This window comes from Capricornis sumatraensis, chromosome X (genome assembly GCF_032405125.1).
Source record: "Capricornis sumatraensis isolate serow.1 chromosome X, serow.2, whole genome shotgun sequence".
Classification (NCBI taxonomy): domain Eukaryota; kingdom Metazoa; phylum Chordata; class Mammalia; order Artiodactyla; family Bovidae; genus Capricornis; species Capricornis sumatraensis.
Window position 1 is genome coordinate 57,442,521 of NC_091092.1, and position 72,089 is coordinate 57,514,609.

Sequence of the window (72,089 nt, forward strand, 5' to 3'; positions counted from 1 at the left end):
GAACTGAAGAGCCTCTTGATGAAAGTGAAAGAGGAGAGTGAAAAAGTTGGCATAAAACTCAACATTCAGAAAACTAAGATCTGGTCCCATCACTTCACGGTAAATAGATGGGGAAACAATGGAAACAGTGACAGACTTTATTTTGGGGGGGGCTCCAAAATCATTGCAGATGGTGACTGCAATCATGAAATTAAAGATGCTTGCTCCTTGGAAGAAAAGCTATGACCAACCTAGACAGCATTTTAAAAATCAGAGACATTACTTTGCCAACAAAAGTCCGTCTAGTCAAAGCTATGGTTTCTCCAGTAGTCATGTATGGATGTCAGAGGTGGACTATAAAGAAAACTGAGCGCTGAAAAAATGATGCTTTTGAACTGTAGAGTTGGAGAAAACTCTTGAGAGTCCCTTGGACTGCAAGGAGATCCAACCAGTCCATCCTAAAGGAGATCAGTCCTGGGTGTTCATTGGAAGGACTGATATTGAAGCTGAAACTCCAATACTTTGGCTACGTGCTGCGAAGAACAGACTCCTTGGAAAAGATTCTGATGCTGGTAAAGATTGAAGGTGGGAAGAGAAGAGGACAACAGAGGATGAGATGGTTGGATGGCATCACCGACTTGATGGACATGAGTTTGAGCAAGTTCTGGGTGTTGGTGATGGATAGGGAAGCCTGGCGTGCTGCTGTCCATGGGGTCACAAAGAGTCAGACATGACTGAGCGACTGAACTGAACTGAACTGAAGAAAGAAAAACAGACACAGACACAGGGAGAATGCCATGTGAAGATGGAGGCAGAGATTGGAACATCAAGGACTGTCAGGAAACAGGGAAAGGCAGGAGGAAGAAAGACCCTTCTCTAGAGCCTTCAAAGAGAGCATGGCCAGTGAACAACCTGATTTCAGACTTCTAGTCTCCAGAAATGTGAGAGAAGAAATGTCTGTTGTTTTAAACCACCTCACTTGTGGCATTATGCTATGGCAGTCATAGGCAGCTACTATAGTCTGCATTTCTAAAAATCAGTGGAAGGTTCAAACAACACTACTGAAAGACTCCTGAGACCTAAGCCAACCTAGACCACTAGCTAACATGGGTTTTAAGTTTACATTTTGAGACATTACAACCAAAACATGGCAAGTATATACTATAAAGAGACAATTTAAAAGGCATAGCAGTGCTAAAAAAATAAACTGCATATCTCAGTGGACCAAAAATGGAGCATAAACACACCTGCTAAACAGGGATAAAGCCACAGGCCAGCTAAGGTCTGGATCTAGAAGCAGACAGAGACAACCAGATGTTCTGCTTCTATGGGGTAATGAGAAGAGTCTGGAATTTACTGCTTGAAATCAGATCCTAGTGTGGCACTTCTCTGTTCATGAAAGCATTTATAAATACTACAGCCACCACGCTAACTGGGGCTATAGTTCACATCGAGCTGCAAACCTAGTGATGTAGAATGAACCAAACACAAGCTGACAGCCAGAACCTGACTCAGGATGTCTGTAAATCTAGTAGCATTCCCCAAATCACAGAGGGATGGAGGCCTTGAGCAACCAACTTACAACATGATTCTTGACTGGGGACTCTAGGATGCTAGGTGGAGACATTAGCAAGACTGCTAAACAGGAGGGGATGTGGGCACAGAAAAGATGAAAATGCACTACGACATGAGATGAACCAAAATTTCACAACACATCACAAGGGACTTCCCTGGCAGTCCAGTGGTTGACATATTGCTGGGAGTGCAAGTTCAATCCCTAGTCAGGGAACTAATATCCCACATGGGGCATGGCACGGTCAAAAAAATAAAAACACATCATGAACACTAACGCTAGGTGTGTCAATTTAAAAAAATCAACACTAATGAGATGAATTTTCTACCAATAAAATGAAAATAATACTGCAATCTGAAAATGACTTAGTAAAAGATATGTTTAGGATCTTCAAAGAAATAACATCTATTTTTTTAAAAAACTAAGAAATTCTGGACCAAACTAGACACAAATAAAAGAAGAACAAGTAGACATGAAAAAGAACCATTTAGATATTATGAAAATTTCTTCTTATATTTGCTCCTCTCCATAGTATCAGATCTCTAAGATGCTTGATCTAGCTCATCTAATCCAACAACCCTATATCATTTTCTTGGTAGTGTATCTTTTGCTTACCTAGACCCACTTCTGCTCTGGCAGACTCCTTAATTTGTGGCTAGAACTGGTTTAAGGATCAGGTAAGCAAGCAACTAATCTGTAAGAGTTGGCCAAACATCACTGGATACACTGTATGTTGACACTCTCTCTGTCCCGCTCTCTCTCTTTAGTTGCTAAGTTGTGTCCAACTCTTGTGACCCTATGGACTGTAGCCTGCCAGGCTCTTCTCTCCATAGGATTCTGCAGGCAAGAATACTAGAGTGGGTTGCCATTTCCTTCTCCAGGGGATCTTCGCAACCCAGGAATCAAACCAGGGTCTCTTGCATTGCAGGCAGATTCTTTACCGACTGAGCTATGAGGGAAGCTTGTCAATTTATTCACACACAAGCAGATCCTCAGTGTCGTATCCCTTACCCTGCCCTTTCTTCTCTACTCATTCTCCCTCAACTCCCTGTCCTGTGTGCAGTCCTCAAAATCCCATTCTTTACCACAAGAGCACCTCCCACTTTCAGCATCTATGTGTAGTCCCTGCTGACTAACAGGGGTTCTACAGTTCCTATGATACAGTGACTAATTCCACAAGTTCCCTTTTGTGTACTCATTCATATGCATTTGAAAGACCAGTAGTTCTCAAAGTCCATTGGGTCACAAAGAGTTGGACACGACAGAGTGGCTGAACCGAACTGAACTGACCAGCAGCATCACCATTACCTAGAAACTTATTAGAAATGCAAACTTTTGCCCTCCACCCTAGACTTACTGAGTCAGAATCTCTGGGGTGGCACCCAGAAGTTTGTATTGTAACAAGCCCTTGGATGATTCTGATGCATGCTCAAATTTGAGAACTGCCCTCACAGACATTTGTGTAAGAAGTGCTTACAACATGTCAGGCACCACACTCAATGCTGGTCATACTCTCTTGGTGTTACAGCTGTTTTTTGAAAGCCTCTGTGGGACCATGTAGGAGATTCAGGGACTCCCAGAGTGGTGATCAGTATGGCATGGACTAAGCAAAGGAAACTGTATTGAACTGAACTGAAGCAAAGGAAAAGAAAGAGAAACATATATGTGACTGACAGGGCTGAAGCAGAGAGTCAGTCAGTTCAGTTGCTCAGTCATGTCCGACTTCTTTGCTACCCCATGGATGGCAGCATGACAGGCTTCCCCGTTCATCACCAACTCCCAGAGCTTGCTCAAATTCATGTCCGTCTAGTCGGTGATACCATACAACTATCTCATCCTCTGTTGTCCCCTCTCCTCCTGCCTTCAGTCTTTCCCAGTGTCAGGATCTTTCCCAGTGAGTCAGTTCTTCCCACCAGGTGGCCAAAGTATTGGAGTTTCAGCTTCAGCATCAGTCCTTCCAATGAACATTCAGGACTGATTTCCTTTAGGATGGACTGGTTGGATCTCCTTGTAGTCCAAGGGACTCTCAAGAGTCTTCTCCAACTCCACAGTTCAAAAGCATCATTTTTTCAGCGCTCAGTTTTCTTTATAGTCCAACTCTCACATCCATACATGACTACTGAAAAAACCATAGCTTTGGCTAGACGGACCTTTGTTGGCAAAGTAATGTCTCTGATTTTTAATATGCTGTCTAGGTTGGTCATAGCTTTTCTTCCAAGGAGCAAGCCTCTTTTAATTTCATGATTGCAGTCACCATCTTCAGTGATTTTGGAGCCCAAAAGAATAGTCTGTCACTGAAGCAAAGAGTATAAGAGAGGAAAGAGAAGGACTACTAATGGTACTTGTCCAGAGCTGGGTAACACACGTAATGACTGTAGACTGTCTAAGATGAATAAACAGAGTCCTACAGGGGCTGGAAATCTTCTCAGATAAATACTTTTAGCCCCTGAAGCCTGGTGCTGGAGAGGTAATGGAAGAGGCAGAGAGGGTGTTATACATTTGCTGATACCAAGTGAAGATGAATCGTGTCAGGACTGTATCCATGCTGAGTAATTCCTCTTGACAAACAGTAGTTCAGCAATGGACCAATGCAGAAGGCATTTGCTGAGCTTCTCTCTGAGGATGCAGAAATGAAGTGTCCATGGTCCCTTCCCATCAACAGCTCCTGGTTACATGGGGACGGAACCAGTGCCTATGGTGCAATGCAGACACACACTCCAAGATAAAGTTGTGGGGGCCCCAGGGGAAGGCTTTTGAGATATTTGAAGGATGGTTGAGAATCACAGGCAGAAAAGAGTTTGCCAAGCAGAGGGGACGGCTTGTGTGACAATATATATAGGAGGGAGGTGAAAGGAAAAAACAAAAGGTTTGGAACGGCTGGTGTGTGAAAGTAGGTATCAGTGAACATCAAGAGAAAAGGCAGGAGGCAGATGGGATTGTAATGGGTTGTGGCACTGAGTTTCATCCTGTAGCTGGTGGAGAGTCACTAAATACTAAAGAGCAGAGGGATGATGTGGCAGACTTAATGGGTTACCAAGAGCAGGTTGAGGACTGCAGAGACAGTGTCCCTGAGATTGGAGGCAGTGAGGCCAGGAAGCTCATGGGGAGGGTGTTTCAATAGTCCTGAAGAAAGCTGATATGGATCCGAGCAGGGTCATTGGCCCCAGCACAGAATGAAGAGAATGCATTTGAGAGTTCCGTTCAGGACCATGTTCTGTGCAGGGCTCTGGGGTCACATCAGGTGAAGCAAATACATCCCCTCCTCCTTCCTTCAAGAGCTTAGCATGCAGGAGGACGCCTAAGACAAGGGACATCATGCAAGAGAAATTGACTTCTTTCTCCTTGTGTGATGTATTACTTTCCTGTAACAAATCATCACCAACTGAGTGGCTTAAAACAACATGAATGTATTGTCTTACAGTTCTGGAGGGCAGAAGCCTGAAATGAGTTGGTGGTGCTGTCTTCCTTATGGAGGTTCTAGGGGAGAATCCAATTATTTGCCTTTTCCAGTTTCTAGAGTCCCCACATCATGGGACTTGGCTCATTGCCCCACATCATTCTTACCTCTGCTTCTTTCGTCACAGTACTTTCTTTGACTCTGACCCTCCTGCATCCCTCTTATAAGGACACTTGGATGATTAGGGTCAATCCAGAAAATCCAGGATGATCTCCGCATCTTAAGATCCTTAAGTCAATCACATTTGCAAAGTCCCTTTTGCCATCCCAGGTATCGTGTTCACAGGTCCTGAGGATTAGGACGTGGACAACAGTGGGAGGCCATTATTTAACCAACCACATATGAGAAGGATTCTTATGTTTTCATGAATAAATAATGAAAAGACAATGGTCCACTCTGTTGGGGGGCTTGGTAAATGCTGTCCATTTTCACATTTCATTCTCACAGGGACTCTAAGAGGCTGTGTTCCATTCTTATCCTTCCAGTTGCCAAAACAACCCAACTAGCACGTGTCAGGTTGAGGGAGTTCCTATTCTTGGGGCTCTACCTTCCGCCTCCATCAGTTCAGTTCAGTCACTCAGTTGTGTCCAACTCTTTGCTACCCCATGAACCACAGCATGCCAGGCCTCTCTGTCCATCACCAACTCCTGGAGTTTACCCAAACTCATATCCATTGAGTCGGTGATGCTATCCAACCATCTCATCCTCTGTCATCCCCTCTTCTCCTGCCCTCAATCTTTCCCAGCATCAGGGTCTTTTCTAATGAGTCAGCTCTTCACATGAGGTGGCCAAAGTATTGGAGTTTCAGCTTCACATCAGTCCTTCCAGTGAACACCCAGGACTGATTTCATTTAGGAAGGACTGGTTGGATCTCCTTGCAGTCCAAGGGGCTCTCAAGAGTTTTCTCCAACACCACAGTTCAAAAGCATCAATTCTTTGGCACTCAGCTTTCTTTATAGTCCAACTCTAACATCCATACATGACTACTGGAAAAAACATAGCCTTGATTAGATGGACCTTTGTTGACAAAGTAATGTCTCTGCTTTTTAATATGCTGTCCAGGTTGGTCATAGCTTTCCTACCAACGAGTAAGCATCTTTTAATTCCATGGCTGCAGTCACCATCTGAAGTGATTTTGGAACCCCAGAAAGTAAAATCAGCCACTGTTTCCACTGTTTCCCCACATATTTCCCATGAAGTGATGGGACCGGATGCCATGATCTTCGTTTTCTGAATGTTGAGCTTTAGGCCAACTTTTTCACTCTCCTCTTTCGCTTTCATCAAGAGGCCTTTTAGTTCCTCTTCACTTTCTGCCGTAAGGGTGGTGTCATCTGCATATCTGAAGTTACTGATATTTCTCCCAGCAATCTTGATTCCAGCTTGTGCTTTGTCCAGCCCAGCATTTTTCATGATGTACTCTGCATAGAAGTTAAATAAGCAGGGTGACAATATACAGCCTTGACGTACTCCTTTTCCTATTTGGAACCAGTCTGTTGTTCCATGTCCAGTTCTAACTGTTACTTCCTGACCTGCATACAGGTTTCTCACGAGGCAGGTCAGGTGGTCTGGTATTCCCATCTCTCTCAGAATTTTCCACAGTTTCTTTTGATCCACACAGTCAAAGGCTTTGGCATAGTCAATAAAGTAGAAATAGATGTTTTTCTGGAACTCTCTTGCTTTTTTGATGATCCAGCAGATGTTGGCAATTTGATCTCTTGTTCCTCTGCCTTTTCTAAAACCACTTGAACATCTGGAAGTTCACAGTTCACGTATTGCTGAAGCCTGGCTTGGAGAATTCTGAGCATTACTTTAGTAGTGTGTGAAATGAGTGCAATTGTGCAGTAGTTTGAGCATTCTTTGGCATTGCCTTTCTTTGGGATTGGAATGAAAACTGACCTTTTCCAGTCCTGTGGCCACTGCTGAGTTCTCCAGATTTGCTGGCATACTGAGTGCAGCACTTTCACAGCATCATCTTTCAGGATTTGAAAAAGCTCAACTGGAATTCCATCACCTCCACTAGCTTTGTTCGTAGTGATGCTTTCTAAGGCCCACTTGACTTCACATTCCAGGATATCTGGCTCTAGGTGAGTGATCACACCATCATGATCATCTGGGTTGTGAAGATCTTTTTTGTACAGTTCTTCTGTGTATTCTTGCCACCTCTTCTTAATATCCTCTGCTTCTGTTAGGTCCATACAATTTCTGTCCTTTATCGAGCCCATCTTTGCATGAAATGTTCCCTTGGTATCTCTAATTTTCTTGAAGAGACCTCTAGTCTTTCCCATTCTGTCGTTTTCCTCTATTTCTTTGCATTGATCGCTGAAGAAGGCTTTCCTATCTCTCTTTGCTATTCTTTGGAACTGTGCATTCAGATGCTTATATGTTTCCTTTTCTCCTTTGCTTTTCACTTCTCTTCTTTTCACAGCTATTTGTAAGGCCTCCTCAGACAGTCATTTTGCTTTTTTGCATTTCTTTTTCTTGGGGATGGTCTTGATCCCTGTCTCCTGTACAATGCCTCCATATCTGGTCCTAAACAACCAACCACTGTGGTTACAAAGCTCTCTGCTAATGTTTCCTCTTCTACTTTTCTATTTTTGAAAATAGCTTTATCTTTTTTGCAGAAAAAAAGAAGATACATGCCATTTAAAAACAGCAAACAATACTGAAAGTACAAAAAAAAATTAAAATCACACCCAGATCTCATTTTCCAAGGATAGTTATTCTTAACATTAGGTGTACATACTCCAGACTGCTGTCTATGCATCATAGATATTGTTCTAGAAAGCACTTTATCTCCATTATACATCATGAATATCTTCCTATATCAATACTTGTAAAGTCCTCAAAATGGGCTTGTTGGGTCAAAGGCTATGCACATGATACTGCTGATATACACTGCCCAATAGTCCTCAAAAATACACAAATTTATACTACCAGAAGTGCAAGAAATTCACCAGTTTAGTCAAGACTTTAAACTTTTGGCAATTTGATAGGTGAAAAATAAGATATTTTCTTGGCATTGCTTTGATTATTGGTGATAGTATCTTTCCACATATTTATTGACCATCTGTACTTATTCTCTTGGGGAATGGTGTTTTCTGGGCCTTTGCCTGTTTTTCTTTGGGATGTTTGTTCTCTTCCTTATGGATTTCTAAGAGCTTGTTGTAGAAAGGGCTTTAAATTCTGTGTCATATCTATTCGAAATATTTTTGTTGCATTGAGATATGATGTATATATTTAATACATTAATACATGGAATAGTCTACATAGCATATAGCATAAAGATATATACTTAAAATAAAAATGCATTATGTGTAATATATTACATATGTATATAATATTTATATTTCATATAACATATCACATTTATAATAAATATGATAAATTATAAATATTACATATTGTTTATGGCATTTTTCCCCTAAAAGATTTTTATTTATATGTAGTCAAATTGGTAACCTTTTTCTATATGACTTCAAGGTATTTTTTTAAGCTTTTTATTTTGTATTAGAGTATCAGTTCATATCCGTTCAGTCCCTCAGTTGTGTCTGACTCTTTGCAACCCCATGGACTGCAACACGCCAGGCTTCCCTGTCCATCACCAACTTCTGGAGCCTAATCAAACTCATGTCTATCGTGTCAGTGATGCCATCCAACTATCTCACCCTCTGTCATCCCCTTCTCCTCCCACCTTCAATCTTTCCCAGCATCAGGGTCTTTTCCAATGAGTGAGTTCTTCACATCAGGTGGCCAAAGTATTGGAGTTTCAGCTTCAGCATCAGTCCTTCAAATGAATATTCAGGACTGATTTCCTTTAGGATGGACTGGTTGGATCTCCTTGTAATCCAAGAGACTCTAAAGAGTCTTCCCCAACACCACAGTTCAAAAGCATCAATTCGTCAGTGCTCAGCTTTCTTTATAGTCCAATTTTCACTATTGGAATATAGCCTATTAACAATGTTATGATAGTTTCAGGTGGACAGCAGAGGGACTCAGCCATACATACACATGTATTCATTCTCCCCCATACTCCCCTCCCAACCCAGCTGCCACATAACATTGAGCAGAGTTCCCTGTGCTGAATTCTGCCATACAGTAGGACCTTGTTGTTTACCCATTTTAAGTATAGCAGTGTGTACATGTCCATCCCAAATTCCCTAACTATCCCTTCCCCCATTCTTCCCCCCTGTGACATCAAGGCTTTATGTCATCTTTGGAAAAGCCTTCCCAAACCCCAAAATATAATTTGTATAATAAGAAGAGTTAATACAACTTATATAATGAAAATCTGTGGCTTCCCTCATAGCTTAGTCAATAAAGAACCTGCCTTCAGTGCATGAGACCTGGGTTCAATTCCTGGGTCAGGAAGATTCCCTAGAGAAGGAAATGGCAACCCACCCCATTATTCTTTGCTGGAGAATCCCATGGACAGAGGAGCCTGGCAAGCTATAAGCCACTTGGTCACAAGAGTCAGACATGACTTAGCGACTAACCATGACCAATGAGAAAAACTCCATGATGTGATGTGACTTATAATTTTCTATGTGAAGTGAAAGTCACTGAGTCATGTCTGGCTCTTCACTACCCCATGGACTACAGAGCCCGTGGAATCCTCCAGGCCAGAATACTGGAGTGGGGAGCCTTTCCCCTTCTCCATGGGATCTTCCCAACCCAGGGATCAAATCCAGGTCTCCCACATTGCAGGCGGGTTCTTTACCAGCTGAGCCATAAGGGAAGCCCAACAATACTGGAGTAGGTAGCCTATCCCTTCTCCAGAGGATCTTCCTAAACCAGGAATCAAGCCAGGATCTCCTGCATTGCAGGCAGATTCTTTACCAACTGAGCTATCAGGGAAGCCCTATTTTCTACATAGCCATTTTGAAATAGCCATCACCACTTATGGAATAATGTGGCCTTTCAACACTGATTTGAAATATCAACTTCATCATATACTAAATTTGCATATATATTTGGGTATATATGGGGACATTATGCTTTAATCAATTGATCTATTGGGTGTTTTCTCTATGTAAGAACTTTACAATATGCTTCTCTATCCAACAGGGAGAATTTGTCCTCATTGCCTTTCTTTCTGAATATTCTTGCCATGTACTTTTTCCTCTAGATGATCTTCTGAATAACTTTATCCCGTTTCAAGAATGCTACTAGAAGTTTTGAGATTTTATTGAATTATAGATCAATTTTTAACAATTGATGTATTTTCAAGATTGAATCTTCATATCTAAGAACAACACATGTTTCTTTATGTGTTTTATGCCCCCTAATGGGGCTTTGTATTTCCTATTGTTGTTGTTGGGAAAGATTGAAGGTAAAAAGAGAAGAGGGTGGCAGAGGATGAAATGATTAGATAGCATCACCAACTCAATGGACATGAACTTGAGCAAACTCCAGGAGATAGTGAAGTTCAGTCAAGCCTGGCATGCTGCAGTCCATGGAGTCACAAAGAGTTGGACATGACTTAGCAACTGAACAACAGCATCAAGTTCCCCAAGGTCCCTAAGACGACCCAATAAACTGCTGCAGGCCCTTGACTGAGGTGTATTCCTAGGTGCCCACCCCCTGCTCACCTGCTGCCATCGCCATCAGCAGATACACCAAACTGCCTTTAATTCACTGCCCCCATGGGTGCTCTGAAAATGAAGTGAAGTCGCTCAGTCATGTGCGACTCTTTGCAAGCCCATAGACTGTACCTTACCATAGACTGTAGCCTACCATAGACTGTAGCCTACAGCCTTCTCCGTCCATGGGATTTTCCAGGCAAGAGTACTGGAGTGGGTTGCCATTTCCTTCTCCAAGGGATCTTCCCAACCCAGGGATCAAACCCGGGTCTCCTGAATTGCAGACAGACACTTTACCATTTGAGCCATCAGGGAAGCTCCAATGGGTGCTCTGTCTGTGTGCAAAGCACACATTTGACCAGCTCACTCTGTGGAAAGTGATGGCTTCTGTTGACCAGCTCACTCTGTGGAAAGTGATGGCTTCTGTTACCCACTCAGCGGAGAACTGTCCCTTGCATCTTTCATTCACATCCTCAGGACCAAACCAAGCCTCTCCAGGGCAAAGTGAATCAAGCCTTCAAGGGCTCAGGACAGTGACTATTCCATGGTCATTGGTCCATGACTAAAATCCAAGAAGCCGGAGCTAGTCCAACCTCATCATGCTTCAGGTGGGGAAACTGAGGCCCAGGAAGGCCTCCAATCACCAGCAGGATTGAATCTAAGTCTTTTGATCCCCTGCACCCTCCACCCCACCAGCCTTCCCCAGCATCCCCCTCTCAAAATCACCTTGACAAAAACTCAGGTTGCAACTAACAGCCCCATTAGTGGTACAAACGTGGCAGTGAAGGGGGGCTGACAGGAGGGTGTCAGCTTATTACAGTGGGGCTCAGAGCCAAGCAGTGCAGGCCTCGGAGGCCTGGACACCCACACCAGTGGTAGCAGAGGCAGACTTACCCCGGAGTCCTGCACTATCAGAAGGGACTCCAGTAGGAGAGTATGTTTCTATCCTCTGAAAAGAGAAGGGGCTGTGTGGGTATGGCCGTGGGGAGCTACCATGTTGAAAAGTGCCTCTCAAGTCTGTCCCCCTTCCAGAACTGGGGGACAGAAGCATTCTGGGTCTGGAGCTAAAACATGGCTCTAGCAGGAAAGCTTAGTGCGAACTTCCTTGCTCTTCTAAAGCCCAAGCAACCTGCGCACAGGGAGCAGCTGAGCTAAGATGAAGGCCCCTCAGGCCCCAAGGAGACTGTGCTGCCATGATCTTGCCATATCCTGATATTAGGGGCCCCTTGCTCCCACGGTCCCAAGGCAGGACCAAGCCGCAGGGGTGGCTCCTGAGCTGCACACGGAGTGTGAGAGCAGAGAGGACAGTGTCAGCATTTTCCCTTTTCCATCAGTGTCATTGTCATCATTGTAAACAACACCCTCCCTGCAAATGCCTTTCTGCCATCCAGTGCCTGCTATGGGCTGAGAACATTGTAAGCACTCACTCCCACATTGATTCTCATAACTACCCTGAGAAATGGGTATTCTCTTTAGTTCCACTATACAGATAAGGAAAGCAATGCTCAGAGTGGTGAAGCTACTCACCAAAGTCTTGGGGCTTGTAAGCAAGAATGACAGCTGGCTCTTATTCTGGAAACATTGCCCATCACATCTAGAGGCTGAGTGGATAGAAATGGAATCCATGCTCCCTTCTGGGAGTTGATAGGAACTCCCATGTATTGAATGTCTACTACGTTCCAGAAACTTTACATGCCTTTTCCCCTTAAATCCTCACAATACCCCCATGAAGATGGTACTATGATCATCTCCATTTTAGGAGTCAGAAAATGAGGCTTCTAGGAATTAACCAACTTGACCAAGGCATCACAGTTAATAAAAGCAAAGCTGAGATTTGAAAGACTAAAGCTAGTGGTTCTGAAACGGTCTGAAATTGATCTCAGACCCATTTGTACTCTTAAACCTTACTGAGAGTAAATCTGCGGAGACAGAAAGTGGATTAGTGGTTGCCAGGAGCCAGTAGGAGGATGAAAAGGCAAGTGACTGCCTAATGGGTACGGATTTCCTTTCGGGGTGAGGAAAATGTTCTGGACCCAGACAGAGGTGTAGTTACACCATTCTGTCAATGTACAAAACACCAATGAATTATATGCCTTAAATAATATTATGTCATGTGAATGTCACCTTTAAAAAAAAAAAGCAGTGTAACAATGATTTAAATGTTGATTTACAACGAGGTAAATGAGAGCTTCCCTGATAGCTCAGTTGGTAAAGAATCGCCTGCAATGCAGGAGATCCCAGTTCGATTTCTGGTTCAGGAAGATCCTCTGGAGAAGGGATAGGTTACCTACTCCAGTATTGTTGGGCTTCCCTTATGGCTCAGCTGATAAAGAATCTACCTGCGATGTGGGAGACCTGGGTTCAATCTCTGAGTTGGGAAGATCCCCTGGAGAAGAGAAAGGCTCCCCACTCCAGTATTCTGGCCTGGAGAGTTCCATGGACTATATAGTCCATGGGGTCGCAAAGAGTCAGACACGACTCAGTGACTTTCACTTCACTTACAATGAAGTCAATCAACAACATCAACAAAGTTTGTTGAGGACTCCAAAGAGCTTTTGTTTATGTGGCTTTTAGCTCTTCATGTTAACCATACTCAAAATAAGATTGTTAAAGTATTTATTTATTAATAAGATATTAAAATAATAAAGTGATTTCATGTATAAATATAAATAATGGAATGAAAATAAGTGTATTTTTCCAAACAAAAAGGTGTATTGAAGAAATTTGCATTCCTTACATTTTTTTAAATTTCTTTAATATCTAGCTTGATACAAGACAACTAGAGTCTCCCATGTTCTTTTCTATTCAGTTTCAGTTGAAATATATGAAGGAAATCTGTCCTCATAAAGATATGTAATGAGAAAAAGGAGGATTAAGGAGTTCTCTGGCTTCCAGTGGTTAAGACTCCATGCTCCCAGTGCAGGGGTCCCAGGTTCGATCCCAGGTCCCAGGATCCCATGCGGTGTGGCCAAAAAGTAAAAAGGAATATTTCAGTTGACATTTCATGTACTTGTGAACATTCTTCTTTGATATGAGACAAAAACTCAGCCAGTGGTTGTTTCTTCCAGGTTAAGTGCAGTGTAGAGTGTGAAACCATATTAATGAAACTTCCACTGTTGACCCCACCGAGCCAAGTCTCTCATGCTCTGAATGGATCTTTTACCATCATTCAGGAGCATCATGCACTGGTCACTGGAAAGTGTTAGTGCCTTGACTTGGACAGACCTTCCATGTGTTGACACATTTTATTCTACATCAGAACATCACATTTGTTACACTTACCACCCATCTCATTGGAAAAAGTCATTAAGTATTGGAAAGCTCTCAAGTTCAAAGTAGTGCCTTTTCAAAATTCTTAATGTTGCTTGAAATCTTAAATGTGAGCATTGGCAAAAATACTGTCAGTTGTTTTCCTTGAAGTGATGAGCTCACTTCGTTCATTTACAAGAAAATGTCTGCCAGATCTCCAAAACGGAATAACATTAGTTAGTCATTCTTTCAAGTAAATATGATGTTCTCTGAAAAATCAGCCAGTTCAGCTCACAACTCAGAATTGTCGCCAGAGTACTCTGCCTTGACTCAAACTTGCACTTGAGTTTCTAGCGGAAAGTTTCTAAGTGTATTTCCCATTTTATCACAAAGGATTTTTAAAATATGGGTACTCAAGGGTCAATATTTATAAAGTTAATTGTTACTGCTTCTCTAACAACCTTTTTATGTGAGGCCAGCTTTTTGTTTCTTCACTGCAAGCTCGTGCTGATGAAGGATCAATCGATGGCTAGGAAGATCTGATGCCATCACTGTTATTTGTGCTCAGACCCCTTCTGTCTCACCCACCACTGCTTTTGCACCATCGGTGCTAATGCCAACCTGATGGAAAAGTCCGAGAACATTTTAGTGGTGCTGTGACATCAAAGAGTTTTGATGTCATGCATCTCCTAAAAGGGTGTTAGGGGCCTCCACGGTTCCTCAGGTCTTACTCTGAGAACAGCTACACGATGCTCTGCATATATCTGCTCGTGCCACCTCCATTAATCGTGACCTTGGATGGCTTCCAATTGTCGGCAGAATCAGGCCTGACCTCGACTCAGGATGACTGCCCAGGACACAGTGTTCCAGCCAAGTGGGTTACTCGCCACTCTATGCTCTCCCCCCATAGAGAATACCTTCCTCGCCAACTCTGACCATTGCCATTCACTTTATTTTCCAAGGTCCAGATCAACGACTGCCTCTTCCAGGAAGACCATCAAGGTTTTTAAGTGCAAACCATCCTGTTTTCCTCTGAGTTTCCTGAACCCACTCTTAGAACATCCTCTTTAGCACTTACCCAGCTGAGAGTTCTACGAGGAAGTATTTCCTTGTCTGTGAGCTCCCCAAAGGCAGGTGCCAAGTCTTTCCATCTCCCCACAGTGTAGCCATGTTCATCCCCGGGGTGGGGGATGTTTGTTGAATTGCACTGGATCATGTGGCCAGCACCCACAGTCTCCAACTGGAAAATGCTGGGTGGCTACAGCTGTACCTGCTCAAAGCTAATGGAGCATATTCTGACATTTGTGAGTCTCCATGGAATGCTTCCATTGGTACTGATATTTGTCCATGATTCTTAAAAATGATCTTATTTCAGGGATAATAAAAATGGGCAAGACTTCCAAACCACTGCAACTCCACGAATCACCACTAATTGGGCTAGGAAAAATTCTTAAGGAAGAAAAAGCCCCCCAACTTCAGGCTTAACTAAAAATGCTATGTCTCTTCCCCCGCCATTTTACAGATGCCCCTGTGAGAAGGTTGTGTGCTGTGCCATAGGCAGGCCCTGATGTCGCCCCTTCCTGGTTTCCATCAATGGCTTGCAATCCAAACTGCTTCCTGCTAATGGCATCCATAGATCAGCCAGTCCTCTGCACCCATGTGTCCAGTCCAACCTGGGCTGAAGGACTTTATCTCATTTAAGGGCTCATTTTGGAAGCTTGCAAGATCATAGTTGATGCCTGTGGAGATGCACTTGTTTGTTTCAAAGGCCGATTTAATTTTGATGCCTTTGGCCTTGATAGTTGTTTCCTGATTTCCAGGAATTGTTCTCAATTTAGCGGTTGCCAGCTCATGGCTCTGTGCACCAACGCTTTGCTCGCCTGCTGTGCTCTAAGTTTACTCAGTAATCATGTTGGCCTGCAGAGGCTGAAGCAGGGCTCAGTTGGAGGAGGGGACCTAGGCAGTGGAGACCAGGGAACTCTGAACTAGGGCCCAGAAAACACAGGGAAAGACATGGAGATGGGCAAGAAGAGTCAAGTGCTCATCATGAGTTGGTGTCACAAAGGAGGAGCCAGATAGGCAATCAGGGCCCTAGGCCATATCAACAGAGGCAAAGTAGTCAGAGCAAGGGAGGTGAGTGTGCTGCTCCCCTCTGCAAATTAGTGTGTAAGGCCTGGGCTCTAGAACAATGTGATCTGATTAGACTTTTGACTCTGCTGCTGCTACTGCTAAGTTGCTTCAGTCATCCCCGACTCTGTGCGACCCCATAGACGGCAGCCCACCAGGTTCCCCCGTCCCTGGGATTCTCCAGGCAAGAACACTGGAGTGGGTTGCCATTTCCTTCTCCAATGCATGAAAGTGAAAAGTGAAAGTGAAGTCGCTCAGTCGTGTCGAACTTAGCGACCCCATGGACTGCGGCCTACCAGGCTCCTCCGTCCATGGGATTTTCCAGGCAAGAGTACTGGAGTGGGGTGCCATTGGCTTCTCCGTTTGACTCTACTGCTTATTATCTTTGTGACTTTTGGGAAATGACTTAACTCCTCTGAGACACAGATGGCCTTTTTCATCTTTTCAATGATTGTGTGCATGCTCAGTCGCTTCAGTCATGACCAACTCTCTGCAACCCTATGGATTTCAGCCTGCCAGGCACCTCTGTCCATGGGATTCTGCAGGCAAATATACTAGAGTGGGTTGTGAAGCCCTCCAGGGCATCTTCCCAACCTAGAGATCAAACCCATTTCTCTTATGTCTCCTGCATTGGCAGGTGGATTCATTGACCACTAGCTCCACCTGGGAAGCCTAGGCCTAGCAGGATTCAATGCGATACTAGGTTTCAAATGTTTGGCAGTATCTGATGTGTACAGCTTGCCTCGGCTCTGCTCTGCCCTCACACCAACCAGATATTCTGGTTATTTCTGGGACCCATACTCAGAAGGACCTGACAAAGTGGAGCATATCTGGAGGAGGGAAGGCTGGGTGCCCACTGGGAGACAGGGCATCTCCTTATGTGGCTGGTAGCTTCCTCGAGGACAGGGATGAAGGTACCAGAAGTGACTGAGATGCAGCTTCCCATGCCATGGAGGGACTAAGACATCTCCAAAAGTCAGTCATACTAGTACTGGTTGCTTCAGGAGGAAGGGAGGTAGGTTTCTGCTGGTGGAGACCTACCAGAGGGTGAGGCAGCCACAGGACAGACGTGTTAGAGGATAGCAGGGTGTGGAGCAGCACCCAAGCCCAGGCCTCTGGGCTCTATGGAGCTCACCTCAGTCCCGTCCATACCCTGGCTGCCACTCTGAAAGCTTTCTGCCCTGGTTTGACTCACTGTGAGAGGAACATTCATTCTTATGGACACTCAAGTCCCAGGCCAGCCAAGGGCATACCTGTTGAAATTGCGAAGGGGATGCTGCCAGTGTATTTGCTCTTGACAACCTGAGTCCTCTGGATCCTGGAGCTGCCCTCCACCCAGCTGATCGCAGCCCTCCCAGAAGCAATGGTCCCCATGGCCTCCTGAGCAACCATGGCCTTTGGAGCCTGGAGAAGCCCCTGAGTTCCTTCTCTAGCCCTTTCCTGTCAAGCTGAGGGAATAAGGCTTCCCAATACCACACCAAGCTGTAGAAGTAGAGTCACCTTGTGCCAGGGAGCCCATAGGCTTGCACCCCTTGCAGATGCCCATGCTGTGTGAAAGAGTTCGTCCTGGCCCTGAGGGCAGCAGGCTTATCCAGGCCATAGGAGCCTAGGGCGCAGGGTGGCAAGTCCCTGCTCTGCCCCTCACTTACCTGGGAACCTGAGGCCTCAGCTACTTCACTTCTGAGAAGGTGGCAGCTGGTCTCATCAATGGTCCCTCTGCCCTGACAACCAGACTCCTAGGTAGTCAGTGAGCTCTGATCCATTGGTGGGGATGGATGAAGTGGGGTGAATGGTGGCCCACAAAGAGATCTAGTCAAGCCCTAATGTCCAGATCCTGTGAACATAACCTTACTTGGTAAAAGGTCTTTTCAGATGTGGTGAAATTCATGATCTCAAGATAGAACCATCCTGAATTATCCTGAGGGACCAGAAATTCAATGACAAGTGTCCTCCCAAGAGACAGGAAGAGAAGACAAAGAGCAGAAAAGAAGCCATGTGAAGAAGGAGGATAAGATTTAAGTGATGCAGCCACCAGCCAAAGAATTTCTCTGATGTCAGAAACTACCTATAGCTAGGAAAAGAGGATAGATCTCTGTCTGGAAAGTTCAGAGAGAGAACGGTGCTGCCAACACCTCTATTTCCAACTTCTGCCCAACAGAACTATGAGACAATAAATTTCTGTTCTTTTAAGTTCAAGCCTTTGTGGTAAATTGTTACAAAGACAGTCCCAGGAAATTCATCAGTGGGTTATGCTACTCCAGAAATCCTGAACCCATTGACCCTCCAAGGCCTGTGTGCTCTTGACTTTTTACTTGATTACTTTAAGGTGAGGTCAGCATATGAAACCTGTGACTAGATTATAATTCAATTAAAAACAAAGCTGCGCAGCACCAGGGCCCTCAGAGAAAAGCACATTGGGTGTGGAGCTCTCAGCTCTGCCTGATGCCTCTGCCCCTTGCTGCTGGACTGGGGCTTTGGGCTAACGTGTGTTTGAGGAGCGGAAATTCACCAGGGTTACTATTAGTAACTTACCTTCATCTCCACTCTCCCTGGCTGACATAGGTTGAATGTTTGCATTCCCCCAATTACAAGCTGAAACTCTATCCCCCATTGTGATGATATTTGGAGATGGGACCTTTGGGAAGTAATGAAGGTTAGATGAGGTCATGACGGTGGGGTCCCCATGATGGGATCAGTGTCCTTATAAGAAGAGATACCAGAGCAGTGGCTTCTGTCTCTGTGCACTTGCACCCAGGAAACACCAAGAGAGGACACAGCAGGGAGGTGGCTGTTACCAGGCAGGAAGTTGCCCTCACCTGGAACCAGATCTGCAGGCACCTTGATCTTGGACTTCCTGCCTCCAGAACTGTGAGAAATAAATGTCTGTTGTTTAAGCCAGCAAGGTAGCCCCAGTGGATAAAGAAACTGGCCCAGAGGTTGCTGCAAGACAGCTAACTGAGTTCAAAAAGCAGGCACTGCCATCACTGTATAGCCATCAGGGTTCCCAGGAGCAGAAAGCAAGCTGGCCTGGGGCCAGGCCTCACTGGGGATCCTTAACTTTGAATTTCCTGCAGGCCTGGGCTATGGGTCTGGGTGGATGACATTGACAAGGCTGTGGTCTGTGCTCTTGGGTCCTCCAAGTGGCCCTCCTCCTATCCTAGCCTCAGCCTCCTCCTCTTCAGATGGGATGATAACCCTTCTCCAGACTGGTTGGAGTTCAAACACACACATTGGGCCGGCATTCTGTAAGCCCAAACACTCCAGACAAGGAAGGGTTCTGGGCCTGAAGGGAGTGGTGCTGAGGAGGAAGAGACAAAAGAAAGATGATCCCCATCTTGGACCTTTGGGAACAAAATGATTCTCTCCTGAGAGAGGAAATTCCAGCAGTCCAGTGAATTTTGATTAGGATGCAGAGTGCCTGGATGTCAGGCCACCTCCCAGGAAGACACTGGTAGAAGAGGCAGGTCTCAGCAAGACAAAGGCTGGGTCAGGCACCACAACACTCATTGACAATGGCTGGTAGCCACCATGCTCACAGCACCACCTGCACCTCCGCCTCCTGGCTTCTGTGTTGCCGTGATGCCAGCCCAAGGTGTAGTGATACAGATATTATCCAGGGACCCTTGCCTGGCCCTACTCGTGTCCTCTGCCCAAGGCCACCTACCCAGTGTGTAGCAGGGAGTACCCAGCAGGTGAGCCAGGCCCTGGCTGAGACAGTAACACCCACCACTGTGTGTCCATGAGCCAGTGATTTCTTGGTGTTGCCTATAAGGGGGAAGAAAGCCAGAGAGGGTCAGACCACAGGCAGCAGGTGGCAAGCCAGAGCTGCCAAAGAGCTCCGTGGGACAGCTTCAGACTAGCTGGGCTCAGAAAATGACAGCTCTGACCCCTGGTGGCCCAGGCACACTGGTGCCTGGAATTCCATCTGAGAGCCTACCAATAACAAAAACCACTGGCATTTGGTGCTGTACCTAGGCAGTCAGGGAAGGAAAAACCACAGAGGTTTCCCTTCGCCCTCAGAGTAAGGTCTTACCACCTCTTCTCATGTAGTCTTGAAATCCTGATTATATTATTGACAGCTCTTTTTTTGCTTTTTATTTCTGAGCCTTCAGAGGCTCCTACAGAAGCAGAAGTGGCAGAAAGATACATGTCGGGAGGTCATTCCTTGTGCTAGAGGAATGAGTGGGGCCCAGGTAAAACTCACTGTGACTAACTTCCCCAGTTCCTTTTGTGTGGTCTAGACGCATTCTGAGAAATGTCTTCTCAAGGGTGGAGAGAAAAGGAGGCCACCCTTTTGACCTCTCAGGTCAGGTGCCTCCAGCCTCAGGGGTCTCGGGACTGACATGTGCGGATCCCTGGGAGGGTTGACAGGAGAATGAACAGCGTCGAGCTCCCAGGCAGCCTGGGTCCCCAGGGATGGGAAGCCATCTTGTAAAGCTGCTGGAAATCGAGGGTCCTGGCCTTCGAGGGCCCGTCAGGCGGCATCTGGAGCACAGCCTGAGACCAGGGACACATTTCCTAGGCCACTCACTGAAGAGCAGAGCCTGAGTGTGAGGACAGGGAAGCGGGCTCCAGCTGCTGCTTCCCCCAGGAGACAAGGCTGCCTTTTCCTGCCTTCTGTGTGATTGCTCTTGTCTCTAGCCTCTAAATATCTTTGTCACATAACGAGACCCTGGGGTTCAAAGGGAGCTCTGAAAGGAGCTTTTGTCTGCTAGTTTTAGACTTTTATGAGTCACAAGCAGTAATGAGCTTCCCTCCACCAACCCAGAGGCACATGGAGCCAGGCAAGGCTCCTGGGGAGCAGGCTTCCCCCCGAAAGCATGGTGAGTGCAGCCCGCAGGTGTCCAGTAGGCAGAGGTGGCCTGACTCAGGGGGTCAAGGTCCAAAGCTAAGGCAGGAGTGAGGCGCGGGAGCAGGGGTGCAGCCCCCTCCACTCCACAGAAGCCAGGGAAGCCCTATTTGGACAGCTTGACAAGTTGACCTACTGTATACAGTTCCCTTCGGCACTAAGCAATCTGCTCCTGTAAAACATTTACAAGCAGCTACTTTCATCCAGCTCTGCTGTTGAGCAATGGGGACATTGAGGCCCAGGGGAGGGGAAGGACCTTGCTCAGGGTCAGCATCCAGCCCTCCTCACTGGAGGCCACTGGCCTCTGCAGACCACACTTGTGTGGCGTGCTCCAGCCAGGGGCGGAACAGGTTTGAGTCCATGGAGGGGGTTGGGGGTGGGCAGGGACAGGATGCAGGCTGGGAGCATGGTACACAGCGGTGGGTTCCCCAAGGGTGCTCACATTTCCCATGTGTGGCAATGGCTGCCACATGCCTGTCCAGCCAAACCTCTTCCCTCACTTTCCACTGTATGTGGCCAGAAGAGGCAGAGACAGACACAGAGAGGGACAGAGGGAGATTGATTTTTAAGGAGGTAGCTCATGCTATTCTAGGGATTGTTAGGTTCAAACTGTGCAGGATGGGCCAGTGGAATGCAGGTTCCAGCAGGTGTTTACTTTGCTCTCCTAAGTCTGACGGCTGGAAACTCAAGCAGGACTTCTACATCACAGTCTGGGGTCAGAATTCCTCCTTTGGGGAACCTCAGTCTTTGCTGTTAAGGCCCTCAACTGATTGGATGAGGCCCACCCACATTACAGAGGTTGATCTGCTTTGCTCAAAGTCAACTGATAACAAATGCTCATCACATCTAAAAACTACTTTTACAGCCACATCTAGAGTGGTATTTGACCAAACAACTGGACAACCATGACTTGGCCAAATTGACACATAGAACTCAGCATCATGCCCACTGTTCCTTCTGCACCAACTCAGGCTGGCTTTGGCCAACAGATTGTGAGCCAGGGCCAGGATTCAGGTAGAGGGTGGCAGTGCCAGGAGGGCTGAGAAGCAGAAGGTCAGCTGATGGGGGCTGCAGCCTGGTGGACTTGGAGGCTCAGCAAGAGGGCGGACTCCATAGGGGTGTGTTCAGGGAACAGGGTACCTTGGCAGTGGATCAAGCTAATTCTCAGCAGTGAGCCATTGGGGAGGGATACTAAAGCCTGAAATGTAGGGGTGCCCAAGGAACCAAGACTCTTCCTGGGGCCAGGGGAGGGGATTGGAGGTATGAGGATCCTGACAGCAGATGACTTGCGCCACACTTGGTTTGGAGGGATTTGCTGGATGACCTCCAGGGGCCCTGCACACCAGGGCTGGGAGCCACCAAAGGCCTCGGGTGTAGGTCGTAAATCAGAGATGGAGAAAAGCAGAAGGTGCCACTGGGTGGTGGCCTGCTGGTGTGGGGAGGGGAGATGGCCTTGATGGGTCTGGGCAGCTTGAAGCGCTCTGGAAGCTGCTTCCCCATCTCCCCACCTTCCACAGCTGCCCTCGGCCTCACACAATGGCCTCCTCCCAGGGCTCAGCATCCCAGGAGGCAGGTTACGTATCGGCAATGTCACCTCAGAATCCAGGCTTGGCTCAGGGCTTGGCCTAACTCTGTCTTCTCCCCTGGGGATCCTGGTCCTTGCATCTCAGCCCCGCCTCCGCCCAGGCTTGGCTTCCAGCCCACAGCCTGACCTCTCATGAAGAGGAGGGAGCCGGCCAAGCCAGGCAAGCATGGTTACTCAGGAGAGGGGACACCAGATTTGTGCAAATGCTCCCCCTTCCCCCCTTGCTGACAGTCTGCTCAGTGCCCCCAGGGATCCTCCCCCTTCTTGCTGTCCCTGGCAGTGAAGCTCTCTCCACGTGCCCTGGTCTTCTATGTACCCCCTTGGCACCAGCTGAGATGGGTTCTCAGCAAGCTGCTTCTTCTTCCTACTCACTGCTCCTGCCCCCTCATGCCTGTGCCTGGGAGTGTGTTCTCTCCAGCCTTCCTCTCAGCAAATTCTTGGTGGAGTTCTCTTCCCAGGGGCCTGACCTCAGGCCAGCAGGTCTAGTGGGTTTTCTCTTCTGCCATGAAGGACAAGGCCAGGAGGAAGGCTACAGAGTCTCCCTGGGAGAGGCCTGGAGCTGGGCTCTCTCTGAAGCCTCCCATTTAAGGTCATGGAAATCCTAAGGCAGGTAACAATTATATCCCCATTTCACAGAGGAGCAGACTAAGTCTTCAGGAGGGTGAACAACTTGCCCAGGGTGGTGCAGAGGGGAGAGATGGGCTGAGAATCAGAGTCTTGTGCTAGCCACCTCAGGGTCGAGCCAGCCAGTCCTTCTCCGGCACACAGCCCCAGTGGAGTAGGCATCTTCCCTGCTTTGAACAGAAGCCCAGCAGGCTCGTTGGAAGCCCCAGCTCAGGCCTCAAGCCCCTGAGACCATCCCAGATAGGGAGGCGGTGTCTTTGGGTACAGACTGCTGAATGGGGGCAACCCCAGGAGGAGGGATTCAGAGGGACTTCAGACCCAGTGCTGCTGCCTTAGCCTCCTAGAGCTCTGCTCCCAGTAGCCCATGCTTCTGGGCCCATCCTGGCTCCCCAGGGACAACAAGGTCAGGGCAGGCTCCTGAGCTACTCAAACACCATCCCCCACCCCCACCCCTAAATTCCCCTCCAGTTCTTGAGGTCCTCCGGAATATGGCCATGACCCCCTCATATTCGAGAACTTTCCTTTTCCTTCCACAGTACAATTCCCACCAGGCTTCTCATGCTTGCCTGCACCCCCAGCCCCTGCCCTTCCCAATGCAGGGCCATAAGCTGCTTTCATCTCTGTAGTGACTTTCCCAGTGTATTGCTCTAAGTCCAGCAGTGCCCCCACCTCGGCTTCCCTCATGTGCACATCTGGAGGGGTTTTTCCATGTCCTGCTGCCTGCCAGACACCCTGGGTTTGCATCTGGGGGGTTCCAGTCCTTGTCTCAGTGTGTGTGGCTTAGAGGGGAAGTGTCCCAGGTGACAGAGGGTCTTGGGCAGCGTGCCCTCCTCTTCTGGGTACCCCCTAGGGGCCTGGCCCAGATGAGGTGCTCAAGGAAAAGAAAGTGAGCTGGCCCTTCCTTCCAGAAACTTCTTGGAACTTGTGGTGGCAAGACATTATAGTATCCTAGAACTGAAAGCCTGGGGCAACGGACAGGGCCCCCAAAGCAGCTCTGGTGGGGCCTCCAAGCTAGAATGGGCACCCTGGTCAAGGGGGCTGCTGGTGAGAAAACAGGTTCCCAGACCCTGTGCCAGAGCTCTGAAATCAGCATCTCCCTGTGGGTGGGAGAGAGAGCCATAGCCAGCTGCATTTTTAAGAGTTCTACAGGTGGTTCTGACTGGTTCTACAGACTGGGGAGGCCAGAGCCCAGCTCACATGGCGAGTCATCACAGACTAGAACCGGAACTGTGGCTCCCACCTCCCACCCCAGGACTCTTTCCCCTGTGTCATCAGGCCCAGCCAGCTGCCAAGGCTGAGGAGCTGCATCCGTGATTCATTGGCAGACAACAGCGATCCTGCCTGATGGCATGAGTCATAACAGGCCATGCTGACGATGGGCAACTCCAAAGATGTCAACGGGAGACATCCAGACTGCCTGTCTGTTTTGTTGCCCTGGTACTGGGGCTTGGAGTGACAAGTCTGGGGCGGGGGGAGCACATTGTCTGTGTCCCTTGGACAGGACTGCCTGTCTGTTGGCAAGAAGCCTGCATGTCTTTCAGTCCTTCATTCCAGCCTTCATTCTGCTGCTTCAGACCCAGATGTACTGTTTGTCCAGCACTCAGCTGGATGCTGGAGATGTGGTTGTGAACACCATCATCAGGACACTGCAAAAAGCAGGAAGACCATCACCTGGGTAAGGTGCGATGCAAGTCTGTGCCTGGGTTCCACAGAAGGCCCAGTGCAGCCCTGGGCACTCCCGCAGTACAACGCCTCATATGGATGGACACTCTGCCCTGTCCCAAGGCTCTGTCCCACTTGTTGTCTCTTTCCCAATTCTGATCATGCAACCAGTTTTGAACGTAGCCAGGATGCTGAATTTTGTCCCACTTTCCACACCAAAGGGCCAAAGTTTGGAAATAAGAAATGAATTGGCTGATACCACTCAGTCCTAAACTTTCTGCTGCCTCTCACTGCTATTTCAGTGTCCTTTCCTATGAGGGGAACTTCAGGCAGAGGTTCCCCTAAGACTTCTAAAATGAAAGCCCCCTCTACCGGCCCCCAAGTCTTACCTGGCAGCTTCCCAAGCTACCTCCTGGCCCCCAGGAAGAGTGCTGCCAGGTTGGAGCAGCACAGGTAAGTGTTAACCACTGATTCAAGGCAGGACCATGGGGGCCAAAACCTCCATAAAGCTGTGAAAAATGTAATTAAGGGTTATAATCAGTGCCCTAGGAATGCCCACAGAGTAATCTCCTGGCTCAGTCAGGGTTCTCCAGAGAAACAGACCAATAGGAGATGAGATAGATGAATACATAGATAGATGATAGATAGGTAGATAATGATAAACTCATCAATATATAGATAATGACAGATAGATGACAGATGGATAGAGATAGGTGAATAGGTGGATAGATAGATAGTACATGGATGGATAGATTGAGCAATTGATTGTTAAGGAACTGACTACCTCAACTGTGGGCTCTGGCAAGTCCAAAATCTATAGGACAGGCCTGCAGACTAGAAACAGGCAGGGGTTATAATGCAGTCTGGAGGTAGAATTTCTTCTTCTTTGGAAAACCTCAATCTTTCCTCTTATGACCTTCAACTGATTGGATGAGACCCTTCCACATTATCAAGGGTTAGTTGCTGCTGCTGCTGCTGCTGCTGCTGCTGCTGCTGCTGCTGCTAAGTCGCTGCGGTCATGTCCGACTCTGTGCGACTCCATAGACAGCAGCCCACCAGGCTCCCCTGTCCCTGGGATTCTCCAGGCAAGAATACTGGAGTGGGTTGCCATTTCTTTCTCCAATGCATGAAAGTGAAAAGTGAAAGTGAAGCCACTCAGTCGTGTCCGACTCTTAGCGTTCCCATGGACTGCAGCCTACCAGGCTCCTTTTCCAGGGATTTTCCAGGCAAGAGTACTGGAGTGGGATGCCATTGCCTTCTCCATCAAGGGTTAGTAGTCTTCTTTAATTAGAGTCAACTGATTATAGGTGTCAAGTAACCGCAACTACAAAAAACCTTCACAGCAACATTCACATGAATGTTTTGTTTTAATAATTTTATTTATTTATTTACTTTTGGCTGGGCTGAGTCTTTATTGCTGTGCACAGGCTTTTCTCTAGTTGCAGCGAGCAGGGGCTACTCTCTAGTTGTGGGGCATAGGCTTCTCATTACAGTGGCTTCTTTCGTTGCAGAGCATGGGCTCTAGGGTATGGGGCTTCAGTAGTTGCAGGGCTCATTAGCTGAGGTTTCCAGGCTCTAGAGCATAGGATCAATAGTTGTGGTGCATGGGCTCTGTTGCTTTGCAGCGTGTGGTACCTTCTCTGACCAGAGATCGCACCCATGTCTTCTACACTGGCAGGTGGATTCTTAACCACTGAGCCACCAGGGAAGCCCTCAGGCACAATGGCCAAGGTCAGGCCTTACTAGCTTCTTTGGCCACTTGAATCCTCTATAATTACCCTTCTGCTTCCCTAACCAGGAAGGCCTAAGTGAGGTTCTCAGTGAAGAAGGACCTTGAGCCCCAGAGCTCAGTATCTGACTCTTTAGCTGGGTCATAGTGAAAAAAGAGGGAGAAAACATGGTCCCCTCAGAGAGGAAGCCACTTTGAAGCAGGCTACAAGCACGAACCCCTAAAACCACCACAGTGTCCTGGAGCTTAAGGACTGGCTGAATGCCCTGGAAGCATCTAGAACTGTTTAAAGTGCAACTTGTTACCCATATGTGGTTGTCCTAAAATTGATTTACCAAGTCTCAACAGAGACTTGAGTTAGCAAGTCTCTGCATATATTTGGAAACATGAAACAGAACAAAAAGGAGATAATACAAAACATCCAAGTACACTGTCTTTCTTGTAACAGAAATACCATAGAACATAGAACATGGCTTAAATGGCAACATCTCAGTTCTGTAAGCTAGGAAATCCAAGATCAAGGTACCAACAGTTTGGTGTCTAGTGAAGTTCACAGATGTCTTCCTGGTGGATAGATGGCCATGTTCTACATGTGACTTCATCCAGCAGAAATGTTGAGGGAGTTCTGTGGGGTTTCTTGATAAGGGCACTAATCCCTTTCATGAGGACTCCACCCTCATGACCTCATCACTTCTCAAAGGCCTCACTCCTAATACCATCACATTGGGGATTAGATTTCAACATATGAATCCTGGGGGAGGGGACACAAACATTTAGTCTATAGAACTCTATCCTTGGACCCTCAAAAGTCATATCTCTCTCATATACAAAGTACATTTCATTCCATTCAATAGCCCCCAAAGTCTTAAACTGTTCCAGCATTAACTCTAAACTCTTAGTCCAAAGTCTCATCTCAGTTCAGTCTCTCAGCCATGTCCAACTCTTTGCAATCCCATGGACTGCAACACACCAGGCTTCCCTGTCAATCACCAACCCCCAGAGTTTACTCAAACTCGTGTCCATCATGTCAGTGATGCCATCCAACCATCTCATCCTCTGTCACCCCCTTATCCTCCCACCTTCAGTATTTCCCAGCATTAGGATTTTTTCCAATGAGTCAGTTCCTTGCATCAAGTGGCCAAAGTATTGAAGTTTCAGCTTCAGCATCAGCCCTTCCAATGAATATTCAGGACTGATTTCCTTTAGGATGGATTGGTTGGGTCTCCTTGCAGCCCAAGGGACTCTCAAGAGTCTTCTCCAACATCACAGTTCAAAAGCATCAAAGGTTCAGGTCTCATCTAAATATCATCTAAATCTAAATCTAATATGGGTGAGACTTGGGCTACAATTCATCTGGAGGAAAATTCTCCAGCTATAAACTGTAAAACCAAACAAGTTATATGCTTCCAAAATCCAGTGGTGGGGCAGACATGGCATAGATATTCCCATTCCAAAAAGGAGAAATCAGAAAGAAGCAAGGGTTATATAGGTCCCAAGTAAGCCCAAAACCTAACAGAGCAAACAACATTAAATCTTAAGGCTCAAGAATACAGTAAGTCCCGTACATATGAACCTTCAAAGATTCAAACATGCAAATTTTCAAAGATGCAAACGTGCATCTGGTTCCAGCAAGGAAGCTGAACCTGTGCCATCCATGTCAGGTGTGAGTGAAACTGCAGCTTGCCCTCCGTCTCCTACTGCTGCCAACCCCTCAGCTCTACCATCTCTCACCTCCTCCCTTCTGCAGTCGGTAACTCTTCTTGCCTGTTCTCTCTCTGTCAGCCCCTGTATGTCAGCTGTTGTACCATACTACTGTACTTTTCAAGCACTGTACTGTAAGATTTAAAATGTTTTCTTTATTTTTTGCATTTTTAACATATTATTTTTTTGAAAAGTATTAAAACCTATTACAGTACAGTACTATATAGCTGATTGTGTTAGTTTGGTACCTAGGCTAACTTTGTTGGACTTCCAAATGCACTCTCAGAATGGAACTCATGCTTATGAAGGGGACTTACTGTAACCCTCTTTGGCGCCATGCTCTGCCTTTCAGACTCATTGGGATGCTGCTCTTCCGGGCCTTGCTCCATGACAGCTCTTTGCTGGTGCCCTGAAGCTCTCCTGAGCTGGAGTCTCAAGCTCACAGCTCTGCTTTGTCACTCTGTCCTTTGGAACCTAGGTGGAGGCAGCCATGCCCACAGGCCAGTGCACTCTGAGCCTGGGATAGGAGTAGCAGCCCTAATAATCTCTCCATCCCCTCTGGGGTCCTTCTTCACTTGTTTTGAAGAATAGACTATATTCACAGCTGAATAGCTCTATGGTCCAGTCCTGTCAGGTCAAAGAAATCAGCATTCTTTCTTTATTTTTCTCTATTTTCTCCACTTCCTTTAGTCCCAGCTGGCAGTGTTTCGGCTGGCATAATCTTATCTCTATTCCTAGCTTTTGTAGAGAAAGTTGATAAGTCTGGAGTTTACATCTATACTAATTTCCCTATGAAACAGGCATCTGGCCACATCATTGGTATTCTCACTTTTTTGCAATATAAAGAGGCTGAGAATTTTCCAAATCTTTAAGTTCTGCTTCCTTTTTGCTTAGCAATTCCATCTGTAAGTTATTTCTCTCTTCTCACATTTTACTATAAGCAGTCAGAAGCCAAGCCATACCTTCAACACTGCTTAGAAATTGCTTCATCCAATTTCATCACTTGCAAGTTCTTCCTTCCATAAACTACTAGGACTTGGACCCAACTTAGTCAGCTTCTTTTCCACTTTTAACAAGGATTACTTTTCCTCCAGTTCCCAATGACATGTTCCTCTTTCCCATCTGAAACCCCATACCATCATTCTGTTCATGAATATTAGTTATTCTCTAAGAAGATCGAGGTTCTCTGTGAGCTCTCACCAGAATCCTCTTTCAAGATCTGTTCATGGCAGTGTAGGTTTTTTTTCTAGTCTGCATCTCAAAAGTCATCCACCCCTTTACCTGTTACCCAAATCCACTTCTACACCCCAACTTCACAGTAACAATCTCTGAGGCTATCCAGGCTGCTGTAATAGAATACCATGGATGAGGTGGCTTACTCAGCAAACATTTATTTCTCACAGTTCTGGAGGCTGGGAACTTCAAGATCAAGGCACCAGCTGTTTCACTGTCTGCTGAAGGCTGACTTCCTTGTTCATAGAAGGTCATCTTTTTGCTGTGACCTCACATGCAGAAGGGACAAAGAACTCTCCAGGGTCTCTTTTATAAGGGCACTAATCTCATTCATAAGGGTTCCAACCTCATGATCTAATCACTTCCTAAAGTCCAAATACCATCACACTGAAAATTAGGTTTTAACATACAAGCTTCAGAAGGATACAGACATTCATTCTGTAGGAGCATCTTATGTAGTAATGGTAAGTATTGATTATCAAAACTTTCATTGTCCTGTATATTGATTTCTATGGATATTTGTATTGAGCCCTGATACAGAATATATTTCTCACTATAAATATGTTTGAAAGTCACCAATGTATCCAAACAAGACTTTGTGCAGATGAGGAGAGTGGGCCCTAAATTAGGGATGGTACATATGTAAGGTGTTGTAATGAGAAAGGGGAGACAAGGATGCGAGTTCAAGTTGTCTCCTGACCAGAGCTCATGGGCTCCACCTCAGTTGCTGGGCAGTGGCAGCAGCCACCCAGGGCTCCAGGACTTGACACTACCAAGGAAGTTCAGGATCCCCAAACAAGCCTAAATACATGTTAGAGAAGCAAACAGAAATGGCTGCTTTTTATTGTGGATTGAGCTCTTTCAAGTGCATTCAACTATACAACAGGGTACCAGGGAACATTTTACAATATATACACGTGTCAAAACAGCAAGCTGTGGATCTCAAGAATATACAATTTTTATTTATCAATTAAACCTCAATAAAGCTGAAGACAAAAAGTCACCAAGGAAAAAAAGTTGAGTTGCAGTTGTATTAAATATATGCCAAGTGATTTTACTCCTTAGAGGATGTTGGCTTTTGGTATGTTTCTGCCTGCTCATCATCCACGCCCCTGGTTTCTAACTTTTCTTTCTTTTGAGGTGTCTCTGCAACATCCAGGGTTCAGTTAGAGAAGCTAAGCAGTCAAGGTGAGGTAGAACATGAGGATTATCACGGGAATGGGACCCGCTTCCTGTGCGGACTGGAAGGATCTGCACATCAGCTATTGAGCCTGAAATTGCCCAAACCAGCTATCAGCAGGGAAATGGGCCAAGGGCAAGTGTGAGAACAAACCAGCAGCCCATCTGTCTCTGGCCACCTCCAACCTCAATAGCATGAGTGACCTGCAAAGGAACTGGTCTCCATCACCAAGAGCTGTACACACACTTGACCCAGCTGAAGGAGGATATCTGGTGAGAATTGGGGGAGTGGCAGGGCCAGGGCTGCCCCACAACAACAAAAGGAGCTGGCGGATCAGGGACACTACCCGAGCTGCCATGGCACTGGCTTCTTGCTTTTCTTATGTCTTCCAAAGTCATCTGATTCTCATGTGGCTCCCACTAGCCCAGAACCAAACAGGGAAGGGAATTCCAAGCACTGAAGCTCTACTTACACTCCACAGCTATGGTTTTTAGCCATTTTTAGCTCTCTGAATAAATATAGTGCCTAAGTGAAGAAGCAGCAGGGGCTAAAAATCTTGAATACCCAACATCCTGAGACTGGTGAGTGTTCTTCAGTACATGAACTGATGGGAGCAAGGCATGGCAGCGGCTCTGTACCCTGACACTTCCTCTGCCCAGAATTCACAACACCCTGTCATCTGCAGGTTCAGGGCCTCACCTGCCTGCAGATACAGGATCCTCAGAACATTAACAAGCCCCTGTTATGCGTTGAGTGTTTGTGCCTCCCCCAAAGCCCTGACTCCCAATGGGATGGTATTTGGAGGTAAGGCCTTTAGGAGGTAATTTGGTTTTGACGAGGTCATGAGTTGAGCCCCTGTGATGGGATTAGTGCCCTCATAAGAACAGGAAGGGACCAAAGTTTTTTCTCTACCACATGAGGGCATAGCAAGATGGCAGCTATCTGTCAACCAGGAAGGGGTTCTCCCCAGGAACTGAATTTTCCAAAGAAATGTGTATTGTTTAAGCCATTCAGTCAGTGATATTTTGTTATAGCAGCTCCCATTGACTCATACAAGTATTTCTAGGAATCCCCAGAGAAGCTCTTGTTAGTGTTCACCATCATGTCTGTCTACTACTTTCTTTCTTCCTCTTCAGAATCCATGACCATTTGCTGACATTTGTTGCCCAGGAAACCCCTGACAGAAACCATGCTGCTAGTTGGTCAAAGGCCTTGCCAAGTTCCCAAACTGCCTAAGCTTTCTGGTGACAGAAGTGGAGGGGCTCTAGTGGGAAAAGGAAGAACATCACTGACTCTCTATCTTGGGCATGTTTTGTGCTCTGAGAAGCAAGACGCTTTGGACCCAGAGGCTGTGGGTTTCTCAACAGAGCTTTAACTCAGGCTTCTTTGGATGAAGTGGTTTCTCTGGGATTCCCAGTCCCAGCCACTTAACTTCTGGGATGCCTCTGGGCATGTCTGGAAAGTTCTGTGGGCTGTTTGCAAGTCCTCAGGCTGAGCCCTTTGGCAATTCACCTGGAGTTTGAGTATTAGCCTTCCCCCTTATCCTCCTTTCCTGATCTCAACCCCCAGTAGGAAAAAATGTCTTTCTGCTCCATCCTCGAAAGTAAACTAACTGGTCCTGGTTTCTTCCCATCACTGGATGGGGCTCAGTCCAGGCACTCAGGAGGACAGCCCACTCCCAACACTGTTCATTCTTTACCAGATTAGGAAACATAGACATTCCAGCTAGCTCTTTACATTTCAACCATGTGCCCGGCTATCCTTATAACTTGCTGAAAACTTCCATTTAGAAGAGGAAAAAATCTGCTAGGATAATGCAGACTATGTGGAGTGGTGTCCACAAGTTGGTCCCATGTGAGCATTCCATATAGTGTGATAACGAACATTGGGATTGTCATAGTTAAGATGAGTGTCATGCAGCTTAGTGTGAGGCCCTGGTCTCCGGGCCTTGTGAGAGATCACCAGTAGGGGAGGGAGTGGAGCAGTTCACAAAATAGCAGCCCTTCTTGGAACAGCATTTCCTTGGAGTTTAAGGAAACAGGGATGCCTCTTTCCATCACAAGCAAACATTATTGAGACACATACCTATCAATGCAGCCCATCTCTTGGGCTATCTGCTTCCCAGTCCACATTGCCATTGACTGTCATGGTCATCCCTTTTAAACTTGACCTCAGTTCAGAAAGGAGAACGGGTTGTTCCAAGCAGAACATCTGTTAGTACACAGGTCAGCAGCACTCACTTACACAAAGCTGTGGATCCAAGTGAGTTCAGGGCCCCACTCTTGACTTTTGGTCATGATATGCACTTAGATGGGTGCTGGGAAAGGAAGCCAGCCTTCTAGGTTCCCACTGGGTAGATATCTCGAGTGAGGAATCTGGCTGCTGAAAATATGAGAATCATGAACATCTTGCAAGGACTCAAGGAACCTGCCTCCTTTGGGGACTGGAGGAGGCTGCCCCTTTCTCGGCCAGCTCCCACCATCTGGAACAGTCATGTGGCAGAAGGGGATGGCTGGGACAGACACCCACCTCTCAGGGCTCTGGACTGACAGTGACCTCCAAAGTAGTGGCCACCTCTACTTGAAGAGTGCCAGCCCCGAACCTGGTGCTCTGTAACAACCTAGAGGAGTGGGATGAAAAGGGAGGTGGGAGGGAGGTTCAAGAGGGAAAGGACATATGTATACCTATTGCCGATTTGTGCTGACGTATGGCAGAAACCCGCACAATATTGTAAAGCAATTATCCTCCAATTAAAAATAAGTGTTTAAAAAAGACTGCCAGCTTCAGGTAGCTTCCTGTGCAGCCTCAGAAGGGTGGGGGTTTGTGGGGGGATCCTTACCTGAATGAGTTCTGACTGCACAGCTAAAGGTGTTCCTAGGACCTGGTTTCAGGTCCTCACTAGAAATTTCAGCAAGACCCTTCCATCCTCTTTGCCAGATGCTCTCTCTGGCCCCTCGGGCCCAGGAGGCTGAGTCCTGGGAACAGTAATGGTGATCATTGTCACAGTAGCCCAAGTTGCTTACATAAATAGGTGTGGTGTTTCATAGTCTAAGGAAGTCTTTCACCACCTTATTCCATGCTGGCCCTCCCAGATGTACAAGATCTTCCTCTAACCTCCTCTAACCTGCCCTTCTGTCTGTTGTTGTTGTTCAGTCTCTTAGTCGTGTCTGACTCTTTGAGACCCCATGGACTACAGCATGACAAGCATCCCTGTCTGTCACTATCTCCCAGAATTTGGTCAAATTCATGACCATTGAGTCAGTGATGCCATCCAACCATCTCATCCCCTATCGTCATCTTCTCCTCCTGCCCTCAATCTTTCCCAGAATCAGGGCCTTTTCCAACCAGTCAGCTCTTTACATCAGGTGGCCAAAGTATTGGAGCCTCAGCCTCAGCATCAGTCCTTCCAATGAATATTCAGGGTTGATTTCCTTTAGGATTGACTGGTTTGATCTCCTTGCAGTCCAAGGGACTCTCAAGAGTCTTCTCCAACACCACAGTTCAAAAGCATCAATTCTTTGGCACTCAGCCTTATTTATGGTCCATCTCTCACATCCATACCTGACTACTGGAAAACCATAGCTTGGACTATGGACCTTTGTTCGCAAAGTAATGTCTCTGCTTTTTAATACTTTGTCTAAGTTTGTCATACTTTTCCTTCCAAGGAGCAAGTGTTTTTTTTTAATTTCATGGCTGCAGTCACTGTCCACAGTGATTTTGGAGCCCAAGAAAAGAAAATCTGTCATTGTTTCCACTTTTCCCCCTTCTGTTTGCCATGAAGTGATGGGACAAAATGTCATTTTCTTAGTTTTCTTGAGTTTTAAGCCAGGCTTTTCACTCTCCTCTTTCACCCTCATCAAGAGACTCTTTAGTTCCTTTTCACTTTCTGCCATTAGAGTGGCATCATCTGCATATCTGAGGTTGTTGATGTCTACTTCGCCAATTAATGGAGAAGTCTACAGGTGCCTACATGGGTAGTCTGTCTGGTGCCAGGGTAGGCTGTGGTCATGGCCTGCAGCCCCAGCTTGTTTTCTCCTGGAGGACTCAGTAGTGGAAGGAATGGTACTATTAGCACACATATGAAATTATCCAGGGCCACTGTGCCACACAGCTCAAGTAGGTGACACCCACATTGTGTTCTAGGCATAACTTTGCCCTGCGGCCAACCAGGGCCAAGCTGTACTCCCAGCAGACTTCCCAGAGGTACTGTCTGAGGCTTGGGAGCTACATAACTGCCCCCAGGTTACAAATGAGAGCCCCTAAAACTTGGGTTGGATGACACAATGGCTCCAGAACCAACAGTCCTTCTTTTCATGCTCTGCTGGCTTTGCCCTCTAGGGCAACACTTCCTGAGAGAGTCCCTCTAATTTCAGCAGCCAGACCTCCCTTGAGTGCCTGCTCTGAGATGGGCCCTGTGCTGGGGCTTTTTTTCCCAGTTTTATTGGGGTATAATAGACAAATAAAATTATAATGTAAAGTATACAATTGGATGTTTTGATATGTATATATATATGCATTGTGAAAGGGTTCCCACAACTGAGTTAATTAACACATTCATCACCTCACATATTTACTTTTTTTTTGAGAGCACAATTTCTACTCCTCTAGCAAATTTCAGTTATACCATACAGTGTTATCTAGTCACCATGCTTAGATTAGATCTTCAGACCTTATTCACCTTGTAACTGAGAATTTGTACTCTTTTACCAACCTCTTCCTATTTCCCCTACCCCTCAGCCCCTGGAAACCACTTTTCTACTTGACTCTTTTTTCAGATTCCACATGTGAGATTATGCAGTGTTTGTCTTTCTCTGTCTGACTTCTTCCACTTAGCATAATGTGCTCAAATTTCATTTATGTTGTCTCAAATGGCAGGATTTCTTTCCTTTTTAAAGGTTTTTTAATCCTGCGTGTGAGTGTGTGTATCACATTTTCTTCATCCCTTCATCCCTCAGCTGACACTTGGGTTGTTTCCATATGTTGACCATTGTGAATAATGCAGTGATAAACATACGAGTACAGATATCTCTTTAAGATCCTGATTACATTTATTTTGGATATATGTATATCCAAAAGTGAGATTGCTGGATCATATGGTGGTTCTATTTTTATTTTATTGAGGAATCTCCATGCTGCTTTCCATAGTAGCTACACCAATTTACATTCCCACCAATAGTGCACAGGGGTTCCCTTTTCTCCACATCCTCTCCAGCATTTGTTATCGCTTGTCTTGTTGATGATAGCCACATCTTAACAGGTGTGAGGCGATCTCTTATTGTGGCTTTGATTTGCATTTCCCTGATGATTACTGATGTTGATCATTTTTTCATGTGTCTTGGCCATCTGTATAACTTGTTAGGAAAAAATGTTTATTCAGAGCCTTTACTTATTTTTTTAATCAGGGTTGCTTGGGTTTTTTTGTTTCTTTTTCTTTTTTTTTTTTTTTTACATTGAGTTATATGTGCTCTTTTCATACTTGGATACTAACCCCTCATTGGATATGTGATTTGCAAGTATTTTCTCCCATTCCATAGATAGGTTGCATTTTCATTTTGTTAATGGTTTTCTTGGCTGTGCAGAAACTTTTTAGTTTTATGTCACTCCACTTCTTTATTTTTGCTTTTGCTGTCTTTGCTTTTGGTGTCAAATCCAAAAACTTCTTACCAAGACCAATCTCAAATCCCCATATTTTCTCCCAGAATTTTTCTGGTTTCAGGCCTTACATTCAAGCCTAATTCATTTTGAGTTGATCTCTGTGTACAAGATGGGGTCAGTCTCATAGTTTTCCATGTGGATATCTTGGTTTTCCCAGTACCACTTATTGAGGAGACTATCTTTCCTTTAATGGAGATAGTTTTAACTGTTCAAAATGACCCCTTAGGGGCTCTCACATAGATGGCTGTAATTCAATCTTTTTTATTGTGTAATACAGCACACACAGAAAAGTAATTCATACATAAATGTCCAGCTTAACAAATTGTTGTCAACTCTGGTGTAACCATCACCCAGATGTAAACATACTTTTGCCAGCCCCCCAGAAGCCCCCCGCATGCTCTTCCAGTCACAATCACAACTTTCATTCACACCCCTGACTTCTGTGATGATCATTTCCTTGCTATTGATTATACATTACTCTGCAAGGGTGCATCGTGGAACACCATGGATTACTTTTTTGAAGTTTTTAAAAATGGAATAATACCATACACACTTTTTAATTCATATTTTAAAACTTCTTGTTTTAAAATCATTATAAATACACAGTATGTTTCAAAAAGGGTACAGGGAAGTCCTAGGCACACTTCACCTAGTTTCTCCCATTGGTATTATCACTCAGGACATTGACATTGGTATAATCCACTGACCTTAGAGTTCACTGCTCATTTGTGTATATGCATGTGTATATTCTTCTGTGTCTCATCCACATTCTTTCTTTTCTGAACTCTTTCACTTAACATTGTACTCTTGAGTTTCCACAATATTTATTTTCATAGTATACTTTTCCTCTGAGTGCACCACGCTCTATTTACCAATTCTACTGCAATGGGCTATTCGGTGGTTCCATGATTTGGACATGTGAACATGGTCATCCGTGTCTCCTGCTACACATGTGTATTCATTTCCCTTGTGTATATAACTAGGAGTGGAATTACTGGGGCATAGGCTGTGGCTTTACTAGATAACATAAACTTTTTCCAAAGTGCCTATTCCATTGTACACTCCCCTTAGTGATGCATGAGTGTTCCAGGGCTCTACATCCTCACAAATACTTGTTAATTGTAGCCTTTCAGGTAGGTAAGCAGTGAATCTCACTGTGGGTTTCATTTGCACTTCTCTTGTTACTAGGAAATCAAACAGCATTTCACACATATATTGGCCATTTGGATTTCCTGGTTTGTAAATGACTTGTTAAGTCTTTTGCCAATTTTCCTATTGGGTCATCTGTCTTTTTGTTAGTAATTTGTAGAACTTGTAAAAAACATTCTAGCTTCAAGCCTAGTGTTGGCTTTATATGTTCCAGATACCTTTTCCCAATTTGTGTTTGGGGGTTTTTTTCCCCTCTGTTCATCAGTCTATTTATCTAATCTTACACCAAAACCACAGCAGGCAGACGTCTCTCAACAACTACTGCCTCAGGCTGTGCTCATTAGGGATTAGAAGGCTAAAAGTTAGGTATAGCCAGATTAGTAAGGATCTTGAAAATCAGTGGAAAGGCTTGGACTTGACCCAGGGAGCAAAGGAGTTCCCCAGTATGGCAGGGAGCATGAGAGATTCTGAATAAGCGTCTTAGGAAGATAAATCCGGGAGTCAAGTTTCAGCACAAGAGCATGGAGCCAAGAAAAGAATGTGGAGTTATTGAAATGGTTCAAGGCTGAGATCCCAGGGGCTCAGAGGAAGGAGGTGACAATGGAAACGGAAAGGCAGAGATGCATCCAAGAGACATTTAGAAGAGAAAGTTGGAATGATGGCACTTTGTTATGAGTCAGTGGAAGAGAGAGAGAGTTGGAGACTGAAAAAATGATGCCAAGCTTTTCAGCCCGGAAACTGAGGGCTGCTTCTGCTTTGATGAAAGACGCTCATAAAGTAGTCGGGGGAGTGTGCTTTCCACCACTCAATCCTGAAAGTTCAATTCATGTTCCAGATAATCAATCAGAGGAGTCCTGATTGTACACAGATTTGCTCAGCCTGGCTATTGAGCAGTCACCCTTGGCTTCAGACTTTGGGGAGTTGAAGCGAGACTTAGAGCCCTGTTCAGTCCCCCTTGGGCATTGTTGATTGAATCTGCTTTGCAGTCTTAACTCAGTTGGATCATAAGGACATTCTCAAGCACACCACCTGATAATTCTGATGGCAAAGGTCACCCAGACTAAAACCAGTAGTGAAAATACAGATGAAAACCCAAGGGAAAACTAACTTAAAAAAAAAAGCAACAGGTACTCTAGACTAACCTATGGTAGACTATAAAACATGTGTAAAGGTACATTGAATACTTGTGAATAATTGTAAATGTGCTCTTTTCTGTTGGCCTGGTAATGTTTAAATGTATGTAGCAACCTCCCTTTCAATCTCCTTTCCCTATCGATATGTGCCAAAGCATTCAGGTCTAATATTATTACTGAAAAGCCAAAAGCATATTTACAGAGATTGAATGTGTCTAAAGAGCAGATAAATCAAACCTCTTGAGAAAATAAAGTCCCGTAGCAGATTATGTTATGAAAAGACGAAAATAGTGTTTGCAACTTGATAAAGCCACCAACTGGGTTTTTAAAAAGAGGTCATTCACATGTTAGGTCATAAAATCATTCCCTTAATCCCTGAAACATCAAATAAAATTAAGATTTAAGATAAATTCACTTGATTAGAATTGATATGAAAATCTTCAGCAAATAATTAAAAGGGATTTGGTAACATAATAACCAGCTAATTCCAGCACATATTTAATAAAGAATGGATTATAGGAGGAGTTGGTGTTCACTTTTTTTTTTTTTGGCTATCAGAAAATTCAAAAGTCTTTGTAGTACTACTAATGTTTGCAGAGGAAAGCAAAGGTGCTTTGACAGCATGATGCCCTGGGTGCGAGGTACCAAGTCAGGAATGCTAGATCCCTGGAGGTGCCTTCCCCTGAAAGACAGCCAGAACCCACAGTCGGATGAGGCTGAAGTGTGCTCTGGGCCATGAAGTTAATCTCTGGAATCTCTGTAGCCACTGCTCATTTGTTCTGTGGTGTGAGAGCCAGTGCTGACTCTTCTCCTGGCTCTGTGAAATCCTGTGCTCAAACCTGTCAACTTTAAAATGTAGAAGCCTTGTTTCAGAAAAGCCAAACACACATGTGTTCTGAGCCTACATACTCACCTTGTCACTCACTCATCCATCCACTCACTAAGTCACTCACTTACTCATCCATCCACTCAGTCAGTCAGTCTCACTGAATTCATAAGCATTTCTTGAGTGTCTGCTGTATGCCTGGTGCTGAGAGGGGCTGCAGAACAGGCTAGGCCTTGGACCTGACTCTCAAGGAGCTCACCTTCTAGTGAGAGAGAGAAATACAAAGTAACCACATGCGTGCTAAGTCACTTCAGTCATGTCCCGCTCTTTGCGACCTCATAGGCTGTAGCCCCGGAGAAGGCAATGGCACCCCACTCCAGTACTCTTGCCTGGAAAATCCCATGGATGGAGGAGCCTGGTAGGCTGCAGTCCATGGGGTCGCTGAGGGTCGGACACGACTGAGTGACTTCACTTTCACTTTTCACTTTCACGCATTGGAGAAGGAAATGGCAACCCACTCCAGTGTTCTCGCCTGGAGAATCCCAGGGACGGGGGAGCCTGGTGGGCTGCCGTCTATGGGGTCGCACAGAGTCGGACACGACTGAAGCGACTTAGCAGCAGCAGCAGCAGGCTGTAGCCCACCAGGCTCCTCTGTTCATGGGATTCTCCAGGCAATAATACTGAAGTGGGTTGTCATGCCCTCCTCCAGGGGATATTCCCAACCCAGGGATCAAACCCATGGTTTTTTATGTCTCCTGCATTGGCAGCCTGGTTCTTTACCACTAGCACCACCTGGAAAGCCCCACAAAGTAACCAGAGCACAGGGCAAACGAAAATAAGGGCAGCATGGAGGAATGAAGATGCATGGAGTGCAAGAGAAGTTCCACGGCTCAATTCTACATGGTTTACTTGTCTTGTTTTTTGTCTGTCTCCCCCACTAGACTATAAGCTTCATGAGGGCAGAGATTTATATCTGTCTCATTCACTCCTGCACCCTCTGTGCCTAGAACAGTGCCTGGCACATGGTGGGCACCCATTAAGAAATCTGTTGAATAAATGAGTGACTCATGGGAGAAGAGAGTGAGTTGATGGAGCTGTATTTGGAAAGGCTTCACAGAGGAAAGAATCCTGGAGACAGGCTTTACCAAAAGCAAAGACTCTCAGAGCACAACAGAATTAAATAGCATCTTTCTTGGAGGGAACAGCTGGAATAACAGCCTGGGGGTGGGAAATTACCTGGTGTGTTCAAGGAACAGATGTGATCAGCAGAAATGAATAGAGGACACCAGGTGAGAATGATGCCAGAGAAGATTGGGACCAGATCACTGAGAGCATTGAAAGCCAGGTGGAGGTGCTCTGTGTTCTCCTGCAAGTGTTGGAAATCTCTAGAGAAAGAAATTGCACAGGAATGCCTGACAGCCTGGCTTGCAACCAGGAAGATGAGAGAAGAGCTCTAGTCCTTTTATCCAGGACCTAGGGAGCACCCATTGGGTCTGCGAGAAAAGACTAACACTGTGGAAGGAATGAGAAGCAGAAGGTGGAGCACGAAGGGCCCTGGCAGGGAAGAAGGGGGAGGAGTGGGCCTCAAGCTGGGCCTTCCATGCTGGCTGTCAATCCTGTGATGGGGATGAGCCAGCTGATCCCAAGGGCCCCTGCAGCCCTGACATTCTGGCACTCTAATTATAGAAGTGAAAGCTTCATTCCAGATAGCTGGGGAAATCCTTGGGTGCCATGTCACCTCCCAGCACTGGTAGTTGAGCTGGCACTAAGGCAGTTAAAAAGGAGTGGAATAAGAATTGAATCGCCAGTCCATGTCTGACGCAGGATACAGCATGCTTGGGGTTGGTGCATGGGATGACCCACTGAGATGTTATGGGGAGGGAGGTGGGAGGGGGGTTCATGTTTGGGAACGCATGTAAGAATTAAAGATTTTAAAATTAAAAAAAAAAAAAAGGAGTGGAATGGACGTGTGGAGAGCCTGTGTCAGCCTTGTGGTGGTTCAGTAAATTTTAGCTTCTAGGTGTCAGCAGCTCTTTCAGGAATGCACAACAGCAGCCTCTGCACAGGCAAGGGTCTACAGGTTGGGCTGGTTTCTGATCTTTTCTTTCTGCTTTAGGAAGAGGATGGGTCCCCTAGGCCAAGAAGAAACCAAATACCAGGCTCCTTCTAAACTTGGCTTTCAAAAAAGCCAGTAAGAGAGGTGGCGCTGTACTCCAAAGAACCAGAGAGACACTCTTGCCATAAACAAGTCTCAGTTTTCACAGAAGTCCGGCCCCCAGGCAGCTGGGAGGAAAGCCCCCAGTCCAAAAGACTCAGCTGGGCTGCCCTGCCTGGGTCTGCACAGATGGGGCCGTGGCAAGCCAGAGGTGTTGGACATCATTCCTAACACAGAAGTCGGGCCCACACAGAGCAACCAGCTTAGGGAAAAGAGCTATGACCTGTCAAACAACTGGTTATTACACAATCACCAGAACCAGTCACTGAAAAGCAAAATAAATATACACCTCAAATAAACTCTAATTGGTCATTTTTCTGGTGTGACTGAATTCCACTGTCTGCTAAGTGTGAGTAGAACATGGTCTGAGCTGAACCCCAACACCACAGAGGCCCAGCAAAGCCACCCACAATGTATTTAAGGTTGACAAGGAAAGGCCGCCCAGGAACACACAGAGAGAGGATGTGGGCAGGTGGGGAGGCCAAGATCCAGGAGGGGTTCAGCCTGGGCCCCTGGTACCAGTGGCATCATCAATAGATGAGGAGCTGCTCTGGGGTCCAGGTGGGAAAAGAAAGGTCCAACTGGAGCCCAGTAAGATCCAGGAGCCCATGGACCATCCTTGGGGAGGGGCAGGAAAAGAGGTGGGAGTTCAGGTGGACACTGAGGAGCCGCCATCCACCGAGAGGCCTCTGTGTGGACAACACACACTGAAGTTCAAGTTTGGCCTAGCCAACTGGATAAGCTTCAGGCCTCTGCAGGAGGATGTGCCTAGCAAGCTTTTGGATGCACAGTCCTGGCACCGAGGGGAGAGGGATGGTGGGGGAGCCTGTGCTGGGAGCCCAAGGGAGTGACGGCCCCTCTCCCAGCCTCACCCTCTCCTTAGTCACTGCAGCCACCATGTCCCCACAGCCATTCCTGGTTTAGTCAGACCCCTCTGGATCCTGGGCCCTTCGGCTCCCTCACTGCCCTGGGTGGGGCTTCTCTGGGAGCCCCGCTGCCTGCCCTGGAGGGGGCATCCCAGCGCTGGCCTCTTTTGCTCCCCCTGCCTTCATCCTCAGGCCCGTCCTGTGGGCATCTCACATGCCCACAACTGTCCTCTGCCCCGGGGCTGCTGCACCCCTCTGGTCCTCCTTGAAGGCCAGGTGGGAGCCCATGGGGAGGAGAGGTGGGCACTGCTGGCTGTGTCACCGTGTCCTGTTCTACCTTGTGGGGACAAAGCCATCCCAGTGGCGTGTGGGGGGGTGCCCCTTGGGAAGCTGGTCAGCTGCACAGGGACCTATGTGGGGCCAGGACGGCTGCTTCTGAGATGCATCCTGATCTTTTAGGGACTGAGATCTCGGCAGATGCCACCTTCAGTAGATGACCAAAGTTGCCCAGACTGGGCCCGGAGTCTCTGAGGAGAAAACCTCCTACCGGGTCCCAGCATTAGACCAGCCCCTCCTAGTGATCGTGTATGGAGCTGCCGAAGCTTCCACAGTCCATGGGCACCTGGGGAGGCCCTGCCAAGGCCCTGGCCCAGGACACAGGGACCCTGTGGTGCCCTGACTTGCGTGTGACCTTGGGCACAGCCCTGCTCCTGTGGGCCTGGTCTCCCTGCCTGTCAGTAGGTTGGGTGGCATGGGGGGGAGGGGTGCTGGCTGACCTGAGGGGCCCTGCCTGTCCCACCCATAGGTCCCTGGGGACTGGGACCAACCTGCTCAGGGCTCCAGGTGTGCCAGGACCTGCGGCCTGGGCCAACCTGGTCAGTTCTGACTGCCTGCTGCCCTGGAACAGGAGGCCACACCAGCCTGGGCCCCTCTGTGTCCCCCTTCAGTCCCACCACAGTTCTAAGGACAGGGTGCTCCCTCCCATCATAAGGGTGATCAAGAATGATATCTCCAGTTTCTCCCCTCACCCCAACAAGTGACACCAGTCTGGGCACACCTCAGAGAGCCCAGGGAGACGAAGGCCTCTCCCGGACTAGCCCAGGTGGGCTCCTGGGGCAGAGGATTGGTCCTTGGGCAGATGGTGTCCTTTGCTTGGGTGGCAGCTGCTTGCTTTCTGCCTCTTGTTTATTTTATTTTTAGCCCACTACGCCAGCCTCTCTCGGCCTTGGCAGAAGGGGAACATGCCCAGGGAAAGTGGTGGGCACATTAGCGAGGCAGGCAGCCAGACTGGTCCACCGAGAGACTGGGAAGCCAGCTGAGAAACTGTTTGCTTAGCTTCATCTACTTATTAGTGTGCTTAGAAACTGCTATTTATATTTTAACCCTCTGGGGACAGCTGTGGTTCTTTAAAAAAAAAAAAAAAAAGTTTGTGTATCTCCAGCCCTGAAAGGAAGAAATAATCAGTAGTCACAGACATTACCAAGACTGCCAGGGTCGGAGGCTGTCGCCCTGAGATGCTCGGGGAATCGCTGCTAGGGACTGAGGGCATCACCCATCACCATCAGCTTGTGAGTTCTGTGTTCTCAGATGTGAACTGGGACTGTTGGCAATGAGGATCAATATAAGCAAAGGACATAAAAAGCCTGGGAAAAATGTGGCAGGCAGTCGTTAAAGGGTTTCACACCTGCAGAAAGGGAAACTCCTCCCGGACCTCTACCCCACAGCTACAGAAGCTGTAGGAACAGAGTATAGGCTGGCAGAGGTAGGGCCCGAGGTTACTTCCCTCTATTCAGGAAGGTGGCATTCAAGGAGGTTGGTGAGCCCCCTCCTTTGCCCCAGGCCCCGTAAGCATCTGCTCTGAGCAGGTGCCGACCAGCCTGGCCCAGCTCCCTCTGCGCAGCTGCCAGGCCCAGGCTGGCTGGGTCTGAGCCTCAGAGGTCCCTGTGGCATTGGTGTGGGAAGGGGGGATGAAAGGGCCTTTCTTTGACGGAGGGCCATTCAAGCTCAGATCCACCCTGATTCTGCCACCGCCTCCCAGAGGGGCTGACAGGTGGGAGTGAGTCCCCAGGGGTCAGGCTAGGGGTGGATGGTAGGTTTGGGGACCAGGAATGCCTACTCCTGCCAACAGCCCAGCCCCGGCTGGGGGCTGTCATCAAATATCTGAACCTAAGTCTTCGCAAGCAAAAGGAGAAACTTCCTAATACTAAGCTGTTTCCACTGTGAGCTGTTAGTGTCTCAGATGCCCTTGTATCTAGTCTATTATAAAGGGACAGCTTATTGATAAGCACTTCAACAAATCGCCATGTCTCCTTGTGGTTTTTGGAACAAGGACTGTCATTTCTGCAACTACCTAATGAGACACAGTTTAAGGATGGGTGTAGACAGAACTGAGTTCTTCCAGAGCAAGGTTAGCTTGTAGACACCTTACAACTTCACCTGAGAATAGTTCTCCAGGTCTAGTGCTCCACCCAGGAGATCTCTTTGCTTTGCTAATGGAACCAACAAGGTGATTTTCAATTCCTGGCGGAGTAGGGGCGGGGTGTGGGTTTCTATGGAGTCTGATGGTTCTGACAGTCGCATTCGCCAGGCATATGGCATCCTTCCTACTCCACCTAGTCCAAGAGAACCCTGAGAGGTGACAGAAGTTCCCAACTGCTGCCCCAGCCCCCTGGCTACCCCAGCCTGATCAGATCAGCTAGCTCTCAGCTTAGCTCAATTAACATCTCAAACCCACAGTTTAGGGCTAAATCTACACACATCATTATATAAAAGCAAACATTTGCCTTTGATAGCTCTAATGTATGCATAGAATTAGTTTACTGTTCAGAAAATGGCAGCCCACTCCAGGATTCTTGCCTGAGAAATCTCATGGACAGAGAAGCCTGGAGTGCTACAGTTCACGGGGACGCCAAGAGTTGGACACGACTTAGTGACTAAGCAGAACACATCTAAATTACTATTTTTTAAATTGTCTCAAGGCAGAAACTGAGTTTCATATCACATTCTACAACTTATTTTTTGTGGGTCTTTTTTTTTAATGCAAAACATCTGGAAACTTTATGTTTAAAACTTTCATGCTCTTAAAACAAGCTGAATGAAAATGTGGCTAGTTTGTATAGAATGGGGTTTTTTCCCCCTTTTTTTCGGTCAGGTCACATACATTAGCAAATAATTGGTGAGAGCAGGAAGTCCACCAGACAAAAAAGTGAATTCAATTCCAGTCTGTAAAATATTCAAGGAGCTTTAGCACCCTAGGAAATGGTTCATAGTCCAAGAAAAAAGTTCAGTTAACACAATGCCAAATAGGGGCATCTTTCTTCCTGCAGCCTTAATTTCAGTAAGTATTCACTTGAGGGGGCCCCTTTGGCCTAGCACAGTTGAGTGAGGGCCCTGCAGCCAAGGAATCTCGGTCCCAGGTCACCGGTGCTGTGGAGCCAGCGCCCTCCTGCCCCAAGCCTCACTTCTCCTCGCTAACCTTCTGCTAACTGCCTAGTGAGGCTGCCTTTCTCCTCAGCATCCCTGCCTTGACCGACTACTTAGCCAGGACAGGGCTTGTCTGCTGCCTTCAGTTGGCCCCTGAAGAAGCCAGGAGACAATCTGAGAGGTGCCTTACTCCAGATCCTTGACTTCTGGCTTCTGTGACCCAAGGAAAAGCCCCTCAGATCTCAGTCTTTTTTTCAGCCTTGAGCTTCAAAATCCTTGCGGCATCTCGGAGAAGGTGCTGGAGGCAGAGGAAGGCAGCTTCCAGTTCAAGCACATCTTCGGCTTTGCGGAAGATCTCAATTTGGTAAACTTTGCCGTCCTCCGCTGTCTCCTGAGCCCCAGCCCTATCAGTCCCCACTCCCAGTCTGGGCCAGGGATCCAAATCCCAAGAAACAAAGAAGTTACTGAGATGCAAATACCCCTGAAGAATAAAGAAAGGAGAGTCACTGGTCTAAGCCATTTCTCCTCGACCAGCACAGCAGCCCAGGGGCCTGCAATGGATGCCCCGGGGGATGCACTTGCTCAAAACCCTGTCTTCAGAATCCCCCATGGAACCAGTATTTGTAAGGAGGAATAGACTAGCAAATTACAAATTATTCCCCTGTGCAACCCCGTGTCCAAGGAGTGGTGGCTGCGTGGACACAGGAGGGCATAGAGGAGCCATCCCACATTGGAGGTCAGGAAGGGCAGCAGTGAGGAGATACCCTACGTCCAAGGTAAGGAGCAGCGGCTGTGCTTTGCTGGAGCAGCCGTGAAGAGATACCCCACACCCAAGGTAAGAGAAATCCAAGTAGGATGGTAGGTGTTGCAAGAGGGCATCAGAAGGCAGACACACTGAAACCATACTCACAGAAAACTAGTCAATCCAATCACGCTAGGACCACAGCCTTGTCTAACTCAAAGAAACTAAGCCATGCCCGCGGGGCAACCCAGGGCGGGCGGGTCATGGTGGAGAGATCTGACAGAATGTGGTCCACTGGAGAAGGGAATGGCAAACCATTTCAGTATTCTTGCCTTGAGAACCCCATGAACAGTATGAAAAGGCAAAATGATAGGATACTGAAAGAGGAACTCCTCAGGTCAGTAGGTGCCCAATATGCTACTGGAGACCAGTAGAAAAATAACTCCAGAAAGAATGAAGGGATGGAGCCAAAGCAAAAACAATACCCAGCTGTGGATGTGACTGGTGATAGAAGCAAGGTCCGATGCTGTAAAGAGCAATATTGCATAGGAACCTGGAATGTCAGGTCCATGGATCAAGGCAAATTGGAAGTGATCAAACAAGAGATGGCAAGAGTGAATGTCGACATTCTATGAATCAGCGAACTAGAATGGACTGGAATGGGTGAATTTAACTCAGATGACCATTATATCTACTACTGCGGGCAGGAATCCCTCAGAAGAAATGGAGTAGCCCTCATGGTCAACAAAAAAGTCTGAAATGCAGTACTTGGATGCAATCTCAAAAATGACAGAATGATCTCTGTTCGTTTCCAAGGCAAACCATTCAATATCACGGTTATCCAAGTCTATGCCCCAACCAGTAACGCTGAAGAAGCTGAAGGTGAACAGTTCTGTAAAGACCTACAAGACCTTTTAGAACTAACACCCAAAAAAGATGTCCTTTTCATTACAGGGGACTGGAATGCAAAAGTAGGAAGTCAAGAAACACCTGGAGTAACAGGCAAATTTCACCTTGGAATGCAGAATGAAGCAGGGCAAAGACTAATAGAGTTTTGCCAAGAGAACACACTGGTCATAGCAAACACCCTCTTCCAACAACACAAGAGAAGACTCCACATGGACATCACCAGATGGTCAACATCGAAATCAGATTGATTATATTCTATGCAGCCAAAGATGGAGAAGCTCTATACGGTCAACAAAAACAAGACCAGGAGCTGACTGTGACTCAGATCATGAACTCCTTATTGCCAAATTCAGACTTAAATTGAAGAAAGTAGGGAAAACTGCTAGATCATTCAGGTATGACCTAAATCAAATCCCTTATGATTATACAGTGGAAGTGAGAAATAGATTTAAGGGCCTAGATCTGATAGATAGAGTGCCTGGTGAACTATGGAATGAGGTTCGTGACATTGTACAGGAGACAGGGATCAAGACCATCCCCATGGAAAAGAAATGCAAAACAGCAAAATGGTTGTCTGGGGAGGCCTTACAAATAGCTGTGAAAAGAAGAGAAGTGAAAAGCAAAGGAGAAAAGGAAAGATAAAAGCATCTGAATGCAGAGTTCCAAAGAATAGCAAGAAGAGATAAGAAAGCCTTCTTCAGCGATCAACGCAAAGAAATAGAGGAAAAGAACAGAATGGGAAAGACTAGAGATCTCTTCAAGAAAATTAGAGATACCAAGGGAACATTTCATGCAAAGATGGGCTCGATAAAGGACAGAAATGGTATGGACCTAACAGAAGCAGAAGATATTAAGAAGAGGTGGCAAGAATACACGGAAGAACTGTACAAAAAAGATCTTCACGACCCAGATAATCACCGTAGTGTGATCACTCACCTAGAGCCAGACATCCTAGACTGTGAAGTCAAGTGGGCCTTAGAAAGCATCACTACAAACAAAGCTAGTGGAGGTGATGGAATTCCAGTTTAGCTTTTTCAAATCCTGAAAGATGATGCTGTGAAAGTGCTGCACTCAATATGCCAGTAAAATTGGAAAACTCAGTGGTGGCCACAGGACTGGACAAGGTCAGTTTTCATTCGAATCCCAAAGAAAGGCAATGCAAAAGAATGCTCAAACTACCACACAATTGCACTCATCTCACATGCTAGTAAAGTAATGCTCAAACTTCTCCAAGCCAGGCTTCAGCAATATGTGAACCGTGAACTTCCTGATGTTCAAGCTGGTTTTAGAAAAGGCAGAGGAACCAGAGATCAAATTGCCAACATCCGTTGGATCATGGAAAAAGCAAGAGAGTTCCAGAAAAACATCTATTTCTGCTTTACTGACTATGCCAAAGCCTTTGACTGTGTGGATCACAATCAACTGTGGAAAATTCTGAGAGAGATGGGAATACCAGACCACCTGACCTGCCTCTTGAGAAATCTGTATGCAGGTCAGGAAGCAACAGTTAGAACTGGACATGGAAAAACAGACTAGTTCCAAATAGCAAAAGGAGTACATCAAGGCTGTATATTGTCACCCTGCTTATTTAACTTATATGCAGAGTACATCATGAGATACGCTGGACTGGAAGAAACACAAGCTGGAATCAAGATTGCTGGAAGAAATATCAATCACCTCAGATATGCAGATGACACCACCCTTATGACAGAAAGTGAAGAGGAACTAAAAAGCCTCTTGATGAAAGTGAAAGAGGAAAGTGAAAAAAATTGGCTTAAACCTCAACATTCAGAAAACGAAGATCATGGCATCTGGTCCCATCACTTCACGGGAAATAGATGGGGAAACAGTGGAAACAGTGTCAGACTATTTTTCTGGGCTCCAAAATCACTGCAGATGGTGACTGCAGCCATGAAATTAAAAGACACTTACTCCTTGGAAGAAAAGTTATGACCAACCTAGATATTATATTCAAAAGCAGAGACATTACTTTGTCGACTAATGGTCCGTCTAGTCAATGCTATGGTTTTTCCTGTGGTCATGTATGGATGTGAGAGTTGGACTGTGAAGAAGGCTGAGCGCTGAAGAATTGATGCTTTTGAACTGTGGTGTTGGAGAAGACTCTTGAGAGTCCCTTGGACTGCAAGGAGATCCAACCAGTCCATTCTGAAGGAGATCAGCCCTGGGATTTCTTTGGAAGGAATGATACTAAAGCTGAAACTCCAGTACTTTGGCCACCTCATGTGAAGAGTTGACTCATTGGAAAAGACTCTGATGCTGGGAGGGATTGGGGGCAGGAGGAGAAGGGGACAACAGAGGATGAGATGGCTGGATGGCATCACTGACTCGATGAAGGTGAATCTGAGTGAACTCCGGGAGTTGTTGATGGACAGGGAGGCCTGGCATGCTGCGATTCAGGGGGTTGCAAAGAGTCGCACACGGCTGAGCGACTGAACTGAACTGAACCCTGTGTGCTAAGTTGCTTCAGTCATGCCCAACTCTTTAGCCCTCCAGGCTCCTTGGTCCATGGAATTCTCCAGGCAAGAATACTGGAGTGGATTGCCATTCCCTCCTCCAGGAGATCTTCCTGACCCAGGAATGGAACCCAGGTCTCCTGCATTATGAGCAGATTCTTTACTGTCTAAGCCACCAGGTTAGCCCTAGGAGCAGCTGGTCAGGGTTCAGGTTGATTAGAAGCTGCCCTGGGCTTGAAGTCTTAGTACTCTTCTAGTCTGGCTTAGAAAAAGGCTGTGTTGGGCTTCAATTCCTCACCTGACATTCTTACCTCTTCTCCAGAATTAAAATGTTTTGCAGAGTCCACATGACAGCAGCTAGCAATATTTTATCATCTCTCCATCAAGGAACACAGAAGGACAAATAGTCATATAGGTGTGGAAGGCACATTTGTCTATAGGCAGACCTTGGTGTACACCTGGATCTGTGAACTCTCAGCGATCATGCCTTCACTTACTCACTCAGCCGACACTGACTGAGTACTCAGGCATGGTCTTCAAGAAAGTCAGTGTCACTCGGTTGAAATCTAAGGGTTGGCAGTGTTGTGCTCCCTCTCTCTGCAGGCTCTAGGGGAGGAGCCTCCTTTGTCTCCTCCAGCTTCTGGTGACTCCAGGTGTCCCTTAACTCTTGGCTCCTTCCATCTGATCTCTGCCTCTGTCTTAATGTGATCTTCTCTACATTTCTCCCCCTCTGAGGATGCTTGTCATTTAATTTAGGGGCCGCCCAGATGAATCAAGATGATCTGAACTTGAAATCTTTAATTTGATGACATCTGCAAAGAACTTTGTCCCACAAGGTTACATTCACAGGTTACAGGGGGGATATATCTTTAGGGACCACCATTCAGCACCCTACAGTATGAACACTGGGAATTCTGGGTGAGTGAATGAATGGATGTTGGAAATATGGTCTTCAAGGCAATGTCCACTGGCCTAAGTCTTCCCAGGGAGCAAAGAGGTCCCTTGGACTGCAAGGAGAACAAATCAGTCAATCCTAAAGGAAATCAATCCTGAATGTTCATTGGAACAGCTAATGCTGAATCTGAAACTTTAATCCTTTGGCCACCTGATGCAATGAGCAGACTCATTGGAAAAGACCCTGATGCTGGGAAAGATTGAGGGCAGGAGGAGAAGGGGAACACAGAGGACAAGATGGTTGGATGGCATCACTGACTCAATGGATGTGAGTATGATAAAACTCTGGGAGATAGTGAAGGACAGGGAAGCCTGGCATGCTGCAGTCCATGAGGTTGCAAAGAGTTGGACATGACTGAGCAACTGAACAACAACAGGTCTTCCCAGAGCTTGCCGTCACTGCTATGGTGTTCCACCAGGCCTTTCTGTTTCAGGCCTGGTAGGTAGCTGGCAATCTATATGTCACCTGAATTCTAGTGTATTAGCTTCTGGAAACTGCATTTCCTCTGCATTGGTTATTTCTCTCAACCACAAGCTTCCCTGGGGGTGGGGGGAGTAAAAGAGAGAAAAAGAAAAGAAAAATGTCCTGTGACATCAGACTTGTTTTCCCCAAGGCCAGCTTGTCTGCAGCCTTGCTCAAAAGCCTTTGATGGTTCCCTGGCACCTGTGAGATGCTATGTGAGCCGCTTCGTCTGGCCCTCAGTGTTCTCCATGTGGACTCCCTAACTCTGCAGCCAGTCTCTACCCACCCCCTCTCATCCTCACACACATCCCTAAACCGGCCTGGCCCCTTTCCCCAGAATCCCCTTCCCTCTTCTGCTTCCACGTCTGCCCACTGCTTCCATCACATCAGGTCTGGCTCCAACTCCACCACTTTCTGGAAGTCTTCCCAGCCTCACAAAGCTGAGAACGACTCTGTCCCTATGCTCTGGTCCCTTCCCAATGGCCCGTAACAAGATTACGATTGGCCTTGTGGCTCACTCACCCAACCCTTTCTCCCTCTGGGGCTGGAGCTGAACTCGCCCTTGGGTCCCTGATGCCTCACATATGGTAAGCTATGTGTGCATCTGATGGCTTCCTCCAGTGTTTAGTTGGCCAGGAAATGAACCAGTTTCAAAAGAGGGGTAAAGGTGGGAAAACTAGCTGAGAAAGATGGGATCTGGAGATATCCAGGGTGGCAGATGGCGCCCACGAAGCCTGAGTCCTGCCTTGGCCTGTCCTGCCACCCCTAGTCTAGACTCTCTCAGGTGCCCCCTCACCCACTCTTTGAAGGCCTTCAGGTGTCTTGGCCCAGGTGTTAGGAGAAACACTGTCTGAAACCACTCACCATGGCCAGGTACTATAGTAACCATTTGCTTGAGTTATTTTACAACAGGAGGTCCTAGTAAGGAGCACAGAACTAACAAGCCACCACAAACTGGAAGGGCCTTGTTGTATTAGTAGCTCAATCGTGTCTGACTCTTTGTGACCCCATGGACTATAGCCCATCAGGTTCCTCTGTCCGAGGAATTCTCCAGGCAAGGACAGTGGAGTGGGTAGCCATTCCCTTCTCCAGGGGATCTTCCCAACCCAGGGATCGAATCCAGGTCTCCCACATTGCAGGCGGATTATTTACCAGCTGAGCCACAAGGAAAGCCCAAGAATACTGCAGTCGGTAGCCTATCCCTTCTCCAGGCATCTTCCCAACCCAGGAATCGAACCCAGGTCTCTGCACAGCAGGCATATTTTTTACTGTTGGAAAAAGTCAAATGGAGACACCACATGTCCTACCAACCTCCAAGAATCCTTCTTGCTGGCATCCATTTTGGCAGTTATGCCATCAGAAAGGACCCTGAGTCAGAATGTTTGGCCAGAGACAACTGGGAAACTAATCCCTTCACCGTAAAGCCCAAGACTGCGAGCCACATGGCAGAGTGGTTCTCCTGGGTTCTCTTACTCTCCTGCTTTCTGCCTTCCCAATAAAGTCTCTTGCTTTGTCAGGATGTGTGTCTCCTCAGACAACTCATTTCTGAGTGTTAGACAAGAGCCCCTTTCTTGGGCCCTGGAAGGAGTCCTCCTTCCTGCAACACAGGGATTTGGGGTTCATTCTATCAACACCTCAGATAAGCGCAGATGTTTCTTAGATTGCCTCAACATCTGCCAATGTCTCAAAAGTCCTCCTCTGGTGTTCTCCTTGCTTTGAGCCAAGGTTAGACCTCTTCCTATCAGCAACTCCAGTTTTGAGGAAAGTAAGACTCCCAGGCATATGGCTAGATGTCCCCCCAAATCTCAACTGAACAGCACCCCTGGAGTCTGTGCCCTGAACCTCCCTGACTTCGCTAGTCCTCCCCTCTCAGAATGTGCAGTCCCGGAGTAGCTATCCTGGGCTGCCCCCACTCGTGCCCACCAGCTCCAGGCCCTGCTGTCTGTGTCAATAGCTTCTTGTCAGCCCCCCAGGTTCTGCCTCAGGAACGTCACCTCAAGGACTCCATCCTGCCATCACTGAGGTATGGGGAGGAGACGGACCATTAACTCTGACATCAGCATTGGGTTTGCATCCCAGGTCGGCACTTCCCAGTTTGTGACCTGCTCTGACGTCAGTTCCCAGGAACTCATTCATCCACCTACCCAGTAAAACAACAACAACGTTTTTCAGAACACCTACTGGGTGTCAGGCCTACTAGGTACTAACCACTGGGATGCAACAGTGAAAAGGACAGAATCTCTGCCCTCAAGGAACTCACTGTCCTGGTCTCAGGAGACACTAGCCATGAGAATAATAGTAATAAAAGGTGACCAAGGTTACGATGTTGGGGTCCCCTCTGTTCTGTGATTACTGAGCTCCTAACAATGTCCAGCTCTCAAGTATTACATTATAAAACACAGCAAAGAGTGAGGGTAGAGAATTATGGACTTGCAATAAAAACCCATTTTTCCTGCAAAAATTTCAACCAGAGAGATGTTTTTTAAATTGCTGTGGGTGTATTTGGCTATCACAAGCTAAGATAATCAGCTGCTCCAAATGGACAAAACAGACGTGAACACCACAGAGCCCATTCTAAACAGCACAGAAGCCAAAGTCGAGTTTCTCGAACACCTAGATATGGTGTGTTCTCAGTTTTAAGATGATATGATTGATGAAATGCAAACAATTGCGTAATAGTTTTGCAGGAAGAAATAAAGAAGACACAAAACTGCATTAAGTTGCCCATGGATAGTGATGAGCACTGCACCATTAACATGTGGAAAAACAGAAAGCTCGAAGTTCCAGAAACTCAGCCAGCAGCCCACTCCTGGCCACCTGAGGCCTGTGGCACAGCCAGCCACATGCCAGCACAGCACAATCCACCCCTGCATCACAGGTGACACTTCCTCCCCTCCTCTCATAGCCCCAGCTCCACCCTCTGGTCCTGCCATCGCCAAGAGCCAGTTGCAGGTGCTAATGAAACTGTTCTGTCCCACGGGAGTCCTAGCACGAGGAGTCCTCGACCTGGGCTGCAGCAGTGGGTGACACATGGCTTAGAAGAAGTGATGGTAAGAGAGAAATATGTAGGCAATAAGCAGAAAGGATTGGTTGCTGAGAGGCTGTGGAGAGAAAAGGGGCCAGGAGAGTCAGGGGAGGGCCCAGGTTTCTGGCCAATGACTGAGACATGGGCCCCAGAAGAGAAACATGAGTGTCAGGTGGGCAGGCCACCCCCAAGGGCTGGATCCACTGGTTGTTCTTCAGTTGCTCAGTCGTGTCCGACTCTTTGTGACCCCGTGGACTGTCACCCGCCAGGCTCCTCTGTCCAGGCAAGAAGACTAGAGTGGGTTACCATTCCCTTCTCCAGGAGATTGGCCCGAACTAGGGATTGAACTCATGTCTCCTCTGTCTCCTGCATTAGCAGGCGGATTGTTTACCACTGAGCCACCAGGGAAGCCCAGATCCACCTGCTTTCCGCTTTCCTGTGAGGCCAACTCTGCAGTGTTTGGAGACGGGACCAGGGAAGCTCACAGGAGCTGGGTTAAGCTTGCCACATCCCATCCCTCAGAGGTCAGCTCCAGGGCGGCTTTCCCAGGTCAGAGATGAGTCCTTTCTCAGGACTTCCCTGTCAGTTCCACGATTAAGACTCCACCTTCCACTGCAGGCGGGGGGCGGGGGGACGCAGGTTCAATCCTTAGTTGGGGAGCTAAGGTCCCACAAGCCCCAGGGTATGGCCAAAAATTAAAAAGGAAAAAGAAACACATGCTCTCTCTCCTGAATACCCAGTTCACGATCTGTAGCGGGCAGTTCACACAGGCAGCTGGCTGGGCCCTCAGCAGCCTGGCAAGTGGTGCCCCCCTACACCCCCCTCATCTGGGCAGGCCTGCAGTCCCACAGCTGGGGCGCACACCCGGTTCCCCTCTGCCTGTGCACTGGGGTCAAGGGAATTGCCTGCTTCATAAGGTTGTGGTAGTGATAAGATCCTGTTCCTTGCATGTGAGTTTCACTGCTGCTGGTGGCTCTGTCTGCCTCCGCCGTGGTCTCCCTGATACTGTTGCTATGGTCTGTCTGTTGGTTTCCTGTGAGTACTCTAACAAAATCATCATAAACTCGGTGGCTTTAAACAGCAGAAATGTATTCGTTTAGACAGAAATGTATGTATGTATGTATATATGTATGTATGTATGTATGTATATATGTATGTATCTCTCCTCTCACAGTTCTGGAGGCCAGGGTCTGGAGTACCCATGTCAGCAGCTCTGAAGACTCCAACAGCTGCCAGCACACCCAGCTTCCAGGGCACCCAGGTGTGCCTTAGCCTGTGGCTTTGTGACGCTCCTCTTTGCTTCTGTTCTCACAGAGCCTCCTTCCCTGTGTGTCTCAAATCTTCCTTTGTCTCTGTAAGAACCCTTGTTATTGGATATAGGCCCACTTGGATAATCCAGAATAGCTCTTCTCCAGATTCTTAACTTCATTACATCTGCAAAGACCCTTTTTTGAATCACACCACATTCACAGGTTCCAAGAGGATCCATCTTTTGGGAGGCCCACCGTTCAACACACTATAGTCTGAATGTTCAGATTTACAATCAACCCCAAGATTACATACCCACCTTTTCCCCAGGCTGGGTGCCCAGAGCCACTCACAGAGCCAGGTGCCCATAGCCACAGGAGGTAAGACCACAGTTTGTATCAGCTCTCCAGAACTCAAGAGGAAAGTGGCCCTGGAGATCAGGTCCCCAAGCTGTCACCAGCCTGGCAAGGGGAAGGGAGGCTGTTCCCCAAAGACCCTTCTGTGTGCCTGGCCCATGCTGGAGGCTGGGACAGTGTTAAATTAAGCTCCAGGTGTGTCCCAGACTTTGCTCAAGGGATGCTAACGGGCCCTGCCATCATCCTGAGGACCACAGAGACCAGCCAGCTGGAGGCACTGGGCCCTGACATCAAAGTCCTATGTTCCAGCCTTACCACCACGTCTGTCACTTCAGACCACTTCAAAGAGGTAAAATAGTAACAGTGAGCCTGATTTGAAGCCAACATGGTAAAAGAAGTAGAAGTGTTTAGCAACCTGCAAAGGGCCCCGCAGGGGCCTTCGTAGAGACACCAGCCACCCTCGCCCTGCGTGGCCTGGGAGCTGGCGGACTGATCTGACTGCCACACTAGATGTGACAGGCTGATGCCCCCACGCTGGGAAAGACAGGGACTGGCGAGGAAAGGAGGGCAGGGAGGGGCTGCTCTTTCAGAGCTCAGTCCCCCTCGCATACTTGCAAGGACACAGTGATGGAACAGAACCAGAGAAAGACCATGGCTTTCCCCAAAGGGGGGAAGGGACAACCCAGTGACCAATTTCGTTGATTAGTGGCAAGAAGAGGACCCTTTATTCCAGGTGTGTGTGTGCCTTTTAATTTCCTCTTGTGGGCTCCTGAGGAGGCCCAGTGACCGTGCAATTGGTATTCCTGGCCAGCCTCGGCAGAGCCAGGCACTAGGTCGGAGAAGGCTCCAGGTGGCGTGGTGTGCCACCTGCCCTGCTGGTTTCCCAATTAACTGAGACCGCACAACCCGCCTTGGGTGGGGTGTGTGAAGGTGGCAGCCGAGACACTGAGCCCACCCCTGGGCTCAGGCGTGTCTCCTCCAGCCTTTCAGAGGTGGCAGGTCCAAATTGACCTCAAGCCTTTCCTGCTTTATGAGAAAGGAAAAAAAAAAAAAAGCCTTACTATGGGTGACAAATGAACTTGGCTCCCTCAAGCATTTGAAGGCACAAAGCTGACCAAGCAGCCAATTAGGGGGTAATGATTTGCATCACAAGAAGACCCTTGGCTTCCTAAACGGAGTTCTCCTGAGGCTGCTAGAGAGGTTGCCCCTGAGGGGTTGGCAATTCAGTAGACAAAACAGTGATCTGTCCTGACGCTCCCAACCCAAAGAGGTGTGTTATCACCAAGCCCTGGCAGTTTCTCAGATACAGAAGATGTGGTTCCTTCCCAACCTGGCACCTGGCTTGGGAAGTGAATGCTGGAGCCAGGTGCTTGGGCCCAGAAAGGGGGGGTGCTCTTGGGGGAGAGGGGTGTGTGAGACCCAAGTCTCTGTTTCTCTGGGCCCCCAGCAAGTTGTGGGGCCTGTTCCCTCTTTGGGGCCTTAGTGTCCAAGTGCATACAGCAAGGGAGGCTTGATGCACTTCCTGTTTCTTCATTTCAGAAGCACCACTCGGGCTGGCGGGGTGACCCTGGAGATGCCCTTGACCTACCTATAAAATGGGATATGGACATTGCCCTGAATCGTGCCCAGAATAATGGCAATGTTAAAAATGAAACATGTCTGTGAGGGTGCTTTAGAAACTGTGCTGTTCACAGAGCAGCAGTGGCCTGAATCCCTGTACAAAGAGCATTTTCAAAGTCAGTTGCTTCCTCATCTGATGCCCAGGTGGTCTGAAGCCTGCTCAGTGGGTGCGTGTGCTCCAGGTGTGGAGTTATTCCAAGGATCAGCTTAGCAAGCTCTGCAACATCCCATTCTGAATGAACACACAAGTGAACTCTTTACCCTACAGTAGGACATTTCGAGGAGAGAAGATTCCCAAAATGCTATGTTTGCATTTCACACAGCTCAACTGGCCTCAAGCTTGGAATCCAGTATGAGCTTATGTAAATGACTAGGAACTGCCCACTAGAAAAATAATTTTGAAATAGAATGAATTTTTCGAACTTGTCCAGGGTCTGTGAGGGGAGGGCGTGAGGGCAGGGTGCAAGTAGTCCCTGTGTAACTTGGTACAAGCCGTGCTCTTTGCCCTATTCCACCCCTACCCCAGCCATTGCTCACATTAAGAAGTTTGTACACATAGTAAGGATTCCAAGTGGTTTAAATGTTCTGAAATTCAAGCTCCAACCAGAGAATTGTTCTCAGAGCTAGGAAGTTTGAGGCACTCGGACCAGGACAGGAGGCAGAAGAGGAAGGAACCAGAAAGACAGGGAGAGAGAGGCTGAGAGGAAAGGAGGTGGGAGGGGAGAGAAGGGAATGAACAAATGGCAACATTTCCTGGTGTGTTTAATTTTCACATCCCAAAGCACCAGGCAGCAGGCAACCCTTATATTACCTACTGGGATCCCAGGCAGGGACCTCTGGGCAGGGAGGATGTGGAATTTATTCCTTCCCACTCCAGCCACACCTGCTTGCTGCTGTTCGGATGCAAAAGATGATGGAAGAGCCTCTGAAAAGTGTCAAGGGTTTGTGCTTGGCAGCTCTTCATTGCCTCTCACTCTTTTAGACTCAGAGGTGAACTCTCCCCTCAACTCCCCTCCTGGATTGTACTTACCTCAGTGCCAGGAGCCTGGAGTTAGACAGAGGCTGCCTTGAGTCCTCCAGGGCACTGAGGTCTCAGGGAAGGAGGCAATGAAAGAATCCAAACGTCACTACTCCAGTCTTGGTCAGCAGGTCCTTCATCTGGTCAGTGATGGAACTGTCCTGGCCTCTCTGGCCAAGGACAAGGTGCAGCCTCCGTGTCCCCAGGCCCTTCCTTGAAGCCATCGGGTAAGTTACCTGATGATGAACCTCAACTAAGGGACTTTGTACCCTGGCCTCCCAGAAGCTTCCTGCTCCCAAAGCATAATTTTCTTTTCCTGAAGTCTTCCCATCCTCCAGCTGCACCCCCACCCCACCCCCCACCCATGCAGGCTCTGAAGAGACTTCCGCTTCTGTCTGGGTGACACGAAGACTGGCTTCTGCCCCAGTTTTGCCACTTAGTCACCTGCATTATTTTCCCCTTGCTGTTGTAACAAATCACCACAACTCTCACAGTTAAATATCTCAATTTACTGTAACGCTTTTGGAAGGTGCAAGTGCAAAGTCACTTTCATTTGGATAAAATCAAGGTAACAGCCAGGCTGGTTGCTTTTACAAACTGAGGGAAGAATCCCTGATGGCTCAGACAGTAAAAAATCTGCCCGCAATGTGGGAGACCTGGCTTCGATCCCTGGGTTGGTAAGATCCTCTGGAGAAGGAAATGGCAATCCACTCCAGTATTCCTGCCTGGAGAATCCCAAGGACAGAGGAGCCTGGTGGGCTACAGTCCATGGGGTCACAAAGAGTCAGACATGACTGAGGTGACTTAGCACACATCCGTGAGAGAAGAATCTCTTCCCTGGCCCTTTCCAGCTTCTGGTGGATGCCTGCATTCCTTGGCTCGTGACCTCTTCCTCCATCCTCAAAAGGCATCCATCCAGTCTCTGCTTCCAACATCACATTGCCTCCTCCTCTTCTGTACATATCAAGTCTTCCGCTGCTTCTGTTTTTCTTATAAGGACATTTGTGTTTGTGTTTAGGGCCCATTCAGAAAATCCAAGATAATCTCTCCTTGAGATCCCTAATTTAATCACATTTGCAAGGTCCCTTTTCATAGGTTCCAGTGACTAGCACATGAACATCTTGGGGCCAGGATTCAGCCTTCCACGTCAGGTATGGGTCTTTGAGCAACTAAGTTGCCTCCCTTCTCTGAAGCTTTATTTCCTTCTTTGTATAGAAAACATGAGGTTCCTCCTCCTCACCACTTGGGCTTAATAGGAGGTTCCAGGGAGAAAGTAGATGTCATGACTTTTTGTAAACTGTCCTTAGGCTTGTTCTTGCTGCCCTACCCATGAAGCTGAGGTCCCCTCAGGTTAGTCACCCACAGGCCAGGAACTCTGCCTCCAGAACCCTCTCCCGGCATGCCTTGATAAACACTCTGGAAGTTGAAATTGTTCCCAAACCGTCTGACTCTAGCCACCCTGTCCCAGTGAATGACAGTGGAGAATGGAAGGTGCTTGGTGGGTGGCAGCCATGGTGGCACTGATGCCACATTCCAATTGGCTAAAATTTTCCTTCCCAGCCTGCTTTGTTCCAGTTCCAATGAGGTCCCCGCATGTGGAAATAGGCTCCTGAGCACACTGCTGGGCACAGAGGAAGTGGCACATGGACATTTTTCTCCGTGTAGCAGCTACAGCAGTCTGTGCTTGTCAGCTTTTCACTGCCTCTGGAACCATCCTTTCCTTCCTCCTCTGTGACATGCCATCAGGTCATAGGCAGCAGCAGGAACATGCACCCTGCGGCAGTGTTGCCATCCCCGCCCTCTCCCCGTGGCATCCACATTCAGTGTGGGGGATCAGGGCCTGTTCTCAGCCTCAGCTGACCAGGCTGCCTGAGGACAGGTCACAGTTTGTCCAGCAGCTGATAGGAGGTAGGCAAGGACCAGCAAAGACTCTGAATGGAGAGCCTGGCAAAACCTCCTAGGTGCATGGCCACAGCTGGCTCTGGGCCTGGCCGAGAGCATGAAGATTACCTGCAAGCTTTCAGGGGGCAATAGGTGTTTCTTTACCCTAAACCCAGGAAAATCACAACCACTACACCTGGGCAGGATTAGGGGAAGTGCTGCTAAGCCAGTGAGAAACTGAGAACGGAAAGACCCTTTCTGAACATGGCCACCTCCTCTCCCCCAGTATTGCCAGTGTGGAGACAGGATCCACAGGGAGCAGTGATGGGTTAGGACGAAACTGCTGGGGGTAACTTGGCCGTTATTCCCCAACACAGCCAGGCTGGCAGCTTTCATTCTGGGTGCTGCCTTTCCTAGTCTGGGCCCATGGCCTCTTCCCAGGGGCCCAGACAGCTTTGGAGTGCATCACAGTTTCCGAGGGGCTTTCTGCAAACATCTCTGCTTGCTGGGATGTCCTACAGCCTCAAAAAGGTGCAAGGCACTGACATCTTGTAGACCAAGAGACAGAGCCAGGGGAGACTGACTCGCCTGGATCACACACACGTGGACTTGCCAGCAGACTCCCAGCCTTTGTATGATAATCCAGTGCGTGATGAAATCCTCTACTGTCTGTCTGAATGCAAGAGCTGCCCGGCAGCGCAGGCTGAAGCACATCGACTTGTTCTGCTTGTGCATTCTGAGTGCCAGTCCACAGTGTCCTCATTCCACTTGAGGCATCGATGTGCCAGACGACCTTGATGTATGAATCAGTCGTGGTGGTTCTCTTACAGGAAATTGAAGATACTTTTGCGAACTGGTTTGCCAGTTTCTATTGCTTTTTTGGCTTCTTTGGGATTTTGTATGAACTGTATAAGGCAACTTGGCACCAGTTACTGACCCCAGGTTGATGGGTGGAGACGGGTAAGGATTCGGGGAATAAAAGAACTTGTTTCTCTCAGGAGTTGGGGGGTGGGGATGTTGCCACCTCCTGACAAAAGCTGTAGCATCAGTGTGTGTACACCTTATGCAGAACAGGACACCCAGTCCTGCACTTGATCTGGAGTATGTCTGGGGGACGTGGCTTCATACAGAGGGGCCCAGGGGCCCCTGAGACCCTTTCTGGGGCCCACAAGGTCAAAACCTCTTTCACAATAATGTCAACAGTAAGACCAAGGACTTCCCTGTGGTCCAGGGGCTAAGATTCCAGTGCAGAGGCCCAGATTCAGTCCCTGGTCAGGAAACTAGATCCCACATGCCACAACTAAGAGTTCTCAGGCCACAACTAAAGATTCCACATGCTGCACCTAAGACCTGGCACAGCCAAATAAATAAATGTTTAAAGCAAAATAAAAAGAAGTGAAAACAATAAGATCAAGATGTGTTTGCCTTTGCTCTCCTCTCACAGTTGAATGGTGAATTTTTCTAGAGACGACGGGACACGTAATATCACAACAGCTTGAACTCAGAAGCAGATACCAGAATCCAGCTGTCTTCTATTAAGCTTGACATTAAAGTGGTTTGCAAAACTGTAAAACAATGACACTCTTCTCACTAATCACTCTTGTTCTGGAAAATATAGTTATTTAATAGGTTTATTAGTGTTATTTTTAAATGAATTAATAAATTAATGTTTGAAAGCTTTCTCGGTTTAAATTCCTAAAACTGTACATTTCAGTAGACAGAAAATGTCTATAGAATCAAGAGCTCTTTCGGGGTCCTTGATAATTTGCTAAGAGAGTAAAGGGACTGCAAGACCAGAAACATGAGAATGGCTGTCCCGGAAGTCGGGAGACCGTCTGATTGGACATTTGGGGACACTGTGGGACAGGAAATAGCCCAAGGTCACTCAGCGATTTCTTGGCAGAAATAGGTCTTCTGAGAGCCAAAGCCTTGATTTCTAGGGACTTTTTGTCAAAAGCTTCAGTGACTGGACTCAGGGGCACAGAGTGAAATGAATCCAAGATGCCACACTTCCCCCAGCTACCAAATCCTGGCACCTCCAGTGCCTCTCAGCTCTTTACCCACCAGGGGATTTTACCTACCTACCACCTTGAAGAATTACTATAATGAAAAGAAGCTCACACAGATCAGGTAATGAGTCAGTGACCCAGCAGAACCAGGATCTGGGCTTCCAAACTCCCTGTCAGCTGCTATTGTACAGACCAGGAGAAAAACCCTCTGTGGGCCAACAAAGAGTATTCAAACTGGCCAGGCCTTGTCATTAAACTCTGCAGACTCTTGGAAAAGCTTATTTCCCCTCCAACAGCCCTGTCCCCAACTCTGTCCACAAGACACTCCCATCCCATCTTACAATACCTCACTGTTCTGAACCCCTCCTGTGTCTCAGGGTGGGAGTTTTATCAAAGGCCTGCACCTACACAGATGATCTCATGGTACTAAGAGTGTCTCGAATCTGTAGACACCAGGTAGTTCCCTTAAATGCCTCTGTTTTTTCATCAGTCTTCAAGCCACCACCATGTAACCTGTATGTACAGGTTGTTCAAAAGTGCTGTCTCTGTGCTCTGGGGACCCTTTCCATCAAACCCCATTTGATTTTAATAGCGCCAATGCCCTTCTGTTATTCTAGACATCAGACTATCTGAGTTGCAGAATTGACAAGCATTTTCTCTGTGAATTGTTAGCGAAAGATGACAGGGGAGGGGCTGTAAGTTCGGTACCACTGACGGTCCCTGTTAGTAATGAGACCCCAGCCATGTACTCATTAAACACTGGCTTTTAAACAAGTTTGACATTGGAGCATCCTTGCTGGCACTCTTCCAGTCCATTTGCAAGTTGCAAAAGTTGCTGCTGAATCTTGTTTTTCGATATACTTCTATGGCCTCCCAGCCTGGAGTTTTCAATTTCCCAGTCTTGGGTCAGGAGGAGCTCAGCATTGCTCCAAGGAGGGGAAGTGGTATGCAGGAGGGGAAAGGAAGAGCACATTCTGGAGGAGGAGGGACCCAACACTCTACTCCCCCTGACATGTATCATTAACTATTAATCGAGAATCATTCTTTTTGTGGATTTGTCAGAATTGCCTTCTACAACTGGCTTTCTCAATGCTGTGCTAATTATCCATATGTTCTCAAAGGCAATTTGTGAATGCCAATCATTTATTTCCAGTTTACATAATCACAGAGGGCTGTTGATAACACAGAAATGCTTTAGAGTCAATGCATTAGCATTTGCCTCCAGATCATTTTCTGCTCTGACTTGACAAGTCCATTCCTATCATAAATAAGAAGCTTTTGCAACCCTGAAACAAGCAGGGAAACTGGCTGCACCTCTGCAAGGGTTATCTATCTCATGTGATAGCTCGAGTTAGGTGCTCTGTTATGCTTAGAGGTTTCTTTTTCTTCTATTTAAAAGCCAAAATAGATACAGCTTCCAAAGCTGACAGAAGAAGAAACAGAAATTTTGAGTAGTCCAATTGAAAGAAATTGATTAGTTCAAAATAATCCCATGAAGAATCCCCAGGCCTGCGTTGATTCACTTGTGAATCCTTGCAAACCTATAAGAAAGAAGTAACATTCACCTTACATAAGTTTTTGCAGAGTAGAAGAAGTGGGAACACTACTGCTTTTGATGAGGCCACTATAACCTTCATTCCCAAACCTAACAAGGATATTGCAAGAAAGGAGCACTATAGACCAATTTCTCTCATGAACATAGGTTAACAAAACAGCAAAACGAAGCCAGTCACATCCTATATATATACACATATAATATTTATTGATGTGTGTGTATGTTCCGTTGTGTCCAACTCTTTGCAACCCCATGAACTGTAGCTCACTAGGCTCCTCTGCCCATGAGATTTTCCAGGCAAGAATACTGGAGTGGGTTGCCATTTCCTTCTCCAAGCGATCTTCCCAAGCAAGACATCAAAATTACTCAACCATAAAACAAAAAAATGAAATTTTGCCATTTGCAGCAACATGGAGGATATTATACTAAGTGAAGTAAGTCAAACAGAGAAAAACAAATACCACATCAGTTCAGTTCAGTTCAGTTCAGTCACTCAGTCGTGTCTGACTCTTTGCAACCCCATTAATCGCAGCACTCCAGGCCTCCCTGTCCATCACCAACTCCCAGAGCTTGCTCAAACTTATGTCCATCAAGTCAGTGATGCTATCCAACCATCTCATCCTCTGTCGTCCCCTTCTCCTCCTGCCTTCAATCTTTCCCAGCATCAGGGTCTTTTTCAATGAGTCAGTTCTTTGCATCAGGTGGCTAAAGTACTGGAGCTTCAGCATTAGTCCTTCCAATGAATATTCAGGACTGATTTCCTTTAGGATTGACTGGTTGGATCTCCTTGCAGTGCAAGGGATGCTCAAGAGTCTTCTCCAACACCACAGTTCAAAAGCATCAATTCTTCGGAGCTCAGCCTTCTTTATGGTCCAACTCTCACATCTATACATGACTACTGGAAAAAACCATAGCTTTGACTAGACGGATATTTGTTGACAAAGTAATGTCTCTGCCTTTTAATATACTGTCTAGGTTGGTCATAGCTTTTCTCCCGAGGAGCAAGCGTCTTTTAATTTCATGGCTGCAGTCACCATCCACAGTGATTTTGGAGCCCAAGAAAATAAAGTCTGTCACTGTTTCTATTGTTTCCTCATGTATTTGCCATGAAGTGATGGGACCACATGCCATGATCTTTGTTTTCTGAATGTTGAGTTTAAGCCAGGATTTTCACTTTCCTCTTTCACTTTCATCAAGAGGTTCTTTAGTTCCTCTTCACTTTCTGCCATAAGGGTGGTGTCATCTGCATATCTGAGGTTATTGATATTTCTCCCAGCAATCTTGATTCCAGCTTGTGCTTCATCCAGCCTGGCATTTTGCATGATGCATATAATTTAAATAATCAGGGTAACAATATACAGCCTTGATGGACTCCTTTCCCAGTTTGGAACCAGTCCGTTGTTCCATGTCCGGTTCTAAATGTTGCTTCTTGACTTGATTTCTCAGGAGGCAGGTAAGGTGGTCTGGTATTTCCATCTCTTTAAGAATTTTCCACAGTTTGTCATGATCCACACAGTCAAAGGTTTTGGAGTAGTCAATGAAGCAGAAGTTGATATTTTTCTAGAACTCTCTTGCTTTTTCTATGATCAAGATACCAAGTCTATATATAAAAACCAGTTACATTTTATATATCAGCAACAATTAAATAGAAATGAAAGTTAGAAAATAAACCATTTATAATATCAAAACATCAAATACCTAGAAATAAATGAAAAATGTGTAAAACTTCTACACTGAAGACAAGAAAACATTGAGACAAATTAAGATTAAATTAAAAAGAAGAATATGCCATTACTCATGGATTTGGTAGGCCAAATACCATAAATATGTTCATCTTCCTTATATTAATGCATGGATTCACCACAATCCCAATGAAAATCCAAACAGGCTTTAAAAAACTTTTTTCCACTGCTAGATAGCTGGATATCAAGAATGTTGTAATAAATCAGACAATGTTATTAATACTGATGCAAGGGCAGTAAAAATAAACTTTAAAATGTAATAGTATAATAAGGCTAGAAACAAAGCCACATATATATCATTACCTGATTTATTAAAAAGATTGCCTCTTCAATAAATTAGTAAGGGTAAATTGAATATCATGGAAAAACCACACTGAGACTCTCACTTCATGTCATAGGTCAAGTTGAAAAAGATAATGTGTGTATATATATATCCTTTTATTTAAATTAATATATACATATTTTAGGAGAACATCTTTATGTATTTAGTAAAAGACAGCTTAAATGAAACACTAAGTGCACTAGCCACATTAAAAATATGATTAGACTACAGTAAAATAAACAACTTTATTTTTTAAAAAAGCAATAAAAGTGTAAAAAGGCCAGCCTCAGAGAGTGGAGAAGATATTTGCTATATACATCTACTCAGCCCATGTGCCACATTTTCTATTGATATCTGTCTTTTCCTATCGATTTGTAGAAATTCTTTATATGTTATATATTCTGGATAGTTTTTTTGGGATATATATCCAAAATATAAATCCAAAGAACTGTCTTGAATATGTGAAGAATTCTTACAATCAACAAGAAAAAGACAGTAGAAAATTTGGCAGAGGACCTGAGTAAACGCTTCACCAAAGAGGCCATTCAAATGCCAAAGGATGTTCAACCTCAGGTGTCATCAGAAAAATGCAAATAACAACTACCATAAAATACCACTACTGTAGTGTGCTCTGTGGTGTGCTTCCCAGATTTCCCCTTCAGGATTGAAGCATCCAACTCTCTGCTTGCTGAGGGTGCTGACAGCCCACAGCTGAGTTCCCCCTCCTGTTGATTGTCCTTAACTGGAAAGAGCCACCTACCCTGAAGCCACCTCCTCTCCCTGGCTAAGCCTGCATCTAATGACTGGTTGAAAGGAGGTACAAAATCTCAGTACCCAGCCCTAATTTGGAACAGTTCTGAAGGATCACTCCAGCTCCAGAGTTCTCCACGGGATTAGCTGAGGTCTTTGGTGTGACTGCATCTCAATCTAACCTTTCCCCCTGCCTAATCCTGTTTCCTCCACTCCCTCATAGATACTGCTCCTGAAAGAGCACCTTAACAAACTTCCTGCACACTAACATGTATCTTAGAGTCTGTTTCCAGAGAAATGAAACCTAGGACACCTACACACACAGCAGAATGGCTAAAATGGAAAGGACAGATAATACAGTGTGTTGATGAGAATGTGGACTGACCACAAGTCTTTTTAAAGCAATTTTTAAAGTAATTTTATTTAATTAATTAATTAATTTATATATTGGTCACCCTGTGCAGTATGTGGGATCTTAGTTCCCTAATCAGGGATCAAACCCGCATGCACCCCCTGCAGCAAAAGTGTGGAGTTTTAACCACTGGACCACCAGGGAAGTCCCCAACCACAAGTCTTACAGACAGATGTAGACCAACCAAACTGCATATGTACTGCTGGTGACATATAAATTCTGCAGCCACACTGGAGAATGGCAGTCTGGCAGTATCTCCTACAGTGAAACACACATACATGATGCATCTATTCCACTACCAAGTATTCTAAGTTGCAGAAACACATGTATATGTTCACAAGCAGACATGAGCATAAATGGGCATAATGGCATTGTTCATATTGTGCAAACTGGAAACAACCCAAATATTCATCAAGTGTACAGTGGGTAAATTAATTGTGCCATGTGCATACTTGCATGCTAAGTCGCTTCTGTCATGTCCTACTCTTTGCAACCCTACGGACAGTAGCCTGTAGCTCCTCTGTCCATGGGATTCTCCAGGCAAGAATACTGGAGTGGGTTGCCATGCCATCCTCCAGGAATTATGCCATGTTCACATACCAAATTTATAAACACAATATGGAGTAAAAGAGAAAAACTAGATATGAAAAAAGCAAGTTCTCTATGAGTCCATTAAAATAAATTACATATACAAGAAAACACTGGTAGAACTCACGACACTGGTTACCATTGGTTGGGGGATTAGCGACCACTGGAGGCAATATGGTGGTTTGGGGGAAGCCTTAACGTCCTGTTTCTTGACTTGGGTTCTGGTTGCACAAGTGCATTTACATTGTAAAATGAACCTAGTCGTACATACATGATCCAGGTACTTTTCTGCATGTAATACTTCAATAAAACAACATTGAAAAAATGAAAGGACATGCGTGAACAGATGCATCCAGAAACTAGCAAATGTTCAGGCTCCCTCCTCTAAGTACCCTGATTCCTGAGATTTGGGCTGGGCTTTGCAAGCAGGATAGTCTGACTGGTTGGGGGGTGGGAGAAGCACTGGATCCTAATTGGAGATTTTATAGTCACCTGCCTTGGCCTATTGATGGGCAATGCGGGGGTGGGTTTGTCATCACTGTGCGGGTGGCAGCTTGGGAGGGGTGATGATTCTCCATGATGAGTCAATGGAGATACTGTACAGGCAGGGCATTTGCTGCTGATGAAAATAAAAAGCCTTCTTCCCTGTCTGTTGCAAAGGTTCAGCAGGTACACTCTTTGATAAATGGTCACAGTAATGAAATTTACACTCTTTAATCACAAGGGCTATAACTTAATTAAAAACACATTGAGGATTGATTTGGGTTGGAGAGCTTTCCCGTTTCCTAGGCTTTATTAAATTTTGTGTTTCTTTGCTCAGCCTCATCTGACAGGCTCAAGTGTGGAAGTCGGTGGCTGAGGAGTTGTCACCGTCCTGATGGGATGCATCCAGTTTGGGGTTCTGGGCAGACCAGAGTGAAGGGGGATGGAGCCAGGGGCCCCAGAAAAGGGGATCCAGGCCTGCAACCTCTCACTGCCTTTGCCTGCGGCACTTTCCAGGCAACCTAGAAGTCAGAGTCTGCGCGATTCTGAGTTGGAGGCAGGATTCTCTTCGAGCTCACTAACTGGGGTCCCTCAAGAGATATCTGATGTCAGGGAAGCTGATTTAATGTTCAAAGCCAACTTGTGAGATAGGAACTGCCACTGTTGCCATTTTCTACATGTGGAAACAGAAGAAGAAAGAAGGTTAGTGACTTGTCCAGCGCCCATGCAGTCAGCATCCTACAGCCCTCTGAAACAAATACAGTCCCTACACACACACATGAACTGCCTTCGCATCTGCACCTGAGCAAATAGTGTTAGATACAGATACACATCCACACGCCCATCTCCACTCTCAACATACACATACATATACACAAATGTACATGTGTGCATGCACACCCACACATGTGCAGATACACTCAGATATAGACACACATCTACACACTCAACTGTACTCCAACACACATGCATGCATTCACACATATTGATATACATACAGTTCAGTTCAGTTCAGTCCCTCAGTCATGTCCGACTCTTTGCGACCCCGTGGACTGCAGCACACCAGGCCTTCCTGTCCATTGTCAACTCCCAGAGTTTACCCAAACTCATGTCCATTGAGCCGGTGATGCCATTCAACCATCTCATCCTCTGTCATCCCCTTCTTCTCCCGCCTTCAATCTTTCCCAGCATCAGGGTCTTTTCAGTCAGCTCTTGACATCCACACACAAATATGCACACACACCCACGATAAACATACATGTGCAGATACACCTGGATTTGGAGATACACCTATACACTGCACTACACTCCCAACACACATGCATACATGCATGAACAGAAAAAATATACATATCCTTGTACACCTAGTCAGATACATCCACATACCAGTAGTCATAGACCTGGATACAAGCACACAGTCACACACTCATACATATGAACACCCTCACACACAGCCCCATGTACACCCCACAGCCACACTTGGGCAGATACACCAAGTCATAGATAAACATCTACGCATCTATCCACATTCACATCCCCCACACACAGAGGGACAGAACATCAACACCTGTGTTGATACATTCAACTCTATGAATACACACACTGCTGCTGCTGCTGCTGCTGCTGCTAAGTCACTTCAGTCATGTCCAACTCTGTGCAACCCCATAGAGAGCAGCCCACCAGGCTCCCCTGTCCCTGGGATTCTCCAGGAAAGAACACTGGAGTGGGTTGCCATTTCCTTCTCCAATGCATGAAAGTGAAAAGTGAAAGTGAAGTCGCTCAGTCGTGTCCGACTCTTTGCGACCCCATGGACCGCAACCCACCAGGCTTCTCCATCCATGGGATTTTCCAGGCAAGAGTACTGGAGTGGGGTGCCATTGCCTTCCCCGGAATACACACACAGACACATACATATCTACGTCCAACACACACATGATACATGATATGTGATCTGTGTTCAATACACTCCATACCCACATCCAGGAAGACATCCTTGACATAGACACACATTCATATACCCATACACACCCACGCATGCATCCACACAGACATGAACACACACACATACATAAAGACACATATACATGCACATACGCACATACATGACAATGCACTCAAAGATAAACATATATTCACACACCCAGACACACACAAATAGTGAACACTACATACTCATGGATGTGAGAGTTACCATAAAGAAAGCTGAGCACCAAAGAATTGATGCTTTTGAACTGTGTGTTGGAGAAGGCTCTTGAGAGTCCCTTGGACTGCAAGGAGATCAAACCAGTTCATCCTAAAGGAAATCACTCGATATTCATTGGAAGGACTGATGCTAAAGCTGAAATGCCAATACTTTGGCCACCTGATGCAAAGAATGGACTTATTGGAAAAGACCCTGTTGCTGGGAAAGATTGAAGGCAGGAAGAGAAGGGGATGACAGAGGATGAGATGGTTGGATGCCATCACCAACTCAGTGGACATGAGTTTGAGTAAACTCCGGGAGTTGGCGATGGACAGGGAGGCCTGGCATGCTGCAGTCCATGGGGCTGCAAAGAGTTGGACATGACTGAGCGACTGAACTAAACTGAACATGAGCAGTGTAAACACCCATTCACTCCCATGGGTCGTCTGTTAATGCCAAGTACACCAAGCACTCTCCAGAATCTGGGGCTGAAAAACAATGTTGAGAAACTGGATTTAAGCAGCATGACCCATGCTCCCCACCCACCTCAACCCTGGACACCCTGAGGCTGGCCTGCCAGGGCTCCCACCTCCTCCCTGAGGAATCAGTGGTGTCAGCGGCCTCCTGGGCTCCCCAGGCCCCCACCACAGCAGCACACCTTCTGCTTTCTCAGAAGGACCCAGGGCACCATGACCCAGGGCCCCGAGATCACTCATAGATCAACAATGGCAGTGAGGAGACTGGAAAAGGATGACAGGGCTACAGGCAGAGTGCTCTGCGGCCTGGCCGGGGAGCCAGCCCTCCAGCTGGGCTATTGGAAGTAAGCAAAGCATGTGGAGGATCCCACTGCTGCCTCATAGAGCAAGGTAGAAGGTGTGCAGTTTGGCAGCGGTGTGGGCAGAGTGGAAGTTGGCACAGCCATCCAGGTAGGGTCAGGGGTGCTGAGGCCAGAGTAGGGGGAGAAGCCATGGAGCCCTACAGGCTGAAGGAGGGTCTGGCCACACCCAGTCATGGGTTGGATAGAGGCATGAGGGAGAGGGAGGTGTGACATCCAGATTCTTGGGGTGGGGGATGGCTGTCAAGGTGGGCAGGGGCTGGCCAGGCTGGCACCGCTGGTGTGGGAGGGGGCTGGAGCGGGGACTTTGTCTGGGGGCCATGAGGAGCCATTGAAGAGCTGGCCGCTGAAGAAGGACTTGGTTGCACGTGTGAGCATCAGACCACATGGACCACATAGATGATACAGAAAGGCAGGCAGGGCTCCCAGGAACAATGTGTACCAGCTTGAGGGTGGAACTGGGCTATCAGACCAGAGCTCCCTGCCCAGCACCTCTACTGGGAGGCCAGATGTCCAAAATCAAAGCATCAGTAGGGCCCACTCTAAACACCTCATCTTAACTTATCCCCTCTGGAAAGACCTTATTTCCAAATGAGGTCACATTTGGGCAATTAGGACTTTCACATCTTTGCGTGCATGCTCAGTTGCTTCAGTCGTATCTAACTCTTTGGGAACCCATGGACTGTAGCTCGCCAGGCTCCTCTGTCCATGGGATTCTCCAGGCAAG